Genomic DNA, 72,089 nt, shown 5'->3' on the forward strand with positions numbered 1-72,089 from the left:
GTGACAAATTTTTTATTCATACGACGCCTGAAGAAACGTCAAGGAGGTCACTGGTCATATTAGTATGGTTATACGACTCACAATAAGTAATAACCAACCTTTGTTCATGGAAATTCTTTCTTCTATAGTTTTATTTCAATTAATAAAACTACATATCTATATACTGGAAGGTAACCAGGATTTTCAAATAGTCTACGGTTTAGAGACACAGTCTACGGTTTTATTTTAACAAATAAAACTACTATACATACCGGTGGTAACCAGGATTTTCAAATAGAATATACTTTTCATATAGAAATCATCAAACATGTTACGAAATATAGGATTTTATTGGTAAACATACTTTCATATTCATAACTCGATAATAACGATTTTTCGATACAAACGACAATTTACTTATAATGAAAAGATATCATTTATACAAACTCAGTGACTAGTTTTCAATACAAAACCATGCTTATGTATTCACCAGCTTTAGATGGTCATTTCTTTTAAGGTTTGCCCTAAATTTATACTTAGGTTAGTAGCATGCCAAATAAGTACTTTTTTTTATAAAAATCATTTTCAAGGCGCTCCAACTTGATCTATCAACACCTTTCAGTCTTCTTTTTTTCGAATGTTGAATAATATAAATCAATGCTTCAAATAACCATCAAAATGGGTCCATAGCTCAGTGGTAGAGCATTTGACTGCAGATCAAGAGGTCACCGGTTCGAACCTGGTTGGGCCCTTTGTTTGAATATTTTTGTTGTTACAACCCGGAATTTATTTTGTTATTGTAACCCACTTCTGTTACTTTTTTATTAAATTTTCCGTCAAAATTCTTGGGTTAAGTAAATAAACTAGGGTTATTGTCATAATTACATACATGTCGGAAAACGAAAATGCGCGAAAAACTCTCGATTCCCTAGAAAAGCAAAGAGTTCACGGCGCAGGGCGAGTTTACGTCCGTAAACTCGTGTACGGCCGTAAATAATGTTTGCGGTCAGTGCCTGGTGGACCCCCACCCGTGGCTATAAACTCAGCCTATATAAGGGTTGAGTGGCCTTCATTTCACCCTTTTCACACTTTAAGAAGCTTTCTCTCTCTACTCTGTCTCTACAATTTCGAGTTTGATCAAGAAACCTCAAGAATGTAAGTAATTATTCACTTCTCTTGTGTTTTAATCCCTTTTCTAGTGTTGAGTCCATGTTTCATTCCATATAACTTCATCTTTGCTAGATACTCTCTCTCACCAAGAACACACACTAGTGTTTGGTGGCTAAAAACCACATTCCAAGCCACTTTTAGTGAGTAGGTACCCTCCATGCTCAATGTTTACTAGAAACCACTGATTTTTGACCAGGAATCGACCCAAATCATAAACTTGGAATGGGTTTGCGTGCGTAAACCCTTCAATGGCCGTAAACTCCATTTTATATCGAATATTGGCCTTTAAATCCTACTTTGAGCTTTGCACAAGGCTTAAAATAATTCCAAGAGGCTAGAAAGGACCCTTAAACACCGAAAATCGCACATCTCGTCCAGTGTTTACAGTCGTAAACCCATGGGCCGTAAACCCATGGACAGCAAACCCAGTTCACAGCCGTAAACTCCCTTTACGGCCGTAAACAGCTCATTCGTGGGAAAAAGTCTGTTTTCCTCGATCCAACCAATTCACGATGACATTCCTGAACCAAAACCAAGTGTTTATCTAACACTTATCTAACGAAATCGCTAATTTAAATACATATATGTATTCATTTAATATTAGGATTTCCGTTAAGTGCAACATAGAGCAACTCAAGAATCGTCCAGTTCAATCCTCTGCATCCAACCAGCAGTGAGTTCATACCCCTAAGCTTTTCTGAGTATTTCAGGTTTTTAGGGGGGGGGGGGGGAATAGAAGTCAAACCTAAAAGTTTTCATAACTTAAAAACTGATACAATTATAACAGTTTTCTATCAAACATTTAGACATATTTATCCCTTTTGTAATATGCGGAGCATAAGGGACGTTTTCTAAATTATAATTGCATAGTTTCCAAAACAATACATGAACGTAACTAAACATTCAAACTATAATAGTTATTGTTTGGGATTTCTTTACCGGTCTTACAGATTCAGACTTTATGCAAAGCCAAACATTTAAACTATGTCAGATTTAGTTTATCCATTTCTACGAATACAAACTTAGAGTATCTTGCTAAATAATTATTTATGTATAATTATTCGTACTCTACACCGTTACAAACGATTTCGAACTCGAGAACAACCGAAAAATACGTAAATTAATTATTACAAGATTGTGACACTGATCTTCATTATGCCCCTTAGGGTACCAATAAATCCTCACCGTTAGTATAACCAGATTCTCCTGGAGGGAGAGCGTGAAATTTGTGAATACAATTATATGGGACCGACAATCCCAACCTGAACTGTTAGCTACAGTTACACGGGCACGCCTGGGGTGACAAATTTTTTATTCATACGACGCCTGAAGAAACGTCAAGGAGGTCACTGGTCATCTTAGCATGGTTATACGACTCACAATAAGTAATAACCAACCTTTGTTCATGGAAATTCTTTCTTCTATAGTTTTATTTCAATTAATGAAACTACATATCTATTTATTGGAAGGTAACCAGGATTTTCAAACAGTCTACGGTTTAGGGACATAGTCTACGGTTTTACTTTTACAAATAAAACTACTATACATACCTGTGGTAACCAGGATTTTCAAACAAAATATACTTTTCATATAGAAATCATCAAACGTGTTACGAAATATGGGATTTTATTGGTAGACATACTTTCATATTCATAACTTGATAATAACGATTTTTCGATACAAACGACAATTTACTTATAATGAAAAGAAATCATATATACAAACTCAGTTACAAGTTTTCAATACAAAACCATGCTTATGAACTCACCAGCTTTAGATGGTCATTTCTTTTAAGGTTTATCCAAAATTTTTATTTAGGTTAATAGCATGCCAAATAAGTACTTTTTTTTTATATAAAAATCATTTTCAAGGCGCTCCAACTTGATCTATCAACACCTTTCAGTCTTTTTTTTTTCGAATGTTGAATAATATAAATCAATGCTTCAAATAACCATCAAAATGGGTCCATAGCTCAGTGGTAGAGCATTTGATTGCAGATCAAGAGGTCAGCAGTTCGAACTCGGTTGGGCCCTTCGTTTGAATTTTTTTTTTGTGACAACCCAAAATTTGTTTCGTTTGTTGTAACCCACTTCTGTTAATAAAATTTACTTTTTTATTAAATTTTCCTTCAAAATTCTTGGGTTAAGTAAATAAACTAGGGTTATTGTCATAATTACATACGTGTCGGAAAACGAAAATGCGCAAAAAACTCTTGATTCCCTAGAAAAGCAACGAGTTCACGGCCCAGGGCGAGTTTACGGCCGTAAACTCTGTTTGCGGTCAGTGCCTGGTGGACCCCCACCCGTGGCTATAAACTCAGCCTATATAAGGGTAGAGTGGCCTTCATTTCACCCTTTTCACACTTTAAGAAGCTTTATCTCTCTACTGTGTCTCTACAATTTCTAGTTTGATCAAGAAAACTCAAGAATGTAAGTAATTATTCACTTCTCTTGTGTTTTAATCCCTTTTCTAGTGTTGAGTCCATGTTTCATTCCATATAACTTCATATTTTCCAGATACTCTCTCTCTCACCAAGAACACACACTAGTGTTTGGTGGCTAAAAACCACATTCCAAGCCTCTTTCAGTGAGTAAGTACCCTCCATGCTCAATGTTTACTAGAAACCACTGATTTTTGACCTGGAATTGACCCAAATCATAAACTTGGAATGGGTTTACGGCCGTACACCCTTCAATGGTCGTAAACTCCATTTTAGGTCGAATATTGGCTGTTAAATCCTACTTTGAGCTTTGCACAAGGCTTAAAATAATTCGAAGATGCTAGAAAGGACCCGGAAACACCGAAAATCGCACATCTCGTCCGGTGTTTACAGTCGTAAACCCATGGGCCGTAAACCCATGGACCGCAAACCGAGTTCACAGCCGTAAACTCCCTTTACGGCCGTAAACAGCTTATTCGTGGGAAAAAAGTCTGTTTTCGTCGATCCAACCAATTCCCGATGACATTCCTTAACCAAAACCAAGTGTTTATCTAACACTTATCTAACGAAAGCGCTAATTTAAATACATATATGTATTCATTTGATATTAGGATTTCCGTTAAGTGCAACATAGAGCAACTCAAGAATCGTCCAGTTCAATGCTCTACATCCAACCAACAGTGAGTTCGTACCCCTACGCTTTTCTGAGTTTTTCAGGTTTTTAGGGGGGGGGGGAATAGAAGTCAAACCTAAAAGTTTTCATAACTTAAAAACTGATACAATTATAATGGTTTTCTATCAAACATTTAGACATATTTATCCCTTTTGTAATATGCGGAGCATAAGGGACGTTTTCTAAATTATAATTGCACAGTTTCCAAAACAATACATGAAGGTAACAAAACATTTAAACTGTAATAGGTATATTTTGGGATTTGATTAACAGTCTTACAGATTCAGACTTCACGCAAAGCCAAACATATAAACTATATCAGATTTAGTTTATCCATTTCTACGAATACAAACTTAGAGTATCTTGCTAAATAATTATTTATGTATAATTATTTGTACTCTACACCGTTAGAAACGATTTCGAACTCGAGAACAACCGAAAAATACGTAAACTAATTATTACAAGATTGTGAGACTGATCTTCATTTTGCCCCTCGGGGTACCAATAAATCCTCACTGTTAGTATAACTAGAGTCTCCTGGAGGGAGAGCGTGAAATTTGTGAATACATTTATTGGGGACCGACAATCCCAACCTGAACTGTTAGCTACAGTTAGGCGGGCACGCCTGGGGTGACAAATTTTTTATTCATACGACGCCTGAAGAAACATCAAGGAGGTCACTGGTCATATTAGTATGGTTATACGACTCACAGTAAGTAATAACCAACCTTTGTTCTTGGAAATTCTTTCTTCTATAGTTTTATTTCAATTAATAAAACTACATATCTATTTACTGGAAGGTAACCAGGATTTTCAAACAGTCAACGGTTTTATTTTAACAAATAAAACTACTATACATATTGGTGGTAACCAGGATTTTCAAACAGAATATACTTTTCATATAGAAATCATCAAACATGTTACGAAATATGGGATTTTATTGGTAAACATACTTTCATTATCATAACTCGATCATAACGATTTTTCGATACAAACGACAATTTACTTATAATGAAAAGATATCATTTATACAAACTCAGTGACTAGTTTTCAATACAAAACCATGCTTATGTATTCACCTGCTTTAGATGGTCATTTCTTTTAAGGTTTGCCCTAAATTTATACTTAGGTTAGTAGCATGCCAAATAAGTACTTTTTTTTTTTATAAAAATAATTTTCAAGGCGCTCCAACTTGATCTATCAACACCTTTCAGTCTTCTTTTTTCGAATGTGGAATAATATAAATCAATGCTTCAAATAACCATCAAAATGGGTCCATAGCTCAGTGGTAGAGCATTTGACTGCAGATCAAGAGGTCACCGGTTGGGCCCTTTGTTTGAATTTTTTTGTTGTGACAACCCGAAATTTATTTCGTTATTGTAACCCACTTCTGTTAATAAAATTTACTTTTTTATTAAATTTTCCGTCAAAATTTTTGGATTATGTAAATAAACTAGGGTTATTGTCATAATTACATACATGTCGGAAAACGAAAATGCGCGAAAAACTCTCGATTCCCTAGAAAAGCAAAGAGTTCACGGCCCAGGGCGAGTTTACGTCCGTAAACTCGTGTACGGCCGTAAACAATGTTTGTGGTCAGTGCCTGGTGGACCCCCACCCGTGGCTATAAACTCAGCCTATATAAGGGTTGAGTGGCCTTCATTTCACCCTTTTCACACTTTAAGAAGCTTTCTCTCTCTACTCTGTCTCTACAATTTCGAGTTTGATCAAGAAACCTCAAGAATGTAAGTAATTATTCACTTCTCTTGTGTTTTAATCCCTTTTCTAGTGTTGAGTCCATGTTTCATTCCATATAACTTCATCTTTGCTAGATACTCTCTCTCACCAAGAACACACACTAGTGTTTGGTGGCTAAAAACCACATTCCAAGCCTCTTTTATTGAGTAGGTACCCTCCATGCTCAATGTTTACTAGACACCACTGATTTTTGACCAGGAATCGACCCAAATCATAAACTTGGAATGGGTTTGCGTCCGTAAACCCTTCAATGGCCGTAAACTCCATTTTAGATCGAATATTGGCCTTTAAATCCTACTTTGAGCTTTGCATAAGGCTTAAAATAATTCCAAGAGGCTAGAAAGGACCCTTAAACACCGAAAATCGCACATCTCGTCCAGTGTTTACAGTCGTAAACCCATGGACCGCAAACCCAGTTCACAGCCGTAAACTCCCTTTACGGCCGTAAACAGCTCATTCGTGGGAAAAAGTCTCTTTTCCTCGATCCAACCAATTCCCGATGACATTCCTTAACCAAAACCAAGTGTGTATCTAACACTTATCTAACGAAATCGCTAATTTAAATACATATATATATTCATTTAATATTAGGATTTCCGTTAAGTGCAACATAGAGCAACTCAAGAATCGTCCAGTTCAATCCTCTGCATCCAACCAACAGTGAGTTCATACCCGTACGCTTTTCTGAGTTTTTCAGGTTTTTAGGGGGGGGGGGGAATAGAAGTCTAACCTAAAAGTTTTCATAACTTAAAAACTGATACTATTATAACGGTTTTCTATCAAACATTTAGACATATTAATCCCTTTTGTAATATGCGGAGCATAAGGGACGTTTTCTAAATTATAATTGCATAGTTTCCAAAACAATACATGAACGTAACTAAACATTCAAACTATAATAGTTATTGTTTGGGGTTTCTTTACCGGTCTTACAGATTCAGACTTTATGGAAAGCCAAACATATAAACTATGTCAGATTTAGTTTATCCATTTCTACGAATACAAACTTAGAGTATCTTGCTAAATAATTATTTATGTATAATTATTTGTACTCTACACCGTTACAAACGATTTCGAACTCGAGAACAACCGAAAAATACGTAAATTAATTATTACAAGATTGTGACACTGATCTTCATTATGCCCCTTAAGGTACCAATAAATCCTCACCGTTAGTATAACCAGATTCTCCTGGAGGGAGAGTGAAATTTGTGAATACATTTATTCGGGACCGACAATACCAACCTGAACTGTTAGCTACAGTTACGCGGGCACGCCTGGGGTGACAAATTTTTTATTCATACGACGCCTGAAGAAACGTCAAGGAGGTCACTGGTCATATTAGCATGGTTATACGACTCACAATAAGTAATAACCAACCTTTGTTCATGGAAATTCTTTCTTCTATAGTTTTATTTCAATTAATGAAACTACATATCTATTTATTGGAAGGTAACCAGGATTTTCAAACAGTCTACGGTTTAGGGACATAGTCTACGGTTTTATTTTAAAAGATAAAACTACTATACATACCGGTGGTAACCAGGATTTTCAAACAGAATATACTTTTCATATAGAAATCATCAAACGTGTTACGAAATATGGGATTTTATTGGTAAACATACTTTCATATTCATAACTCGGTAATAACGATTTTTCGATACAAACGACAATTTACTTATAATGAAAAGAAATCATATATACAAACTCAGTTACAAGTTTTCAATACAAAACCATGCTTATGAACTCACCAGCTTTAGATGGTCATTTCTTTTAAGGTTTATCCAAAATTTTTATTTAGGATAATAGCATGCCAAATAAGTACTTTTTTTTATATAAAAATCATTTTCAAGGCGCTCCAACTTGATCTATCAACACCTTTCAGTCTTTTTTTGTCGAATGTTGAATAATATAAATCAATGCTTCAAATAACCATCAAAATGGGTCCATAGCTCAGTGGTAGAGCATTTGACTGCAGATCAAGAGGTCAGCAGTTCGAACTCGGTTGGGCCCTTCGTTTGAATTTTTTTTTGTGACAACCCGAAATTTATTTCGTTATTGTAACCCACTTCTGTTAATAAAATTTACTTTTTTATTAAATTTTCCTTCAAAATTCTTGGGTTAAGTAAATAAACTAGGGTTATTGTCATAATTACATACGTGTCGGAAAACGAAAATGCGCAAAAAACTCTTGATTCCCTAGAAAAGCAACGAGTTCACGGCCCAGGGCGAGTTTACGGCCGTAAACTCTGTTTGCGGTCAGTGCCTGGTGGACCCCCACCCGTGGCTATAAACACACCCTATATAAGGGTTGAGTGGCCTTCATTTCACCCTTTTCACACTTTAAGAAGCTTTCTCTCTCTACTCTCTCTCTACAATTTGTAGTTTGATCAAGAAACCTCAAGAATGTAAGTAATTATTCACTTCTCTTGTGTTTTAATCCCTATTCTAGTGTTGAGTCCATGTTTCATTCCATATAACTTCATATTTTCTAGATACTCTCTGTCACCAAGAACACACACTAGTGTTTGGTGGCTAAAAACCACATTCCAAGCCTCTTTCAGTGAGTAAGTACCCTCCATGCTCAATGTTTACTAGAAACCACTGATTTTTGACCTGGAATTGACCCAAATCATAAACTTGGAATGGGTTTACGGCCGTACACCCTTCAATGGCCGTAAACTCCATTTTAGGTCGAATATTGGCCGTTAAATCCTACTTTGAGCTTTGCACAAGGCTTAAAATAATTCCAAGATGCTAGAAAGGACCCGGAAACACCGGAAATCACACATCTCGTCCGGTGTTTACAGTCGTATACCCATGGGCCATAAACCCATGGACCGCAAATCTAGTTCACAGCCGTAAACAGCTAATTCGTGGGAAAAAAGTCTGTTTTCCTCGATCCAACCAATTCCCGATGACATTCCTTAACCAAAACCAAGTGTTTATCTAACACTTATCTAACGAAATCGTTAATTTAAATACATATATGTATTCATTTGATATTAGGATTTCCGTTAAGTGCAACATAGAGCAACTCAAGAATCGTCCAGTTCAATCCTCTGCATCCAACCAGCAGTGAGCTCATACCCCTACGCTTTTCTGAGTTTTTCAGGTTTTTAGGGGGGGGGGGGATACAAGTCAAACCTAAAAGTTTTCATAACTTAAAAACTGATACAATTATAACGGTTTTCTATCAAACATTTAGACATATTTATCCCTTTTGTAATATGCGGAGCATAAAGGACGTTTTCTAAATTATAATTTCATAGTTTCCAAAACAATACATGAACGTAACTAAACATTCAAACTATAATAGGTATATTTTGGGATTTGATTACCAGTCTTATAGATTCAGACTTCATGCAAAGCCAAACATATAAACTATGTCAGATTTAGTTTATCCATTTCTACAAATACAAACTTAGAGTATCTTGCTAAATAATTATTTATGTATAATTATTCGTACTCTACACCGTTACAAACGATTTCGAACTCGAGAACAACCGAAAAATACGTAAACTAATTATTACAAGATTGTGAGACTGATCTTCATTATGCCCCTCGGGGTACCAATAAATCCTCACCGTTAGTATAACTAGAGTCTCCTGGAGGGAGAACGTCAAATTTGTGAATACATTTATTCAGGACCGACAATCTCAACCTGAACTGTTAGCTACAGTTAGGCGGGCACGCCTAGGGTGATAAATTTTTTATTCATACGACGCCTCAAGAAACGTCAAGGCGGGCACGCCTAGGGTGATAAATTTTTTATTCATACGACGCCTGAAGAAACGTCAAGGAGGTCACTGGTCATATTAGTATGGTTATACAACTCACAATAAGTAATAACCAACCTTTGTTCATGGAAATTCTTTCTTCTATAGTTTTATTTCAATTAATAAAACTACATATCCATTTACTAGAAGGTAACCAGGATTTCAAACAGTCTACGGTTTAGGGACACAGTCTACGGTTTTATTTTAACAAATAAAACTACTATACATACCGGTGGTAACCAGGATTTTCAAACAGAATATACCTTTCATATAGAAATCATCAAACATGTTACAAAATATGGGATTTTATTGGTAAACATACTTTCATATTCATAAATCGATAATAACGATTTTTCGATACAAACGATAATTTACTTATAATGAAAAGAAATCATTTATACAAACTCAGTAGTAACTAGTTTTCAATACAAAACCATGCTTATCAACTCACCAGCTTTAGATGGTCATTTCTTTTAAGGTTTGTCCTAAATTTTTATTTAGGTTAGTAGCATGCCAAATAAGTACTTTTTTTTATAAAAATCATTTTCAAGGCGCTCCAACTTGATCTATCAACACCTTTCAGTCTTCTTTTTTTCGAATGTTGAATAATATAAATCAATGCTTCAAATAACCATCAAAATGGGTCCATAGATCAGAGGTAGAGCATTTGACTGCAGATCAAGAGGTCACCGGTTCGAACCCGGTTGGGCCCTTTGTTTGAATTTTTTTTTTGTGACAACCTGAAATTTGTTTCAATATTGTAACCCACATCTGTTAATAAAATTTACTTTTTTTATTAATTTTGCCGTGAAAATTCTTGGGTTAAGTAATTAAACTAGGGTTATTGTCATAATTACATACGTGTTGGAAAACGAAAATGCGCGAAAAACTCTCGATTCCCTAGAAAAGCAAAGAGTTCACGGCCCAGGGCGAGTTTATGTCCGTAAACTCGTGTACGGCCGTAAACTCTGTTTGCGGTCAGTGCCTGGTTGACCCCCACCCGTGGCTATAAACTCAGCCTATATAAGGGTTGAGTGGCCTTCATTTCACCATTTTCACACTTTAAGAAGCTTTATCTCTCTACTCTGTCTCTACAATTTCGAGTTTGATCAAGAAACCTCAAGAATGTAAGTAATTATTCACTTCTCTTGTGTTTTAATCCCTTTTCTAGTGTTGAGTCCATGTTTCATTCCATATAACTTTATCTTTGCTAGATACTCTCTCTCTCACCAAGAACACACACTAGTGTTTGGTGGCTAAAAACCACATTCCAAGCCTCTTTCAGTGAGTAAGTACCCTCGATGCTCAATTTTTACTAGAAACCACTGATTTATGACCAGGAATCGACCCAAATCATAAACTTGGAATGGGTTTACGGCCGTACACCCTTCAATATCCGTAAACTCCATTTTAGATCGAATATTGGCCTTTAAATCCTACTTTGAGCTTTGCACAAGGCTTAAAATAATTCAAAGAGGCTAGAAAGGACCCTTAAACACCGAAGATCGCACATCTCGTCCAGTGTTTACATTCGTAAACCCATGGGCCGTAAACCCATGGACTGCAAACCCAGTTCACAGCCGTAAACTCCCTTTACGGCCGTAAACAGCTCATTCGTGGGAAAAAGTCTCTTTTCCTCGATCCAACCAATTCCCGATGACATTCCTTAACCAAAACCAAGTGTTTATCTAACACTTATCTAACGAAATCGCTAATTTAAATACATATATGTATTAATTTGATATTAGGATTTCCGTTAAGTGCAACATAGAGCAACCCAAGAATCGTCCAGTTCAATCCACTGCATCCAACCAGCAGTGAGCTCATTCCCCTACGCTTTTCTGAGTTTTTCAGGTTTTTAGGGGGGGGGGGGGGGATACAAGTCAAACCTAAAAGTTTTCATAACTTAAAAAGTGATAAAATTATAACGGTTTTCTATCAAACATTTAGACATATTTATCCTTTTTGTAATATGCGGAGCATAAAGGACGTTTTCTAAATTATAATTGCATAGTTTCCAAAACAATACATGAACATAACTAAACATTCAAACTATAATAGGTATATTTTGGAATTTGATTACCAGTCTTACAGATTCAGACTTCATGCAAAGCCAAACATATAAACTATGTCAGATTTAGTTTATCCATTTCTACGAATACAAACTTAGAGTATCTTGCTAAATAATTATTTATGTATAATTATTCGTACTCTACACCGTTACAAACGATTTCGAACTCGAGAACAACCGAAAAATACGTAAACTATTTATTACAAGATTGTGAGACTAATCTTCATTATGCCTCTCGGGGTACCAATAAATTCTCACCGTTAGTATAACTAGAGTCTCCTGGAGGGAGAGCGTGAAATTTGTGAATACATTTATTCGGGACCGACAATCCCAACTTGAACTGTTAGCTACAGTTAGGCGGGCACGCCTAGGGTGATAAATTTTTTATTCATACGACACCTAAAGAAACGTCAAGGAGGTCACTGGTCATATTAGTATGGTTATACGACTCACACTAAGTAATAACCAACCTTTGTTCATGGAAATTCTTTCTTCTATAGTTTTATTTCAATTAATAAAACTACATATCTATTTACTGGAAGGTAACCAGGATTTCAAACAGTCTACGGTTTAGAGACACAGTCTACGGTTTTATTTTAACAAATAAAACTACTATACATATTGGTGGTAACCAGGATTTTCAAACAAAATATACTTTTCATAGAGAAATCATCAAACATGTGACGAAATACGGGATTTTATTGGTAAACATACGTTCATATTCATAACTCGATAATAACGATTTTTCGATACAAACGACAATTTACTTATAAGGAAAAGAAATAATTTATACAAACTCAGTAACTAATTTTCAATACAAAACCCGTCTTTTGAACTCACCAGCTTTAGGTGGTCATTTCTTTTAAGGTTTGTCCTATATTTTTATTTAGGTTAGTAGCATGCCAAATAAGTACTTTTTTTTTTTATAAAAATCATTTTCAAGGCGCTTCAACTTGATCTATCAACACCTTTCAGTATTCTTTCTTTCGAATGTTGAATAATATAAATCAATGCTTCAAATAACCGTCAAAATGGGTCCATAGCTCAGTGGTAGAGCATTTGACTGCAGATCAAGAGGTCACCGGTTCGAACCCGGTTGGGCCCTTTGTTTGAATTTTTTTTTTGTGACAACCCGAAATTTATTTCGTTAACGTAACCCACTTCTGTTAATAAAATTTACTTTTTTTTATTAAATTTGCCGTCAAAATTCTTGTGTTAAGTAATTAAATTAGGGTTATTGTCATAATTACATACGTGTCGGAAAACGAAAATGCGCAAAAAACTCTCTATTCCCTAGAAAAGCAAAGAGTTCACGGCCCAGGGCGAGTTTACGTCCGTAAACTCGTGTACGGTTGTAAACAATGTTTGCGGTCAGTGCCTGGTGGACCCCCACCCGTGGCTATAAACTCAGCCTATATAAGGATTGAGTGGCCTTCATTTCACCCTTTTCACACTTTAAGAAGCTTTCTCTCTCTCTACTCTGTCTCTATAATTTCGAGTTTGATCAAGAAACCTCAAGAATGTAAGTAATTATTCGCTTCTCTTGTGTTTTAATCCCTTTTCTAGTGTTGAGTCCATGTTTCGTTCCATATAACTTCATCTTTGCTAGATACTCTCTCTCACCAAGAACACACACTAGTGTTTGGTGGCTAAAAACCACATTCTAAGCCTCTTTTAGTGAGTAGGTACCCTCCATGCTCAATGTTTACTAGAAACCACTGATTTTTGACCAGGAATCGACCCAAATCATAAACTTGGAATGGGTTTGCGTCCGTAAACCCTTCAATGGCCGTAAACTACATTTTAGATCGAATATTGGCCTTTAAATCCTACTTTGAGCTTTGCACAAGGCTTAAAATAATTCCAAGAGGCTAGAAAGGACCCTTAAACACCGAAAATCGCACATCTCGTCCAGTGTTTACAGTCGTAAACCCATGGGCCGTAAACCCATGGACCGCAAACCCAATTCACAGCCGTAAACTCCCTTTACGGCCATAAACAGCTCATTCGTAGGAAAAAGTCTGTTTTCCTCGATCCAACCAATTCCCGATGACATTCCTTAACCAAAACCAAATGTTTATCTAACACTTATCTAACGAAATCGCTAATTTAAATACATATATGTATTCATTTGATATTAGGATTTCCGTTAAGTGCAACATAGAGCAACTCAAGAATCGTCCAGTTCAATCCTCTGCATCCAACCAGCAATGAGTTCATACCCGTACGCTTTTCTGAGTTTTTCAGGTTTTTTTTTTATTTGGGGGGGGGGGGGGGGGAAATACAAGTGAAACCTAAAAGTTTTCATAACTTAAAAACTGATACAATTATAACGGTTTTCTATCCAACATTTAGACATATTTATCCCTTTTGTAATATGCGGAGCATAAGGGACGTTTTCTAAATTATAATTGCATAGTTTCCAAAACAATACATGAACGTAACTAAACATTCAAACTATAATAGTTATTGTTTGGGATTTCTTTACCGGTCTTACAGATTCAGACTTTATGCAAAGCCAAACATATAAACTATGTCAGATTTAGTTTATCCATTTCTACAAATACAAACTTAGAGTATCTTGCTAAATAATTATTTATGTATAATTATTCGTACTCTACACCGTTACAAACGATTTCGAACTCGAGAACAACCGAAAAATACGTAAATTAAATATTAGAAGATTGTGAGACTGATCTTCATTATGTCCCTCGGGGTACCAATAAATCCTCACCGTTAGTATAACCAGATTCTCCTGGAGGGAGAGCGTGAAATTTGTGAATACATTTATTCGGGACCGACAATCCCAACCTGAACTGTTAGCTACAGTTACGCGGGCACGCTTGGGGTGACAAATCTTTTATTCATACGACGCCTGAAGAAACGTTAAGGAGGTCACTGGTCATATTAGCATGGTTATACGACTCACAATAAATAATAACCAACCTTTGTTCATGGAAATTCTTTCTTCTATAGTTTTATTTCAATTAACGAAACTACATATCTATTTATTGGAAGGTAACCAGGATTTTCAAACAGTCTACGGTTTAGGGACATCGTCTACGGTTTTATTTTAACAAATAAAACTACTATACATACCGGTGGTAACCAGGATTTTCAAACAGAATATACTTTTCATATAGAAATCATAAAACGTTTTACGAAATATGGGATTTTAGTGGTAAACATACTTTCATATTCACAACTCGATAATAACGATTTTTCGATACAAACGACAATTTACTTAGAATGAAAAGAAATCATATATACAAACTCAGTTACAAGTTTTCAATACAAAACCATGCTTATGAACTCACCAGATTTAGATGGTCATTTCTTTTAAGGTTAGTCCAAAATTTTTATTTAGGTTAATAGCATGCCAAATAAGTACTTTTTTTTTTATAAAAATCATTTTCAAGGCGCTCCAAGTTGATCTATCAACACCTTTCAGTCTTTTTTTTTTCGAATGTTGAATAATATAAATCAATGCTTCAAATAACCATCAAAATGGGTCCATAGCTCAGTGGTAGAGCATTTGACAGCAGATCAAAAGGTCAGCAGTTCGAACCCGGTTGGGCCCTTCGTTTGAATTTTTTTTTTGTGACAACCCGTAATTTATTTCGTTATTGTAACCCACTTCTGTTAATAAAATTTACTTTTTTATTAAATTTTCCTTCAAAATTCTTGGGTTAAGTAAATAAACTAGGGTTATTGTCATAATTACATACGTGTCGGAAAACGAAAATGCGCAAAAAACTCTCGATTCCCTAGAAAAGCAACGAGTTCACGGCCCAGGGCGAGTTTACGGCGGTAAACTCGTGTACGGCCGTAAACTCTGTTTGCGGTCAGTGCCTGGTGGTCCCCCACCCGTGGCTATAAACTCAGCCTATATAAGGGTTGAGTAGCCTTCATTTCACCCTTTTCACACTTTAAGAAGCTTTCTCTCTCTCTACTCTGTCTCTACAATTTCTAGTTTGATCAAGAAACCTCAAGAATCTAAGTAATTATTCACTTCTCTTGTGTTTTAATCCCTTTTCTAGTGTTGAGTCCATGTTTCATTCCATATAACTTCATCTTTGCTAGATACTCTCTCTCACCAAGAACACACACTAGTGTTTGGTGGCTAAAAACCACATTCCAAGCCTCTTTTTTTGAGTAGGTACCCTCCATGCTCAATGTTTACTAGACACCACTGATTTTTGACCAGGAATCGACCCAAATCATAAACTTGGAATGGGTTTGCGTCCGTAAACCCTTCAATGGCCGTAAACTCCATTTTAGATCGAATATTGGCCTTTAAATCCTACTTTGAGCTTTGCATAAGGCTTAAAATAATTCCAAGAGGCTAGAAAGGACCCTTAAACACCGAAAATCGCACATCTCGTCCAGTGTTTACAGTCGTAAACCCATGGGCCGTAAACCCATGGACCGCAAACCCAGTTCACAGCCGTTAACTCCCTTTACGGCCGTAAACAGCTCATTCGTGGGAAAAAGTCTCTTTTCCTCGATCCAACCAATTCCCGATGACATTCCTTAACCAAAACCAAGTGTTTATCTAACACTTATCTAACGAAATCGTTAATTTAAATACATATATGTATTCATTTGATATTAGGATTTCCGTTAAGTGCAACATAGAGCAACTCAAGAATCGTCCAGTTCAATCCTCTGCATCCAACCAACAGTGAGCTCATTCCCCTACGCTTTTCTGAGTTTTTCAGGTTTTTAGGGGGGGGGGATACAAGTCAAACCTAAAAATTTTCATAACTTAAAAACTGATACAATTATAACGGTTTTCTATCAAACATTTAGACATATTTATCCCTTTTGTAATATGCGGAGCATAAAGGACGTTTTCTAAATTATAATTTCATAGTTTCCAAAACAATACATGAACGTAACTAAACATTCAAACTATAATAGGTATATTTTGGGATTTGATTACCAGTCTTATAGATTCAGACTTCATGCAAAGCCAAACATATAAACTATGTCAGATTTAGTTTATCCATTTCTACAAATACAAACTTAGAGTATCTTGCTAAATAATTATTTATGTATAATTATTCGTACTCTACACCGTTACAAACGATTTCGAACTCGAGAACAACCGAAAAATACGTAAACAAATTATTACAAGATTGTGAGACTGATCTTCATTATGCCCCTCTTCATTATGCCCCTCGGGGTACCAATAAATCCTCACCGTTAGTATAACTAGAGTCTCCTGGAGGGAGAACGTCAAATTTGTGAATACATTTATTCAGGACCGACAATCTCAACCTGAACTGTTAGCTACAGTTAGGCGGGCACGCCTAGGGTGATAAATTTTTTATTCATACGACGCCTCAAGAAACGTCAAGGCGGGCACGCCTAGGGTGATAAATTTTTTATTCATACGACGCCTTAAGAAACGTCAAGGAGGTCACTGCTCATATTAGTATGGTTATACAACTCACAATAAGTAATAACCAACCTTTGTTCATGGAAATTCTTTCTTCTATAGTTTTATTTCAATTAATAAAACTACATATCTATATACTGGAAGGTAACCAGGATTTTCAAACAGTCTACGGTTTAGGGACACAGTCTACGGTTTTATTTTAACAAATAAAACTACTATACATACCGGTGGTAACCAGGATTTTCAAACAGAATATACCTTTCATATAGAAATCATCAAACATGTTACGAAATTTTGGATTTTATTGGTAAACATACTTTCATATTCATAACTCGATAATAACGATTTTTCGATACAAACGACAATTTACTTATAATGAAAAGAAATCATTTATACAAACTCAGTAGTAACTAGTTTTCAATACAAAACCATGCTTATCAACTCACCAGCTTTAGATGGTCATTTCTTTTAAGGTTTGTCCTAAATTTTTATTTAGGTTAGTAGCATGCCAAATAAGTACTTTTTTTTTATAAATATCATTTTCAAGGCGCTCCAACTTGATCTATCAACACCTTTCGGTCTTCTTTTTTTTCGAATGTTGAATAATATAAATCAACGCTTCAAATAACCATCTAAATGGGTCCATAGCTCAGTGGTAGAGCATTTGACTGCAGATCAAGAGGTCACCGGTTCGAACCCGGTTGGGCCCTTTGTTTGAATTTTTTTTTGTGACAACCTGAAATTTATTTCGTTATTGTAACCCACATCTTTTAATAAAATTTACTTTTTTTTATTAATTTTGCCGTGAAAATTCTTGGGTTAAGTAATTAAACTAGGGTTATTGTCATAATTACATACGTGTCGGAAAACAAAAATGCGCGAAAAACTCTCGATTCCCTAGAAAAGCAAAGAGTTCACGGCCCAGGGCGAGTTTATGTCCGTAAACTCGTGTACGGCCGTAAACTCTGTTTGCGGTCAGTGCCTGGTGGACCCCCACCCGTGGCTATAAACTCAGCCTATATAAGGGTTGAGTGGCCTTCATTTCACAATTTTCACACTTTAAGAAGCTTTATCTCTCTACTCTGTCTCTACAATTTCGAGTTTGATCAAGAAACCTCAAGAATGTAAGTAATTATTCACTTCTCTTGTGTTTTAATTCCCTTTCTAGTGTTGAGTCCATGTTTCATTCCATATTACTTCATCTTTGCTAGATACTCTCTCTCTCTCTCTCACCAAGAACACACACTAGTGTTTGGTGGCTAAAAACCACATTCCAATCCTCTTTCAGTGAGTAAGTACCCTCGATGATCAATGTTTACCAGAAACCACTGATTTTTGACCAGGAATCGACCCAAATCATAAACTTGGAATGAGTTTACGGCCTTAGACCCTCAATGGCCATAAACTCCATTTTAGATCGAATATTGGCCTTTAAATCCTACTTTGAGCTTTGCACAAGGCTTTAAATAATTCAAAGAGGCTAGAAAGGACCCTTAAACACCGAAGACCGCACATCTCGTCCAGTGTTTACAGTCGTAAACCCATGGGCCGTAAACCCATGGACAACACAAACCCAGTTCACAGCCGTAAACACCCTTTACGGCCGTAAACAACTCAGTCGTGGGAAAAAGTCTGTTTTCCTCGATCCAACCAATTCCCGATGACATTCCTTAACCAAAACCAAGTGTTTATCTAACACTTATCTAACGAAATCGCTAATTTAAGTACATATATGTATTCATTTGATATTAGGATTTTCGTTAAGTGCAACATAGAGCAACCCGAGAATCGTCCAGTTCAATCCACTGCATCCAACCAGCGGTGAGTTCATACCCCTACGCTTTTATGAGTTTTTTAGGGGGAGGGGGATGCAAGTCAAACCTAAAAGTTTTCCTAACTTAAAAACTGATAGAATTATAACGGTTTTCTATCAAACATTTAGACATATTTATCCCTTTTGTAATATGCGGAGCATAAGATACGTTTTCTAAATTATAATTGCATACTTTCCAAAACAACACATGAACGTAACTAAACATTCAAACTATAATAGGTATATTTTGGGATTTGATTACCAGTCTTACAGATTCAGACTTCATGCAAAGCCAAACATATAAACTATGTCAGATTTAGTTTATCCATTTCTACGAATACAAACTTAGAGTATCTTGCTAAATAATTATTTATGTATAACTATTCGTACTCTACACCGTTACAAACGATTTCGAACTCGAGAACAACCGAAAAATACGTAAACTATTTATTACAAGATTGTTAGACAGATCTTCATTATGCCCCTCGGGGTACCAATAAATCCTCACCGTTAGTATAACTAGAGTCTCCTGGAGGGAGAGCGTGAAATTTGTGAATACATTTATTTGGGACCGACAATCCCAACCTGAACTGTTAGCTACAGTTAGGCGGCCACGCCTACGGTGATAAATTTTTTATTCATACGACGCCTCAAGAAACGTCAAGGAGGTCACTGGTCATATTAGTATGGTTATACGACTCACACTAAGTAATAACCAACCTTTGTTCATGGAAATTCTTTCTTCTATAGTTATATTTCAATTAATAAAACTACATATCTATTTACTGGAAGGTAACCAGGATTTTCAAACAGTCTACGGTTTAGGGACACAGTTTACGGTTTTATTTTAACAAATAAAACTACTATACATACTGGTGGTAACCAGGATTTTCAAACAGAATATACTTTTCATATAGAAATCATCAAACATGTTACAAAATATGGGATTTTATTGTTAAACATACTTTCATATTCATAACTCGATAATAACGATTTTTCGATACAAACAACAATTTACTTATAATGAAAAGAAATCATTTATACAAACTCAGTAACTAGTTTTCAATACAAAACCCGTCTTTTGAACTCACCAGCTTCAGGGTGTCATTTCTTTTAAGGTTTGTCCTAAATTTTTATTTAGGTTAGTAGCATGCCAAATAAGTACTTTTTTTTATAAAAATCATTTTCAAGGCGCTCCAACTTGATCTATCAACACCTTTCAGTCTTCTTTTTTTCAAATGTTGAATAATATAAATCAATGCTTCAAATAACCATCAAAATGGGTCCATGGCTCAGTGGAGAGCATTTGACTGCAGATCAAGAGGTCACCGGTTCGAACCCGGTCGGGCCCTTTGTTTGAATTTTTTTTTGTGACAACCCGAAATTTATTTCGTTAATGTAACCCACTTCTGTTAATAAAATTTATTTTTTATTAAATTTGCCGTCAAAATTCTTGGGTTAAGTAATTAAACTAGGGTTATTGTCATAATTACATACGTGTCGGAAAACGAAAATGCGCGAAAAACTCTCTATTCCCTTGAAAAGCAAAGAGTTCACGGCCCAGGGCGAGTTTATGTCCGTAAACTTGTGTATGGTCGTAAACTCTGTTTGCGGTCAGTGCCTCGTGGACACCCACCAGTGGCTATAAACTTAGCCTATATAAAGGTTGAGTGGCCTTCATTTCACCCTTTTCACACTTTAAGAAGCTTTATCTCTCTACTTTGTCTCTACAATTTCGAGTTTGATCAAGAAACCTCAAGAATGTAAGTAATTATTCACTTCTCTTGTGTTTTAATCCCTTTTCTAGTGTTGATTCCATGTTCCATTCCATGTAACTTCATCTTTGCTAGATACTCTCTCTCTCACCAAGAACACACACTAGTGTTTGGTGGCTAAAAACCACATTCCAAGCCTCTTTCAGTGAGTAAGTACCCTTGATGCTCAATGTTTACTAGAAACCACTGATTTTTGACCAGGAATCGACCCAAATCATAAACTTGGAATGGGTTTACGACCGTACACCCTTCAATGGCCGTAAACTCCATTTTAGATCGAATATTGGCCTTTAAATCCTACTTTGAGCTTTGCACAAGGCTTAAAATAATTCCAAGAGGCTAGAAAGGACCCTTAAACAACGAAAATCGCACATCTCGTCCAGTGTTTATAGTCGTAAACCCATGGGCCGTAAACCCATGGACCGCAAACCCAGTTCACAGCCATAAACTCCCTTTACGGCCGTAAACAGCTCATTCGTGGGAAAAAGTCCGTTTTCCTCGATCCAACCAATTCCCGATGACATTCCTTAACCAAAACCAAGTGTTTATCTAGCACTTATCTAACGAAATCACTAATTTAAATACATATATGTATTAATTTGATATTAGGATTTCCGTTAAGTGCAACATAGAGCAACTCAAGAATCGTCCAGTTCAATCCTCTGCATCCAACCAGCAATGAGTTCATACCCGTACGCTTTTCTGAGTTTTTCAGGTTTTTTTTTTTTTTTTTTTTTTGGGGGGGGGGGGGGGGGGGAAATACAAGTGAAACCTAAAAGTTTTCATAACTTACAAACTGATACAATTATAACGGTTTTCTATCCAACATTTAGACATATTTATCCCTTTTGTAATATGCGGAGCATAAGGGACGTTTTCTAAATTATAATTGCATAGTTTCCAAAACAATACATGAACGTAACTAAACATTCAAACTATAATAGTTATTGTTTGGGATTTCTTTACCGGTCTTACAGATTCAGACTTTATGCAAAGCCAAACATATAAACTATGTCAGATTTAGTTTATCTATTTCTACGAATACAAACTTAGAGTATCTTGCTAAATAATTATTTATATATAATTATTCGTACTCTACACCGTTACAAACGATTTCGAACTCGAGAACAACCGAAAAATACGTAAACTAATTATTAGAAGATTGTGAGACTGATCTTCATTATGCCCCTCGGGGTGCCAATAAATCCTCACCGTTAGTATAACTAGAGTCTCTTGGAGGGAGAGCGTGAAATTTGCGAATACATTTATTCGAGACCAACAATCCCAACCTGAACTGTTAGCTACAGTTAGGCGGGCACGTCTGGGGTGATAAATTTTTTAATTCATACGACGCCTGAAGAAATGTCAAGGAGGTCACTGGTCATATTATTATGGTTATACAACTCACAATAAGTAATAACCAACCTTTGTTCAAGGAAATTCTGTCTTCTATAGTTTTATTTCAATTAATAAAACTACATATCTATTTACTGGAAGGTAACCAGGATTTTCAAACAGTCTACGGTTTAGGGACACAGTCTACGGTTTTATTTTAACAAATAAAACTACTATACATACCGGTGGTAACCAGGATTTTCAAACAGAATATACTTTTCATATAGAAATCAACAAACAAGTTACGAAATATGGGATTTTATTGGTAAACATACTTTCATATTCATAACTCGATAATAACGATTTTTCGATACAAACGACAATTTACATATAATGAAAAGAAATCATTTATACAAACTCAGTGACTAGTTTTCAATACAAACCATGCTAATGAACTCACCAGCTTTAGATGGTCATTTCTTTTAAGGTTTGTCTTAAATTTTTATTTAGGTTAGTAGCATGCCAAATAAGTATTTTTTTTTTATAAAAATCATTTTCAAGGCGCTCCAACTTGATCTATCAACACCTTTCAGTCTTCTTTTTTTCGAATATTGAATAATATAAATCAATGCTTCAAATAACCATCAAAATGGGTCCATAACTCAGTGGCAGAGCATTTGACTGCAGATCAAGAGGTCACCGGTTCGAACCCGGTTGGGCCCTTTGTTTGAATTTTTTTTTGTGACAACCTGAAATTTATTTCGTTATTGTAACCCACTTCCGTTAATAAAATTTACTTTTTTATTAAATTTTCCGACAAAATTCTTGGGTTAAGTAAATAAACTAGGGTTATTGTCATAATTACATACGTGTCGGAAAACAAAAATGCGCGAAAAACTCTCGATTCCCTCGAAAAGCAAAGAGTTCACGGCCCAGGGCGAGTTGACGTCTGTAAACTCGTGTACGACCGTAAAATCTCTTTGCGGTCAGTGCCTAGTGGACCCCCACCCGTGGCTATAAACTCTACCTATATAAAGGTTGAGTGGCCTTCGTTTCACCCTTTAAGAAGCTTTATCTCTCTAGTATATCTCTACAATTTCGAGTTTAATCAAGAAACCTCAAGATTGTAAGTAATTATTCACTTTTCATGTGTTTTAATCCCTTTTCTAGTGTTGAGTCCATGTTTCATTCCATATAACTTCATCTTTGCTAGATACTCTCTCTCTCACCAAGAACACACACTAGTGTTTGGTGGCTAAAAACAACATTCCAAGCCTCTTTCAGTGAGTAAGTACCCTCCATGCTGAATGTTTACTAGAAACCACTGATTTTTGACCAGGAATCGACCCAAATCAAAAACTTTGAATGGGTTTACAGCCGTACACCCTTCAATGGCCGTAAACTCCATTTTAGATCGAATATTGGCCTTTAAATCATACTTTGAGCTTTGCACAAGGCTTAAAATAATTCCAAAAGGCTAGAAAGGACCCTTAAACACCAAAAATCGCACATCTCGTCCAGTGTTTACAATCGTAAACCCATGGACCGCAAACCCAGTTCATAGCCGTAAACTCCCTTTACGGCCGTAAACAGCTCATTCGTGGGAAAAAGTCTATTTTCCTCGATCCAACCAATTCCCGATGACATTCCTTAACCATAGCCAAGTGTTTATCTAACACTTATCTAACGAAATCGCTAATTTAAATACATATATGTATTCATTTGATATTAGGATTTCCGTTAAGTGCAACATAGAGCAACTCAAGAATCGTCCAGTTCAATCCTCTGCATTCAACCAACAGTGAGTTCATACCTCTACGCTTTTCTGAGTTTTTCAGGTTTTTAGGGGGGGAATACAAGTCAAACCTAAAAGTTTTCATAACTTAAAAACTGATACAATTATAACGGTTTTCTATCAAACATTTAGACATATTTATCCCTTATGTAATATGCGGAGCATAAGGTACGTTTTCTATATTATAATTGCATAGTTTCCAAAACAATACATGAACGTAACTAAACATTCAAACTAAAATAGGTATATTTGGGATTTGATTACCAGTCTTACAGATTCAGACTTCATGCAAAGCCAAACATATAAACTATGTCAGATTTAGTTTATCCATTTCTACGAATACAAACTTAGAGTATCTAGCTAAATAATTATTTATGTATAAATATTCGTACTCTACACCATTACAAACGATTTCGAACTCGAGAACAACCGAAAAATACGTAAACTAATTATTACAAGATTGTGAGAGTGATCTTCATTAACAAATAAAACTACTATACATACTGGTGGTAACCAGGATTTTCAAACAGAATATACTTTTCATATAGAAATCATCAAACATGTTACAAAATATGGGATTTTATTGGTAAACATACTTTCATATCCATAACTCGATAATAACGATTTTTCGATACAAACGACAATTTACTTATAACGAAAAGTTTTCAATACAAAACCATGCTTATGAACTCACCAGATTTAGATGGTCATTTCTTATATGGTTTGTCCTAAATTTTTATTTAGGTTAATAGCATGCCACATAAGTACTTTCTTTTTATAAAAATCATTTTCAAGGCGCTCCAACTTGATGTATCAACACCTTTCAGTCTTCTTTTTTTCGAATGTTGAATAATATAAATCAATGCTTCAAATAACCATCAAAAATGGGTCCATAGCTCAGTGGTAGAGCATTTGACTGTAGATCAAGAGGTCACCGGTTCGAACCCAATTGGGCCTTTTGTTTGAATTTTTTTTTGTGACAACCCGGAATTTATTTTGTTATTGTAACCCACTTCTGTTAATAAAATTTACTTTTTTATTAATTTTTCCGTCAAAATTCTTGGGTTAAGTAAATAAACTAGGGTTACTGTCATAATTACATGTGTGTCGGAAAACGAAAAAGCGCGAAAAACTCTCGATTCCCTAGAAAAGCAACGAGTTCACGGCCCAGGGCGAGTTTTCGGCTGTAAACTCTGTTTGCGGTCAGTGCCTGGTGGACCCCCACCCGTGGCTATAAACTCACCCTATATAAGGGTTGAGTGGCCTTCATTTGACCCTTTTCACACTTTAAGAAGCTTTCTCTCTCTACTCTCTCTCTACAATTTCGAGTTTGATCAAGAAACCTCAAGAATGTAAGTAATTATTCACTTCTCTTGTGTTTTAATCCCTTTTCTAGTGTTGAGTCCATGTTTCATTCCATATAACTTTACCTTTGCTAGATACTCTCTCTCTCACCAAGAACACACACTAGTGTTTGGTGGCTAAAAACCACATTCCAAGCCTCTTTCAGTGAGTAAGTACCCTCCATGCTCAATGTTTACTAGAAACCACTGATTTTTAACCTGGAAACACACTAGTGTTTGGTGGCTAAAAAAGTAAATTTTAATAACAGAAGTGGGTCACAAAAAAAATTCAAACAAAGGGCCCAACCGGGTTCAAACCGGTGACCTCTTGATCTGCAATCAAATGCTCTACCACTGAGCTATGGACCCATTTTGATGGTTATTTGAAGCAATCGAAAAAAAGAAGACTGAAAGGTGTTGATAGATCAAGTTGGCGCGCCTTGAAAATGATTTTTATATAAAAAGTACTTATTTGGCATGCTATTAACCTACATAAAAACTTAGGACAAACCTTAAAAGAAATGACCATCTAAATACCATTTAATTCAAACTCGTTATGTTAATTATTTCCCATTATGATGGTGTTTCAACAGTTATTTAGTTTTTCGAAAATATCTTGTGATTGATGGATGATAACTAACAGGTTCAGAAATATCACATATTACATGTAGAATTATGTTTGTTTTACAGAAATGACATAACTAAATGGATAATACATATAAATCGTCTCAAAATATCGTGAAAATGAGTTGATGTAACAAGTCTTGGGAAATAATGTGATATGTACTATTGTAACAAACTAACCATATTTAACTTGAAATTATGTCCCTACATTGTTTGATGTGTCAGATAAGTTTGTGGTGTCCTATAGTAGTGCTTCGTATGGATTGTCATATGTTCGGGTTAAGGGTGGAGAATAGGCGAGTTAATTGGGTTCCTATCAAGTTGAAAATTCTCTGATGGTGTATCAAACTTGGGAGCATTCTGATAGAGGAAAGATTGTCGACTAATGAATAGGTCGTATTTCAGTATATATTTTAGGTCATTATCTTAATATATTTAAATAAAAATGTTATATTTTAAGATATATGATACTTAATATGCTTTGAAATGTTAAACGATAGTTAAAATCGGAACTGGGATGCAAAATAAGGAGAATTGAGCTGAAAGGGAAGAAAAGTTGGCAAAACCGGACAGCCAATGCTTGCTAAATTATTATTGGGCTGATAGACCTCTCTTCATTGTTTTGGCTATATTTAATGACTCGTAACTCCTATTAAGGAATTTCAATATGCTTTGAAAACAAGACAAAATTTCAATTGATTTTCATATTCATGCCAAAATACAAATTCGAATTCCCTCGTCATGGCTAAGGCATTACCATGACGTGGTGGATCAAAAAATTGAAAAAAAGCCCGTTTAGGTCTATGTTGTCATGTACATTAAGGATTCCAGTTCCCATGATGTAACAATACTTTTACCACGTTGTGGCGATGCTAAAACCTATTAACTAAGCCAAAAATTAACCCTAATGATATGTCTTCAACCTAGTTCGGTTTCTGTGAATATAAATCTCAAAAATGCTATTTTGAGAGTCTAAAAGGCAACCACAGGGCCATTAAGCTGAAATGGAATGAAAATTTGAAGAATTCTAGAGCAAATTCATGTTGGGAGTCATTCAGTTTGCTTTTATGATCTAAAGAAAGAATGATCAAGTTAGCATCTTTTAGCACCAACAGAAGCTAACCACTAGAGAATCATTGGATCCAAACATCCCTCCCTAGACCAAGCCAAGATGCTCTCCAAATCTTCTTCCAAAGTTGCACAAGAGCACCTAAAATAGTCTCTTTCTCTCTCTCTGTCTCCCTCTCTCTCTCTCACGATGGATGGAACCGATTTAGGGTTTCTCACAGGGTTTTTCCAAATAGCTCCAACTCGCCGAGTTGGTCACTAAACCCACGCGACCAAAACGACTCCGCTCACCGAGTTGGGCATCTAACTCGTCGAATTGATCAGCTAAGGAACATGAAATTGTCAAATATGATACCTGGAAATTTCAGGATGTTACCGCAAGGGAAGTGTTCAAGGAGTGTTCCTTTATATTTAATCTTCATTATCATGGTATTGTTTCTAGTAACAAAGTTCTAATGGGACATTCTATAATATAGTTGGCTCGGTCTTTAGGACTTCGAACCCTCCGTATCGGATAATAAAGTAGTGAATGAAGACTCTCAAGAATTAAATTGAAGATAATCTAAGGGAATTAGACATAGCAATAGAATTGTTGCAATATTCATGAGTGGTAAGAAATGAAGATTTAAGTATCGGATAAACCTACGCTCAGAGATTTACTTCATAGATTTTTTCACGGGTAATTATGAGATAATAATATATCATGATCCTGAAACGAAGATATATGAGTTGTATATCATAAGTCAGTTGTACATTGGTAATGTGTAAACGCATCAGTAACTTGTTGTTATAAAACGTATTTTCACGCATGATTTGATGAGTAAAAAATGCGAGCATATGAGTCAAAGTTTGTTCGTTCCTTTTACGCTAATGGGAAAAGCGATATATTTGGGCCCTTCAGTGATTTGGTGTTGACTTATAGTGTTGGGCCCAGCCAGGACTAAATTGATGTGTTCTATTAGAAATCCTATATCATCACAAATCAGAAATCAGGAGACAATGTAATGGAAAATGATATTCATTCTATTTCATGTCTCATGTTCCTATTACATCTTGCAGAACAAAGGATTTTATGATCACTTATCTTAGGACACGTAACTGACCAGGTCAGAGTTCGACAAATGGATTTTGGACGCTACAATTTGCTAATCGATTCAAAAGTTATATTGCTAATTATAGTTATAGACTTATCCAAGTGGGAGACTGTTGGATTAGGTGTCTAAGTCCACAACTCAAACTGATATATACTTGAAATGATAATGGCACAGTCGTTTCGGATTGTCCTCAAACCTAGCAATTGGACATGATTATTTTAGAGAGTGATTAATTGATTATGTGAATAATAAATTAAGTAAATGGTTTATTAATGTGTTATGAAAATAATATATTAATTAGAAATCATATTATTTAATTAATATTTAATCAGAAATTTATTGGAATTAATTTTAGCATTAATTGGATTAATTAAAGTATACGGTCTGTTTTGATATTTAAGGAAGGCTCTAGAACCTCATGGAATGAGGTGGACAAAGATCTACTGGGAAACCCTAAGAGATTTCGTCTAAGGCCCCTTGGACAAGGGGTTGGGTACTTGGTCACCAAGAAAGGAAATCTAAGGCTTATCCCTTGAACTCTAGCTTTGGCACCATGTTTTCTCAACTATATAAGGAGTCCTCTAGCACTTGATTTCATCCATTCCTTCCCTCCATAAGCCATGGACGACAATCCATCTCCTCTCTCCTAATTCATTCTCTTGCTAGCATGGGTGTGATTCTATTAGAGGCATAAAACTTGTGGTGCTTGCTTCCAAAAGATCAACAAAGAAGAATTCTAGTTTTTTGGTATAACTACTAATGGGTATGTAATTCTAATACCTCTAACGTTAATTTCGAAAATACCCTAGTGTTTCCAGGTTTCTTTTCGATGTTCTTAGTTATACGTTCAATAGAGAAAAAGTAGATTGTAATTAGGTTGCATGCAAACTTTAAGGTTTTAATTTTGTTTGCTTACCTAAATCCGTCACCCTTAATGTATTTTAAGTTATTTTAAGATAATATAACTTAATGAAAAGTGATTGTTATGAACACTTAGATAAAGGACCTTAAAGTTCTGACTTGCATTAAATATTGCATCTGATTTTATAGGATTTATTATGAAAATTTCAATATTTTTTTATAAAAAATTATTCCTATATTTGTTGATGTCCTAATAATTAATGTGCATTTTTATTGTAATTTTGGAGACTTTGAACATACTGGAATGATTCAGATGTAAACAAAATATGAGAGGAAATAGACTGACTGACCAAGAAATATGGGAGGTCCTCTTGATGTAGTTTGGTCATGGTTGCACATTTTAGACCCTAATAAAGAAAAAGATGGTTTTAAAGCAGGGTTGCAAGTGCTAGGAGAGATGGAAATGAAGCACCCTTGTGCTCTTGGATAGTGCTTTTGTTAGCTGCGGTTTCCACATTTTTAAACCTAGTGAAAGTATATTGCTATTTTATTTGTATCCCACTTTTTTTTGTTTGGTTAGAAGAGTATTTTAAAATTTTCCTAACAAGTATTAATATTTATGTTAGTTATTTTATATATTTTATTAATGAGATTAGAATAGAATATGATTGGTAAAAAATAAATCACTTTTTCTCTTTACAACACCTCATTTGTCTGTTGGCCAATGGTTATTTGTTATTTAATACAAGCTTGAGAAATCAAATAATAAACGACTCAAAATCTCCCTTTCTCTGCTTTTTTTTTTTCATTCGTTAAAAGTCTTTCAAGTCACACAAAGAATACCAAACATGAATCAAGAAACAATGCCCTCGAGTCCCTAGAATCTATTATTTAATGCATTCTCACAAAGAATGCTGAAATTTTTGCAACTCTAATTACTCGGATTTCAAGTATATCTTTGTATGCTTCTATGTTCTTACTTTTCAAATACATTAAGACTTCAAGTGCATTAATGACTTCAAACAACAATTATTGGATTATGGATATTGTGATTAGTGGTTTGAAAGTTTGATTGAAATTGTGAATATTTTTTGTGGGTTAATGACTATCAAACATCAAATAATCAATTGGACAAAATGTTTTAAAGTTTGGCTGAAATTATGAATTTATTTGGCGGGTTAATGACTATCAAACATTTTTTCAACTCAAATGTTGTAATAGGACGTTCCATAAACATTAAACAATTTACTGTTCAAAGAGGAAATCCCAATTGAATATCATTATTCATTAATAGTAAAATAGAAATATCATTCAAAAAACTAAATTATATTAGAATGTTCTGAAGATGTTCGTTTAAATTGTTCTGGTAGTCAAATTAGCCAAACTTTAACCTCATGTTGATGCTATAAAATAAAATATAGTATGTCATTTGTTTTTTCATCAATCAACCGGGCTAATTTATAGTCTACAAAAAAAATTAAAATCTGGAATAACAACATTGTACTTGAAAGTAAGATGTTATAATAAATACCTCGACGAATGTACATTGTTCCAAATACATTGTGTACAAAACATAAATAACTTCGTAAACAAACGTACAGATCATGGGGGTTGGTTATTGGTAATGATCTGTCTGTTATGAGTTTTATTTCTTACTTCAACCATGCACAAGGAAGAACACATTTGATGATCCTTATGACAATGTATGCTCTGTTGAATAAGAAAGACATTTTGTTACTTATGTAGATAATTTTAATTATTACATTAGAAACTACGTTCATTTATGTAACGTTTTTAGTTACCATCAATAGCAAATGACAGTTGATTTGAGGTATGAGAGGAGTATAAAAAAATTCAAACAAAGGGCCCAATCGGGTTCGAACCGGTGACCTCTTGATCTGCAGTCAAATGCTCTACCACTGAGCTATGGGCCATTTTGATGGTTATTTGAAGCATTGATTTATATTATTCGACATTCGAAAAAAAAGAAGACTGAAAGGTGTTGATAGATCAAGTTGGAGCGCCTTGAAAATGATTTTTATAAAAAAAAAAGTACTTATTTGGCATGCTATTAACCTACATAAAAATTGAGGACAAACCTTAAGAGAAATGACCATCTAAATATCATTTAATACAAACTCGTTATGATAATTTTTTCCCATTATGATAGAGTTCCAACAATTATTTAGTTTTTTGAACATATCTTGTGATTTATGGTTGATAACTAACAGGTTTAGAAATGTCACATATTACATGTAGAATTATGTTTGTTTGACAGAAATGACATAATTAAATGGATAATATATATAAATCGTCTCAAAATATCGTGAAAACGAGTTGATGTAACAAGTATTGGGAAATATTGTGATATGTACTATTGTAACAAACTAACAATATTTTACTTGAAATTATGTCCCTACATTGCTTGATGTGTCAGATAAGTTTTTGGTGTCCTATAGTAGTGCTTCATATGGATTGTCATATGTTAGGGTTAAGGGTGGAGAATAGGCGGGTTAAATGGGTTCCTATCAAGTTGAACATTCTCTTATGGTGTATCAAACTTGGGAGCATTCTGATAGAGGAAAGATTGTCAACTAATGAATATGTCGTATTTCAGTATATATTTTAGGTCATTATCTCAATATATTTGAATAAAAATGTTATATTTTAAGATATATGATAATTAATATGCTTTGAAATGTTAAACGATAGTTAAAATCGGACATGGGATTCAAAATAAGGAGAATGGAGCTGAAAGGGAAGAAAAGTTGGCAAAACTGGACAACCAATACTTGCTAAATTATTATTGGGCTGATAGACCTCTCTTCAGTGTTTTGGCTATATTTAATGACTCGTAACTCCTATTAAGGAATTTTAAGATGTTTTGAAAACAAGACAAATTTTCAATTAATTTTCATGTTCATGTCAAAATACAAATTCTAATTCCCACGTCGTGGCTAAGGCATTACCATGACGTGGTGGATCAAAAGATTGAAAAAAAAGCCCGTTTAGGTCTACGTTGTCATGTACATTAAGGATTCCAGTTCCCATGATGTAACAATACTTTTACCATGTTGTGGCGATGCTAAAACCTATTAACTAAGCCAAAAATTAACCCTAATGATATGTCTTAAACCTAGTTCGGTTTCTGTGAATATAAACCTCAGAGATGCTATTTTGAGAGTCTAAAAGGAAACCACAGGGCCATTAAGATGAAATGGAATGAAAATTTGAAGAATTCTAGAGCAAATTCATGTTGGGAGTCATTCGGTTTGCTTTTATGATCTACACAAAGAATGATCAAGTTAGCATCTTTTACCATCAACAGAAGCTAACCACTGGAGAATCTTTGGATCCAAACATCCCTACCTGGACCAAGCCAAGATGCTCTCCAAATCTTCTTCCAAAGTTGCACAAGAACACCCAAAATAGTCTCTTTCTCTCTCTCTCTCTCTCTCACACAATGGATGGAACCGGTTTCTCACAGGGAGCTCTGGAGATAAGAGATGCATAAATGAGGGATTAAGGCCCTTTAAATAGTTCTCAAACCAAGAAAATTAGGGTTTCTCCAAATAGATCCAACTCTCCAAGTTGTTCACTAAACCCACGCGACCAAAACGACTCCACTCGCCGAGTTAGGCATCGAACTCGTCGAGTTGATCAGATAAGGAACTTGAAATTGTCAAATATGATACCTGGAAATTTCAGGATGTTACCGCAATGGAAGTGTTCAAGGAGTGTTCCTTAAAATTTAATCTTCATTATCATGGTATTGTTTCTAGTAAAAAAGTTCTAATGGGACATTCTATAATATAGTTGGCTCGGTCTTTAGGACTTCGAACCCTCGGTATGTAAGGTTGGAATTCCAATACATTTTTTAAACAGTGACAAGAATTTAGAATTGTGAAATCAGCATCTTTGGAATAGTGTCCAGTTTATCTGTTCATAAAGGATGAACAAGAAATAGACCATATTCAATTAGTTTATTATTGTGTTTCACTTTGCACGTTTTACTTCCTGAATAATTCGATTATTTAGAGCTCCATAGTCGCTCATACTTTAGGTAGTAAGAAGTTAATGAATATTCTCAAGAATTAAATTGTAAATTGTGTAAGGGAATTAGACATAAAGATAGAATTGTTGCAATATTCATGAGTGCTAAGAAATGAAGATTTAAGTATCGGATCAACCTACGCTCAGAGAGTTACTTCATGCATTTTATCACGGGTAATTCTAAGATAATAATATATGATGATCTAGAAACAAAGGTATATCAGTTGTATATTTCAAGTCGGTTGTACATTGGTAATGTGTAAACGCATCAGTAACTTGATGTTATAAAACGTATTGTCACGCATGATTTGATGAGTAAAAAATGCAAGCATATGAGTCCAAGTTTATTCGTTCCTTTTACGCTAATGGGAGAAGTGATATATTTGGGCCCTTCAGTGATTTGGTGTTGACTTATAGTGTTGGGCCCAGCCAGGACTAAATTGATGTGTTCTATTAGAAGTCCTATATCATCACAAATCAGAAATCAGCAGACAATGTAATGGAAAATGATATTCATTCAATTGCATGTCTCATGTTCCTATGATATCTTGCAGAACAAAGGATTATATGATCACTTATCTTAGGATACGTAACATACCAGGTCAGAGTTTGACAAACGGCTTTTGGACGCTACAATTTGCTAATTGATTCAGAAGTTATACTGCTAATTATAGTTATACACTTATCAAAGTGGGAGACTGTTGGATTAGGTATCTAAGTCCACAACTAAAATTGATATATACTTGAAATGATAATGGCACAGTCGTTTTCGATTGTCCTCAAACCTAACAATTGGACATGATTATTTTAGAGAGTGATTAATTTATTATGTGAATAACAAATTAAATAAATGGTTTATTAATGTGTTATGAAAATAATATATAAATTAGAAATCATATTATTTAAATTATAATTAATCAGAAATTTATTGCAATTAATTTTAGCATTAATTGGATTAATTAAAGTATACGGACAGTTTTGATATTTAAGGAAGGCTCTAGAACCTCATGGAATGAGGTGGACAAAGATCTACAGGGAAACCCTAAGAGATTTCGCCCAAGGCCCCTTGGATGAGGGGTTGGGCTGCTTGGTCACCAAGAAAGGAAATCTAAGGATTATCCCTTGAACTCTAGCTTTGGCACCAAGTTTTCTCAACTATATAAGGAGTCCTCTAGCACTTGATTTGATCCATTCCTTCCCTCCACAAGCCATGGACGACAATCCATCTCCTCTCTCCTCATTCGTTCTCTTGCTAGCATGGATGTGATTCTATTAGAGGCATGAAACTTGTGGTGCTTGCTTCCAAAAGATCAACAAAGAAGAATTCTAGTTTTTTGGTATAACTAGTAAGAGGTATGTAATTCTAATACCTCTAACGTTCATTTCGAAAATACCCTAGGGTTTCCACGTTTCTTTTCGATGTTCTTAGTTATACGTTCAACAGAGAAAAAGTAGATTGTAATTAGGTTGCATGCAAACTTTAAGGTTTTAATTTTGTTTGCTTACCTAAATCCATCACCCTTAATGTATTTTAAGTTATTTTAAGATAATATAACTTAATGAAAAGTGATTGTTATGAACATTTAGATAAAAGACCTTAAAGTTCTGACTAGCATTAAATATTGCATCTGATTTTATAGCATTTATGTAACATTTTTAGTTTCCGTAAGTAGGAAATGACGGTTGATTTGAGATATGAGAGGAGTATAAAAAAAATTCAAAAAAAGGGCCCAACCGGGTTCGAACCAGTGACCTCTTGATCTGCAGTCAAATGCTCTACCACTAAGCTATGGATCCATTTTGATGTTTATATGAAGCATTGATTTATATTATTCAACATTCGAAAAAAAATAAGACTGAAAGGTGCTGATAGATCAAGTTGCAGCGCCTTGAAAATGATTTTTATAAAAAGAAAAAAGTACTTATTTGGCATGCTATTAACCTACATAAAAATTTAGGACAAACCTTAAAAGAAATGACCATCTAAATACCATTTAATACAAACTCGTTATGATAATTTTTTCCCATTATGATAGTGTTTCAACAATTATTTAGTTTTTTTGAACATATCTTGTGATTTATGGTTGATAACTAACAAGTTGAGAAATATCACATATTACATGTAGAATTATGTTTGTTTGACATAAATCACATAACTAAATGCATAATACATATAAATCGTATCAAAATATCGTGAAAACGAGTTGATGTAACAAGTCTTGGGAAATATTGTGATATGTACTATTGTAACAAACTAACAATATTTAACTTGAAATTATGTCGCTACATTGCTTGATGTGTCAGATAAGTTTTTGGTGTCCTATAGTAGTGCCTCATATGGATTGTCATATGTTGGGGTTAAGGGTGGAGAATAGGCGGGTTAAGTGGGTTCCTATCAAATTGAACATTCTCTTATGGTGTATCAAACTTGGAAGCATTCTGATAGAGGAAAGATTGTCGACTAATGAATAGGTTGTGTTTTAGTATATATTTTAGGTCATTATCTTAATATATTTGAATAAAAATGTTATATTTTAAGATATATGATACTTAATATGCTTTGAAATGTTAAACGATAGTTAAAATCGGAACTGGGATGCAAAATAAGGAGAATTGAGCTGAAAGGGAAGAAAAGTTGGCAAAACCGGACAGCCAATGCTTGCTAAATTATTATTGGGCTGATAGACCTCTCTTCATTGTTTTGGCTATATTTAATGAATCGTAACTCCTATTAAGGAATTTCAATATGCTTTGAAAACAAGACAAAATTTCAATTGATTTTCATATTCATGCCAAAATACAAATTCGAATTCCCTCGTCATGGCTAAGGCATTACCATGACGTGGTGGATCAAAAAATTGAAAAAAAAAGCCCGTTTAGGTCTATGTTGTCATGTACATTAAGGATTCCAGTTCCCATGATGTAACAATACTTTTACCACGTTGTGGCGATGCTAAAACCTATTAACTAAGCCAAAAATTAACCCTAATGATATGTCTTAAACCTAGTTCGGTTTCTGTGAATATAAATCTCAAAGATGCTATTTTGAGAGTCTAAAAGGCAACCACAGGGCCATTAAGCTGAAATGGAATGAAAATTTGAAGAATTCTAGAGCAAATTCATGTTAGGAGTCATTCAGTTTGCTTTTATGATCTACACAAAGAATGATCAAGTTAGCATCTTTTACCACCAACAGAAGGTAACCATCGGAGAATCTTTGGATCCAAACATCCCTCCCTGGACCAAGCCAAGATGCACTCCAAATCTTCTTCCAAAGTTTCACAAGAACACCCAAAATAGTCTTTCTCTCTCTCTCTCTCTCTCTCTCTCTCTCTCTCACAATGGATGGAACCGATCTAGGGTTTCTCACAGGGAGCTCTGGAGATAAGGGATGCGGAAATGAGGGCTTAAGGCCCTTTAAATAGGTCTCAAACCCAGAAAATTAGGGTTTCTCCAAATAGATCCAACTCGCCGAGTTGGTTACTAAACCCACGCGACCAAAACGACTCCACTCGCCGAGTTAGGCATCGAACTCGTCGAGTTGATCAGATAAGGAACTTGAAATTGTCAAATATGATACCTGGAAATTTCAGGATGTTACCGCAATGGAAGTGTTCAAGGAGTGTTCCTTAAAATTTAATCTTCATTATCATGGTATTGTTTCTAGTAAAAAAGTTCTAATGGGACATTCTATAATATAGTTGGCTCGGTCTTTAGGACTTCGAACCCTCGGTATGTAAGGTTGGAATTCCAATACATTTTTTAAACAGTGACAAGAATTTAGAATTGTGAAATCAGCATCTTTGGAATAGTGTCCAGTTTATCTGTTCATAAAGGATGAACAAGAAATAGACCATATTCAATTAGTTTATTATTGTGTTTCACTTTGCACGTTTTACTTCCTGAATAATTCGATTATTTAGAGCTCCATAGTCGCTCATACTTTAGGTAGTAAGAAGTTAATGAATATTCTCAAGAATTAAATTGTAGATTGTGTAAGGGAATTAGACATAAAGATAGAATTGTTGCAATATTCATGAGTGCTAAGAAATGAAGATTTAAGTATCGGATCAACCTACGCTCAGAGAGTTACTTCATGCATTTTATCACGGGTAATTCTAAGATAATAATATATGATGATCTAGAAACAAAGGTATATCAGTTGTATATTTCAAGTCGGTTGTACATTGGTAATGTGTAAACGCATCAGTAACTTGATGTTATAAAACGTATTGTCACGCATGATTTGATGAGTAAAAAATGCAAGCATATGAGTCCAAGTTTATTCGTTCCTTTTACGCTAATGGGAGAAGTGATATATTTGGGCCCTTCAGTGATTTGGTGTTGACTTATAGTGTTGGGCCCAGCCAGGACTAAATTGATGTGTTCTATTAGAAGTCCTATATCATCACAAATCAGAAATCAGCAGACAATGTAATGGAAAATGATATTCATTCAATTGCATGTCTCATGTTCCTATGATATCTTGCAGAACAAAGGATTATATGATCACTTATCTTAGGATACGTAACATACCAGGTCAGAGTTTGACAAACGGCTTTTGGACGCTACAATTTGCTAATTGATTCAGAAGTTATACTGCTAATTATAGTTATACACTTATCAAAGTGGGAGACTGTTGGATTAGGTATCTAAGTCCACAACTAAAATTGATATATACTTGAAATGATAATGGCACAGTCGTTTTCGATTGTCCTCAAACCTAACAATTGGACATGATTATTTTAGAGAGTGATTAATTTATTATGTGAATAACAAATTAAATAAATGGTTTATTAATGTGTTATGAAAATAATATATAAATTAGAAATCATATTATTTAAATTATAATTAATCAGAAATTTATTGCAATTAATTTTAGCATTAATTGGATTAATTAAAGTATACGGACAGTTTTGATATTTAAGGAAGGCTCTAGAACCTCATGGAATGAGGTGGACAAAGATCTACAGGGAAACCCTAAGAGATTTCGCCCAAGGCCCCTTGGATGAGGGGTTGGGCTGCTTGGTCACCAAGAAAGGAAATCTAAGGATTATCCCTTGAACTCTAGCTTTGACACCAAGTTTTCTCAACTATATAAGGAGTCCTCTAGCACTTGATTTGATCCATTCCTTCCCTCCACAAGCCATGGACGACAATCCATCTCCTCTCTCCTCATTCGTTCTCTTGCTAGCATGGATGTGATTCTATTAGAGGCATGAAACTTGTGGTGCTTGCTTCCAAAAGATCAACAAAGAAGAATTCTAGTTTTTTGGTATAACTAGTAAGAGGTATGTAATTCTAATACCTCTAACGTTCATTTCGAAAATACCCTAGGGTTTCCACGTTTCTTTTCGATGTTCTTAGTTATACGTTCAACAGAGAAAAAGTAGATTGTAATTAGGTTGCATGCAAACTTTAAGGTTTTAATTTTGTTTGCTTACCTAAATCCATCACCCTTAATGTATTTTAAGTTATTTTAAGATAATATAACTTAATGAAAAGTGATTGTTATGAACATTTAGATAAAAGACCTTAAAGTTCTGACTAGCTTTAAATATTGCATCTGATTTTATAGCATTTATGTAACATTTTTAGTTTCCGTAAGTAGGAAATGACGGTTGATTTGAGATATGAGAGGAGTATAAAAAAAATTCAAAAAAAGGGCCCAACCGGGTTCGAACCAGTGACCTCTTGATCTGCAGTCAAATGCTCTACCACTAAGCTATGGATCCATTTTGATGTTTATATGAAGCATTGATTTATATTATTCAACATTCGAAAAAAAATAAGACTGAAAGGTGCTGATAGATCAAGTTGCAGCGCCTTGAAAATGATTTTTATAAAAAGAAAAAAGTACTTATTTGGCATGCTATTAACCTACATAAAAATTTAGGACAAACCTTAAAAGAAATGACAAATCTAAATACCATTTAATACAAACTCGTTATGATAATTTTTTCCCATTATGATAGTGTTTCAACAATTATTTAGTTTATGGTTGATAACTAACAAGTTGAGAAATATCACATATTACATGTAGAATTATGTTTGTTTGACATAAATCACATAACTAAATGCATAATACATATAAATCGTCTCAAAATATCGTGAAAACGAGTTGATGTAACAAGTCTTGGGAAATATTGTGATATGTACTATTGTAACAAACTAACAATATTTAACTTGAAATTATGTCGCTACATTGCTTGATGTGTCAGATAAGTTTTTGGTGTCCTATAGTAGTGCCTCATATGGATTGTCATATGTTGGGGTTAAGGGTGGAGAATAGGCGGGTTAAGTGGGTTCCTATCAAATTGAACATTCTCTTATGGTGTATCAAACTTGGAAGCATTCTGATAGAGGAAAGATTGTCGACTAATGAATAGGTTGTGTTTTAGTATATATTTTAGGTCATTATCTTAATATATTTGAATAAAAATGTTATATTTTAAGATATATGATACTTAATATGCTTTGAAATGTTAAACGATAGTTAAAATCGGAACTGGGATGCAAAATAAGGAGAATTGAGCTGAAAGGGAAGAAAAGTTGGCAAAACCGGACAGCCAATGCTTGCTAAATTATTATTGGGCTGATAGACCTCTCTTCATTGTTTTGGCTATATTTAATGAATCGTAACTCCTATTAAGGAATTTCAATATGCTTTGAAAACAAGACAAAATTTCAATTGATTTTCATATTCATGCCAAAATACAAATTCGAATTCCCTCGTCATGGCTAAGGCATTACCATGACGTGGTGGATCAAAAAATTGAAAAAAAAGCCCGTTTAGGTCTATGTTGTCATGTACATTAAGGATTCCAGTTCCCATGATGTAACAATACTTTTACCACGTTGTGGCGATGCTAAAACCTATTAACTAAGCCAAAAATTAACCCTAATGATATGTCTTAAACCTAGTTCGGTTTCTGTGAATATAAATCTCAAAGATGCTATTTTGAGAGTCTAAAAGGCAACCACAGGGCCATTAAGCTGAAATGGAATGAAAATTTGAAGAATTCTAGAGCAAATTCATGTTAGGAGTCATTCAGTTTGCTTTTATGATCTACACAAAGAATGATCAAGTTAGCATCTTTTACCACCAACAGAAGGTAACCATCGGAGAATCTTTGGATCCAAACATCCCTCCATGGACCAAGCCAAGATGCACTCCAAATCTTCTTCCAAAGTTTCACAAGAACACCCAAAATAGTCTTTCTCTCTCTCTCTCTCTCTCTCTCTCACACACAATGGATGGAACCGATCTAGGGTTTCTCACAGGGAGCTCTGGAGATAAGGGATGCGGAAATGAGGGCTTAAGGCCCTTTAAATAGGTCTCAAACCCAGAAAATTAGGGTTTCTCCAAATAGATCCAACTCGCCGAGTTGGTTACTAAACCCACGCGACCAAAACGACTCCACTCGCCGAGTTAGGCATCGAACTCGTCGAGTTGATCAGATAAGGAACTTGAAATTGTCAAATATGATACCTGGAAATTTCAGGATGTTACCGCAATGGAAGTGTTCAAGGAGTGTTCCTTAAAATTTAATCTTCATTATCATGGTATTGTTTCTAGTAAAAAAGTTCTAATGGGACATTCTATAATATAGTTGGCTCGGTCTTTAGGACTTCGAACCCTCGGTATGTAAGGTTGGAATTCCAATACATTTTTTAAACAGTGACAAGAATTTAGAATTGTGAAATCAGCATCTTTGGAATAGTGTCCAGTTTATCTGTTCATAAAGGATGAACAAGAAATAGACCATATTCAATTAGTTTATTATTGTGTTTCACTTTGCACGTTTTACTTCCTGAATAATTCGATTATTTAGAGCTCCATAGTCGCTCATACTTTAGGAAGTAAGTAGTGAATGAACACTCTCAAGAATTAAATTGTAGATTGTCTAAGGGAATTAGACATAGCAATAGAATGGTTGCAATATTCATGAGTGCTAAGAAATAAAGATTTAAGTATCGGATAAAACTACGCTCAGAGAATTACTTCATAGATTTTATCACGGGTAATTATGAGATAATAATATATTTTGATCTAGAAACAAAGATATATCAGTTGTATATTACAAGTCGGTTGTACATTGGTAATGTGTAAACACATCAGTAACTTGATGTTATAAAACGTATTGTCACGCATGATTTGATCAGTAAAAAATGCAAGCATATGAGTCCAAGTTTATTCGTTCCTTTTATGCTAATGGGAGAAGTGATATATTTGGGCCCTTCAGTGATCTGGTGTTGACTTATAGTGTTGGGCCCAGCCAGGACTAAATTGATGTGTTCGATTAGAAGTCCTATATCATCCCAAATCAGAAATCAGAGACAATGTAATGGAAAATGATATTCATTCAATTGCATGTCTCATGTTCCTATGATATCTTGCAGAACAAAAGATTATATGATCACTTATCTTAGGACACGTAACTGACCAGGTCAGAGTTCGACAAATGGCTTTTGGACGCTACAATTTGCTAATCGATTCAGAAGTTATACTGCTAATTATAGTTATAGACTTATCAAAGTGGGAGACTGTTGGATTAGGTGTCTAAGTCCACAACTAAAATTGATATATACTTGAAATGATAATGGCACAGTCGTTTTGGATTGTCCTCAAACATAGTAATTGGACATGATTATTTTAGAGAGTGATTTATTTATTATGTGAATAACAAGTTAAATAAATGGTTTATTAATGTGTTATGAAAATAATATATTAATTATAAATCATATTATTTAATTAATAATTAATCAGAAATTTATTGGAATTAATTTTAGCATTAATTGGATTAATTAAAGTATACGGTCTGTATTGATATTTAACGAAGGCTCTAGAACCTCATGGAATTAGGTGGACACATATCTATAGGGAAACCCTAAGAGATTTCGTCCAAGGCCCCTTGGACAAGGGGTTGGGCTGCTTGGTCACCAAGAAAGGAAATCTAAGGCTTATCCCTTGAACTCTAGCTTTGGCACCAAGTTTTCTCAACTATATAAGGAGTCCTCTAGCACTTGATTTCATCCATTCCTTCCCTCCACAAGCCATGGACGACAATCTATCTCCTCTCTCCTAATTCGTTCTCTTGCTAGCATTGGTGTGATTCTATTAGAGGTATAAAACTTGTGGTTCTTGTTTCCAGAAGATCAACAAAGAAGAATTTTAGTTTTTTGGTATAACTGCTAATGGGTATGTAATTCTAATACCTCTAACGTTAATTTCGAAAATACCCTGGGGTTTCCAGGTTTCTTTTCGATGTTCTTAGGTATACGTTCAATAGAGAAAAAGTAGATTGTAATTAGGTTGCATGAAAACTTTAAGGTTTTAATTTTGTTTGCTTACCTAAATCCATCACCCTTAATGTATTTTAAGTTATTTTAAGATAATATAACTTAATGAAAAGTGATTGTTATGAACACTTAGATAAAGGACCTTAAAGTTCTGACTAGCATTAAATATTGCATCTGATTTTATAGCATTTATGTAACGTTTTTAGTTTCCGTAAGTAGCAAATGACGGTTGATTTGAGATATGAAAGGAGTATAAAAAAAATCAAACAAAGGGCCCAACCGGGTTCGAACCGGTGACCTCTTGATCTGCAGTCAAATGCTCTAAAACTGAGCTATGGACCCATTTTGATGGTTATTTGAAACATTCATTTATATTATTCAACATTCGAAAAAATAAAAGAAGACTGAAAGGTGTTGATAGATCAAGTTGCAGCGCCTTGAAAATGATTTTTATAAAAAAAAGTACTTATTTGGCATGCTATTAACCTACATAAAAATTTAGGACAAACCTTAAAAGAAATGACTATCTAAATACCATTTAACACAAACTCGTTATGATAATTTTTTCCCATTATGATAGTGTTTCAACAATTATTTAGTTTTTTGAACATATCTTGTGATTTATGGTTGATAACTAACAAGTTGAGAAATATCACATATTACATGTAGAATTATCTTTGTTTGACAGAAATGACATAACTAAATGCATAATACATATAAATCGTCTCAAAATATTGTGAAAACGAGTTGATGTAACAAATCTTGGGAAATATTGTGATATGTACTATTGTAACAAACTAACAATATTTAATGTGAAATTATGTCGCTACATTGCTTGATGTGTCAGATAAGTTTTTGGTGTCCTATAGTAGTGCCTCATATGGATTGTCATATGTTGGGGTTAAGGGTGGAGAATAGGCGGGTTAAGTGGGTTCCTATCAAGTTGAACATTCTCGTATGGTGTATCAAGCTTGGGAGCATTCTGATAGAGGAAAGATTGTCGACTAATGAATAGGTCGTATTTCAGTATATATTTTAGGTCATTATCTTGATATATTTGAATAAAAATGTTATATTTTAAGATATATGATACTTAGTATGCTTTGAAATGTTAAACGATAGTTAAAATCGGAACTGGGATGCAAAATAAGGAGAATGGAGCTGCAAGGGAAGAAATGTTGGCAAAACCGGACAACCAATACTTGCTAAATTATTATTGGGCTGATAGACCTCTCTTCAGTGTTTTGGCTATATTTAATTATTTGTAACTCCTATTAAGGAATTTCAAGATGCTTTGAAAACAAGACAAAATTTCAATTGATTTTCATGTTCATGCCAAAACACAAATTCTAATTCCCACGTCGTGGCTAAGGCATTACCATGACGTGGTGGATCAAAAAATTGATAAAAAAAGCTCGTTTAGGTCTACGTTGTCATGTACATTAAGGATTCCAGTTCCCATGATGTAACAATACTTTTACCACGTTGTAGCGATGCTAAAACCTATTAACTAAGCCAAAAATTAACCCTAATGATATGTCTTAAACCTAGTTCGGTTTCTGTGAATATAAATCTCAGAGATGCTATTTTGAGAGCCTAAAAGGAAACCAGAGGGCCATTAAGCTGAAATGGAATGAAAATTTGAACAATTCTAGAGCAAATTCATGTTGGGAATCATTCAGGTTGCTTATTTGATCACAATTAGCATTCCAATTGTGTTCCTACTGCTCTACTTTATGAATTAAGGTGTTAAAACCTTTTGCTTTGTGTTTTAAATAGATTACTCATGAGATTATGGTTCAAAGTTTAATTTGGATTGTTTATTCTTATTTAATTTATCTTGTCAAGTTTGATTTAAGATCAAGCTAATTATGTTTTCTTAAATCATTGTTGTTTTATTATTCTAAAATAATTATGAGTAATGTTGGATCAAAACCTAGGGTTAAGTTAATAAAGTTAAGAACTTTAATATGTACATGTTTTTGATTACCAATCTTAGCATGATTTAATTTTATTTACCTTTAGGATTAGTAAAAATCTAAGGTTGCATGATACGAACTTAACAATAAATTTAAGAATAATAAATGGTATGTTGACGAAATTAAAAGTCCTTAGAGTCATTAGTATTCGTGAATGGACCAAGTATACGAATCAATTTAGGAATCGGTGAATAGTGAATAAATATCTTTTATACTTAGTAGTTAACCAATATTTTTAGATGAAATACAATTTAAACCAGAGTACTTGAGTGATTTGTTTCCAGTTAGTTTATCTAGTTAGTTTAGTTATAGATTTGTTTGAGATCTAATAATCAAAACCCCCTTTTACTGCTTTCTTTTATTTAGTATAACCTATGATCAATAATTATAATATTAATTCACTATCATTCCCCTTGAGTTTGACACCCTCGTTCATCAAAATTATATTATACTCGATCAAGTTCACTACATGTAAGGTATTGATTTAGATGCAATACACTAGGAATTATAAATGGAAATCTATTGTGTTAAAAGTACACATCAAGTTCTTGGTAGTATGCAGACTGTATATGGAAAAAATTGTATGCATTGATATATTGAATTATAAATGTAAAACTAGTGCATTAAATATATGTTTATGAGGATTGTGAGTATTTAAGATATAAGAAGTATATAGAAACTTTTAGACATAAATATATGCAATGATGTAAGACATAATTGGTGAGTTTAATTCAGATTGTTTTGTGTGATGTTGGTAAGCGGTCTACAGTCTCTGACTGATCTGCTGAATCAACTCTGTGGTCTACAAGACCAGTTTGGAACACTTTCGTCTGTGCCAACACACCGGGGTACGACATGTTTGCCCATACAATAGCTCGAAAGGTGGAGCACAAATGCTGGAGTGATAACTGTTTTGTAGGAGAACTCACCAAGAGGCAGGTAGGAGTCTCAGCTCCCATAAAAATCGATAACACAGGCCCGCAACATATCCTCAGAGGTTTGTAACGTCCGCTAACTCTGTCCATTAGTCTACAGGTAATAAGCAATGCTGAAGTGCATCCTTGTGCCCTATTCCTCATGGAACTTCTGCCAAAAGCGGGAGGTGAAACGAACATCACGGTCTGAAACAATGGAGACCTGCGAGCAACGATCTTGCGAACATACACATCTGCCAACTTCTTGGCCGAAGAAATCTCCCGAATTGCCAGAATGTGGGCACTCTTGGTCAAGCGATCCACGCTGACCCAAATAGCATCAAAACTCTTTGTCATCTTCGGTAACTTGGTGATGAAGTCCATCATAATCTGCTCCCATTTCTACATGGGAACCTCTAGAGGCTACAGCTTGCCATGTGATCTCTGATGCTCATCCTTGACCATCTTGCAGATCATGCATCTCTCCACATACCCGACTATATCTCTCTTCATACACGACCACCAATAGCTCAATCTCAAATCCTGGTACATCTTGGTGGCTCCTTGATGAATTGAAAAACGAGACTTAAGATCCTCCTCCAACACAAACTGTCTGACCCCACCAGACAATGGAACCCAGATCGGACCACATCAGATGAACAATCCACAACTATCCAAGAAGAATATGAAAATCTCACCGCTGATCCTCTCTGCCTTCTAATTTCCTCCCGAACACCCTCGGCCTGAGCCTTCCTGATCAATACCAAAAGTGAGGAATTCACTGATATCCTCATACATGACACTCCAAATAAAGACCCAACCGACTTGCAGCTCAAAGCATCTGCCACTACATTCACTTTAAGGGGATGGTAAAGGATCTCGCATTCATAATCCTTAACTATGTCTAGCCACCAGTGCTACCTCATGTTTAGTTTTGGTTGATCCATAATATGCCTCAGACTCTTGTGATCTGCGTAAATAGTACAATGAACCCCATCAAGATAGTGCCTCTGGATCTTAAGGGCAAAAAAACCACAGCCGCTAACTCTAGATCATGTGTGGGATTTCGTGTCTCATGCAGCTTTAACTGCTGCAAACCATAAGCTATCATCCGTCCTCGCTGCATGAGAACCACCCCCAAACTAGTGATGGATGCATCACAAACTAAACCTTTAATCACTTAGCCAACATTGTCATCATCCAATAAGTTCTAAACCCCATTCCATTAAAGCCCAAGACCTTTACTTAATCCATTCATTGTCCATGATCCCGAAAATGAGAAACTTCTCGAAACAGGATGTTACAACTCTCCCCCATATAAACTGGATTTCATCATCGAAGTCTGTCTTGGTTAGAATCTCTGAAGTTAATGTCAACATATTACACAAGTTCTCTCTAACCCCTTTTAAATCAAGGAACCTATAAATATAAGTTGATAAATCACTCCGAAACCTACAACTGCCAACAAGCAACTGAATAACTTGAAATACTCAGCTGCAATTAGAACTATAAGACCTAACTTCTAGAGAGAACCACTAAACTTGGGAACTCTCAAAACTACAAAAAGAAATCAACTCCATCAACATACTTCCAAGAACTAGGAAACCATCGGTCTAAACTTTAGAAACCATACCCTAAGAGTGATGATCGTCTATATGTCGTACCTACCCTTAGCCCCTGACTACGAACACCACGAAATCATGAAGACATAATACTCAAAAGACAACGCTCCTGAAATTCCATAATCCTAAATCTGAAAATTGTACCCAAAGACCTTAAATACAAACTTGACTTCTTGAAAAGTAATCTTCAACCCACTGCTCCCATGAGCATAATGATGGTCCATCCAATAATTTTACATTGCATCCAAATCCCTTATCAGCTCAGATGCACATCCACCTGAGAGATCACTCTAGAAATTTACAACGAACTTCATGACTCAAGATATCATAATCGATACCTAACGCTGGTAACCAAATCCTAATAGAAAGTCTACAAGAAACGAGGTTCATTATTCAAAAATTCAACATGAGCCTTTTGATGCACAGTTAATACTCCTAACCAAGTTTTACTATCTACATGATCCAAGCCAACTGGCCACTGAGTCTCCTGATTCCCAACACTGCACCAAGACCCAAACATGCCAATAAGACTAACGATCTAAGACCTAAGAGTCTCAACAAAATAACTACCGGCTCCCACCTATATGAATCATACAACCACTGGTTCACGATACATTATGACATCTTCTAAACACTAAAATGATAAGCTCATGGTACACACCAATCTAGCCGACATTTAATCACTGGCTCGAGGACTCACGACCAACACCACAAGGGTCTAAAGGTACATCAACCATCAATCCATCAACCTGTAGGGACCCAATCAACACCCTTCTCAATGCTAACCAAACACAACATGGGGCATATCCTTCTATCATGCACAATTCCTTTCACAGTACAGGCTGTTACCAATGCAAAATCAGACGATAACATGGTCATACACTACAAGAGGATTAGATGGGCAGCCATAGTCTTTTTCCAATTAAGAAGATATGAACTACAATAGAACCATACCAATAAATCCGAGCCAAGTTTTTGTTGGATTAATGTCTAAGTCCATAACTATAATTGGTAAGACTTGACCCGACCCGGCATGGTCCATTTGGGTTGCATACCATCATGCACTTGGATAGACTATAATGAGAGAAATAAGACACTTATGGTTATTAATATATTATAAGTTCTAGTATATTAATAATAAGAATAATAAGATTATTTAATTAGTATTGATCAAGAATTAATCTAGGATTAATTAAGTGATCAAAAGAAGACTAATTAAATATATGGGTTGATTGTGTAAATCATCCATACTTGTATAGTGGGCTAATGCTCCATGGATAATCAAGTTGGGCTAAAACCCATAGGATGGTCCATGGATGCTCCATGGTGTATTTGTACCCATGGATCATGGAAATGAAAGGCCATGTCAATTAGGGTTTACATGGTGTAACCCTAACTATATAAGCATCTTATTCTTGACCAAAATCGGCCACTAGTGTGTGAAGTAAAAGGGCTAGCCGATTTCATGAGCTGTAGAATTCTCTTAAGTTATTCTAAGTGTTTTGGTGATTGTGATTCCATTTGAGGCTTCCACACTATTGGGGCTAGGCACTCAAGCTTCATGAAGACTTTCTACATCAAAGAGGTATGTATTCTATCTTGTTACACTCATTGTTTTGTATGCTAGATTAGGATTATACCTTGGATGTTCTTATTTGTATGTATAATAGAGAAAACATAGATCCAAGGTATTTAGGGTTGCATGTACACTTAGGAGTGTTAGAATGCTCAAAACCCAACAGTGGTATCAGAGCCTAGGCTTGTTTTCTTGTTATACCTGCAATAGAAGCTGAAAAAAACGAATTTGTTGCTGTCTGATCAAGAGACTCGGCGAGTCCATCAGAGGACTCAGCGAGTCCATGCCTAAAATGTGATCAATTCGATCCAACTTGCCGAGTTGGTTCATGCACTCGACGAGTTGGACCCCCAGACAGCATATTTTCGAGTTTTTTTGGCTAGAAATGGACTAGGAACATTACCCTAAGTTGTTTTTGAACTTATAAACTTGTTTTTGATGTGGTAATGTTCATGCTAATCCATTTTCAAAGATAATTGTCAATAGATTCATGTTTTGTATTAGTTTAAGGTTTAGACTAATTACATGAAAAAGTTTGATTTGAATTATCTTGTTGTTATGAGTTGCTTAGATTAATAGAAAAGTTAAGTGAAATTATTGTTTTCAATCCAAATTAATCTAAGAGTTGATTCTAAAATGTGTTTGTGTAACTTGTCCTCAAGTTATATGAAAAGTCACATTTAAGTTTCATAAAACTCATAAAAGTTGGCAATGGTTACAAAATGAAGAGTCTTGTGTCATTGAATAATTTTTTATGACTCCATAACTTGTCCTCAAGTTATGGAAGTTCAAGAGTCACTTCATTAAAGAAAAATATGTAACCATAATTAAATCCATAAGTTATAAAATAAAGAAAAAGTTAGTTCTTTTATTAGTTTAAAGTCTTCCATAACTTGTCCTCAAGTTATGGAACTTGAAGAGTTTTTGGATTAAAACTACTTTAAACACATAAGTTATGGAATTAATTAGTTTTGAATAGTTTCAAAACTTGCCCTCAAGTTTTGGAATTTGAAAAGTTTTCCTTATGAATACTTTAATTCCAAGTTAGCCCTTAGAATTTTAAAAGTTAAAATTCAACCCTTATACTTTATAATATTTAAAGTTAATAATATATATATGTATAAGAGTAAAGTCAGTCTTACCGCTAGTACGCCTCATTCACGAAGCTGGTCTATAAGGTGGGTATAAGGTTGTTGCCTATAAAATGGCAACTTAATGGGTGTCCACTCTCACCCACCGCTTGCTTGACTGGTGGAGGGTCGTTAGCCGAACGGGTAAGACAAGGACTTATAAATTCTCCCTTCATTAAAAGTATTAATGATAAATACTAAGTAACTAAACTCTTAATAATACCCAATCTTAGTTACTTAGGAAAAATGTGAATAAGGTGCTAACCCATGAAATTACACTTTACACTTTGTCTAAGTCGTTAGTGGAGCGTGTGTGGTTAACCGGCACACTAACTTGGACTTAACAAGGTAGGTAAAGGGTGACTTAATATTTATCATAATATCGATGGAGCGTGTGTGGTTAACCGGCACATCGATTGAGGGGTAATTTATTAAGGGTACCAAGTGATTTGCATGGTTACTTCACACCTTGTTTTGTGATCCTCGGCATCCCAGTCACAAAACCTGAAGGGCACACTCGAGATTGAAACATGCCTTTGAAAAGTTCAATGAATCTCAAAGATCTAGGAGTTTCAAAACCAATTAAAACCTAATAATACATTTCGTTTATCTTGGTGGAAATTGGTGAATCGTCATTCACCTACCTTCAAATATTTTATAGCTTGGATTACGGCATACCTCTTCTAAGTTATAAAATAGTTTGTTGGGTCCTAGCCTTAATATTTCATATTGGGTGTCATATTAAGGACTTTAAATCAACTATCTTGAATATCTCCCAAAACATGTCTGGTTTAGACATTTATGATCTTCCCAAATCTCTTGAAACAAGATTTCCTAAATGAAGAAGATGTCCCTTGGAAATCATACTTCTTTCACCTCCTCCAATTATTCTCCCTAACCCACAAGTTCAAGGTCACTCAAGCCCTATTGGCAAGGCAAGGTCTAGGTGTGATCACATCTTGGAGATGTAGTCACATATTGACAAGCCGGGAGAGTTGGGTGTCAAAGTCTTGAGAAAGTTGGTAGTTCAACTACTTTCTAAGTCACATAGTGAGTTCTTTTGGAACACCTATGAAACAGACTATGACAAGACCCTTAATGATCTTATCTATTTTAAGATCAACTTCCTTAAAACTTGATGGACATTGACAATAGTGACACAGGAAATCCAGAAAAGCATTCTCTTCCCAATGGAAAGGGATCGGCCATAGTCAACTCGGTTGACCAAATGGTAAAGAGAAAAGCTAAGTCTGTGATAGTCTCGTGTACCATTATCAAAGGGTCCATATGTTTATGTTGCCAAAGGAAGGGGCATTGGTTGCGAAGCTGCCAAATTTACCTAAGGATGTTAAAGTCAATAAGTTTGACTCTACTTCAGGTAAAGTCCACTATCTAACTCTGTTAAGTTTCTATTCTAAGATTCTTGATACATGATGTGACTGGGTCACATGGTGATGTTTTAAGAATCAAAGAAAAGTGAAGAAACTTAAAGAAAGAATATGCTGAATCTGATGGCGTAGATGGATTTCTATCGCATAGTTTGAAGATCGGATTCTTGAGCTACTTCTTAGGAGTTATGAGATATTGCTTAGGAATAGGTAACAACAAGTTTTCATATGGATTGTAAGGATAAGTTTTTCGCAAAGTTTAAAATAAAAGAAAATTTTTTATTTTATTTATTTTAAAATATCCTTACAATGGCATTTGAGGAAAAATTGTTGCTTATGTGATTCCATTAAGAGCAAGAGTGGAAATATGAAGTTGATTCTTTCATTTGTGGTAATGTCTATATTTACCAAATAAGGAAAGATTCTCATCACCCAAGTTTCATTTGGACCGGAACTTGGAATCATGCAAGTTGTATAGCATGATGAATGAGAACTTTCAAGTATTGGAAAATTAAGACTAATTACTTGTTCACATGGATGTGTGAGTCAAGTAAAGGACTAAGGGATCGAGTACACATTCTTGTGCACTGATTAAGTCCACCACAAAAGATTGATAAAACTATTCGTCATAGTTTACTAAAGTTCAGTAAATATGATTATACTTACATGCTTAAGTGTAATTCTGAGACATTGGAAAAAGGTTCCAATGTATGGCAGAGCGAATAAGAAGAATCAACTTAGGCAAAAGGATAAAAGTTTCTCAAATCTGAAAAGATGGGAGAGTACTTTAGTATCAGTTTTGTGATCATCTTAATGATTAAGAAACCATAGAACAATTAGTTCTCTAAGGAAGTCTTAGTGCATTCTTATGACTAAGAAGAGGGATCTTGAATTGTTGAAATGGTTAAATCAAGAAGATGAGTCATACTTCGTTCCAATACAAGTCTTAGAGTCAGACTCCAAGATTGTCATTTGAGTGACATGTCTTAAAGAAGGTTTAAAACACTTGTCAAATGTAAGAGTAAAAGTTTTCTACTCTTGTACATTTGAAATTGGTAAGTTGTGATGTTTTGGATAAAACAAAGACCAATTAAGGCCAATTGTGTGAAGTGTTTGTCTTGATTAGATTCCACACTATTTCTTGGATGTTTGACAAGGGAGTCTTATAGGTCAAGAGGACAGTTGGAGTCTTAAAGGTCTTGAAAGTCTCAAGAACTAATCAAGAATAAAACCTGAAGTTCTTCACTAGCACACGACTTGAGGTTTATAACCTATCGTGCTGACATATTCTGTGCCCATTCCAGTTAAAGTTGGCTTTGCATATGAGTTCTTAGAGTTCTCAATGTGTTGCACAACAACTTGGAAGCAATGGCAGGCCCTTGAGGTGCCAGGTGGCAAGAAATTAAGATTGAGTTCAATACCATATGAGTTTGGATTTGTCATTATCCTTGTCTTGTGACTATGGTTTTGACAATTTACATGGGTAAGAACAAATACACCATTAAATCTAAGTGTCATAGGGTTTCTCTCCGATTCATGAAAATGATGGTGAGGAAACACTTTCACTAAGTAGATTTTAGCTAGATAGCAATTGTGATATTTGCATTCTCAAAGTCGTTAGTGGAGCGTGTGTGGTTTACCGGCACACTAACCTGGACTTGTGAGAAATGGAAAAAAGGTCTAACCATTATGATTACAGCATACCTCTTCATAATTGTTTAGACCCACAAGTGTGCTATCTAAGGGAAGGTGTATGATTTTGATAAAGTTTTATCAAAACAATCTAGTATCAGAAATCTGAACTTTGGTAAGAAAGTCAGCTGATTTCTGAGTACATGTCAAAGCTAGTGGGAGCATACGTGTTATGCTAATAATCATCATGTTAGTGGGAGCATGATAATTATGATAAGTATTGCAAGTTAGCAATGTTAATTATAGAAAACAAAAAGTTTCAATTGGGAAAAAGTTGTTTTGCTATAATTAAGGGAGAGGAAATTATACTTCATCTCAAATCTATAAGCTTAGATCGTGAGGTTTTAATCATTTAGTCAAGGATATATATGAATTTCGTGTTGGAATGGCTCAACATAAGGAAATTCTGTATATGGGTCCATTATTTGCGTTCTAAAATTCGATTATGATTACGGCATCCCTTTTCATAATCAGAATTATGAGAACTTGGCAAATAGAAATGGAAATGTTATAGCAAAAGACTGGTTTAGTCTTTATGTGAGACATCATGAATCGTGTCCCATAAGCTTCGGATATAGGATCGATTACATGAGCTATATTCATCCTTTCTAAAATTTTCCAAATGCCTGGGGCATTAAGAAGGGAAAAGGTTTAGAACTGGATATGACTAAAAGGATTAAACAATTGTCGAGGACAATCTAAGGTTTACCAAAGACTGGTTACTCAAGGACAATTGGAAGTATAGTGATAATTCTGGAAGGACCATATTGACATAATCTGTAAGGAGGCAACTCTTGTTCAGAAGTGATAGTCAAAATGGAATCTGGAAATGTTTCAAAGTTAGAATTTTCAATCTGTGTAAGATTAAGGAAACTTAATGCAAGAAGGATATTTCCAAGGAGTTGATCTCCTCTGTAATGATTGTTGCCAAGTCTTTGTGAGTTTGTGCATAATCGTTACAAGAGGATCAATGCATATAAGTTTAGAATCTAACAGATTTCAGTAAATGGCATGAATTTGGAATTCTTGCATTTGCAGTAAGGATTTGGGAGTGTGAAAAGAGAATCATTGAAGTTATGTTTAATTGATCTAGTTCACAAAGTAAAGATCATAGACAAACATAGTATGCATACTTGGTGTATGGCATGACTAGTGTTTAGAAAACATAGTGTACATGCTTGGAGCATGGGACAACTATTGTTTTAAATTCAAGACTAAAGTTGATAGCTGAAACAGTATACAATGAATAATGTGTAATCATATGGTGATAAATAAAAGGTGTTTTATTTATGTTCAAAGAGTTGATACCATATTGGATTCAATTATTATTGTGTTTCACTTTGCATGTTTTGACTTCCCGAATAAACTAGGTTATTCTTCCGGAATGACTAAGTTATTCAAACCATCCACAGTCGGTCATATGTTGGAAGTAGATATGAATTAAGACTGTCATGGGTTGGCTTGTAGAGGTCTAAGGTGTTGGACAAAGGGCTACAACACTCATGAGTGCTCATAAGTTCTGAGTATTGGATTCAACCCGCGCTCATTGGAATCACTTCATGGATTTTATCACGAGTGATCATGAGACGATAATATCTTATATTCTTCAAACCTAGAGATATGAGTTGTTACTATGAGTTGGTTGTACATTGATTGCACGAAAACGCATACGGTAACTCGGTGTTATAAAACGTGCCTTTGTGTATGATTCAACAAGTAGTAGAACAAGCTATATGAGTCGAAGTTTATCCATTCCTTTTACCTTCGGGATAAAAGCGATATCTGTGGGCCCCTCGATGATTTGATGATGACAAATGGAAGTGCTCGGCCGGGCCAGGACTGGTTTGATTTGTTCAATTAGTCAGTCGTCATAAATCGCAAATCGAGAAACAACAAATGGACAGAGAGAATGATTATAATCTGTGTCTCAGTCCATATGATATCTAGAATGGAGGAATATATGATCCCTTATCTAATGGACAAGTCATTGACAAAGGTCAGAGTTCATCTACAAGGTCAGAGTTCGACAGAAGCTTTTGAGAGCTACGATTGCCAGTTGGTTCCTGAAGTCATACGCAATAATAGTTTTAGACTTATCCAAGTGGGAGACTGTTGGATTAATGTCTAAGTCCATAACTATAATTGGTAAGACTTGACCCGACCCGGCATGGTCCATTTGGGTTGCATACCATCATGCACTTGGATAGACTATAATGAGAGAAATAAGACACTTATGGTTATTAATATATTATAAGTTCTAGTATATTAATAATAAGAATAATAAGATTATTTAATTAGTATTGATCAAGAATTAATCTAGGATTAATTAAGTGATCAAAAGAAGACTAATTAAATATATGGGTTGATTGTGTAAATCATCCATACTTGTATAGTGGGCTAATGCTCCATGGATAATCAAGTTGGGCTAAAACCCATAGGATGGTCCATGGATGCTCCATGGTGTATTTGTACCCATGGATCATGGAAATGAAAGGCCATGTCAATTAGGGTTTACATGGTGTAACCCTAACTATATAAGCATCTTATTCTTGACCAAAATCGGCCACTAGTGTGTGAAATAAAAGGGCTAGCCGATTTCATGAGTTGTAGAATTCTCTCAAGTTATTCTAAGTGTTTTGGTGATTGTGATTCCATTTGAGGCTTCCACACTATTGGGGCTAGGCACTCAAGCTTCATGAAGACTTTCTACATCAAAGAGGTATGTATTCTATCTTGTTACACTCATTGTTTTGTATGTTAGATTAGGATTATACCTTGGATGTTCTTATTTGTATGTATAATAGAGAAAACATAGATCCAAGGTATTTAGGGTTGCATGTACACTTAGGAGTGTTAGAATGCTCAAAACCCAACAGTTTTCTCATGTTATCTTACTTTGTCCACCTATACTGTTCAAGACTATATTTGAGGGACTACCATAATATACACCCCTAAGGTGATACATATAACCAACTCTAGATCTACTTCATTCCTTTAACCTCACACCATTACCCAAATGGTGAAGTACCAGTAGATCTAACAAAATCTTGGGGTGTAGACAAATTCCCACTACTGCCAACCATCTCTGTTTGTATTGGTTTTGTGGCTTTTGTTGTCTTTGCCTTCAACTCTTAATTTTATCTCTGGTTATCTTCTTCTTGCTTCCACATCTTTTTGATTATCTATTATTACTACTTAAATTTTATGATAGAAGGTGTAAAAGCTGATTGAAGTCATTAACACTTCTGTTAGAGGTAATGATGTTTTCCTTTTAGCAAAATGATATTAATTAGTTTTCCTTTTCCTTTGAGCATTATGGTATTGTTTTTGTGGCTTTTTTGCAGATTGAGAATAAATGCGATTCAATAGGGAAGGGACTTCGAAGCGTTGAATATAATTACATGAATTGGGCTGCAAGTCTGGTCGTTGGATTAGTAAAAAGTGTCTCATGGGTCATATGCAAGCAAGACGATGTCGTGATCAAATTGTATGCACTATTATGACCTGACTCAAATTCGTTTAGTAGAATCTCACTCATCCTTTCTTGGGTTAAATGCAAGAAAAATCAACTTGCTTTTGATGATTTGTTTTATTATACCATCACACTTTCATTTCTTTCTATTTATTTAAAAAATCTACCAAATTATATCAATATCATCTAAATACCAACTTTTTGTTGTAATTACATCAAATAGTTTCTTTTTTTTGTTACTGTTCGAATTTTTAACAATTTTCTTCCCATTTATTTGTTTAAAATAAAACCAAATTTCATAATTGTTATCGTTTATTTTGTTGTTGTGCTATTTTTTAAAATAAAATTCATTGAGAGGGACCATATGGTCTTTTAAAATGAATTTTTTAGTTGACTGATATCATTCCAACAGATTTTTTTAATTCCACGGACCTGATTTTTTATTCATGTTTCTCTAATTGCATACAAATACGATTTTACTTTGTTATTGTTCCATTCCTCTGGATTTTTTTCAAGTCTAGGACTTGTTTTAATTTTTTTAATCTACAAGGATCATTCCTGTTATTGTAATTGCATAAAATAGCATTTTACTTTGCTACCGTTCCATTCTTCGTGCATCCTTTATTTAAATTACAGTTATATCCTCATATTTTATTATCTGTATATTTCCGAACGCATTTTAAGGGACTAGTCGCGAAAAAATTTGTTATCAATGAAATTTTTATTAATTATTTCTCTGAAAGGGACCCTTCCTATAATTTATTTCATGATATGATCATTTGTTATACATTAAATGATACCATTGCGAAAGTCGACCCTTCAAATTCGGAGCTAGACGGTGGCCGCAATTTCGACTGACTCTAAAGGAAAAAGAACACATCAGAGTTGTTGGTAATTGGTGTGACTGGGTACGAATATCAGGATCCGATTGTAATTGGTTGCGACTGGTTTCGAAGGATCAGAACGAATCACAGTCTTTTGTTATCGGCACAATGGGGTCTTTAAGATTAGTTGCGATTCTTGAAATGTGATTGCATGCGAGTATCAGAGTGTTATCAGATATGATTGAGATTCTCGGAGTATGACAAGTTGAGATTCTTGGAGTATGATCCGGTCTGGACATTAGATTATTATCAGATGCAAACTTCAGAGTGTTATGATTGTGAACAACCTCGGAACCAATCAGACTCTCATACACTTTGTTCCGATACATGCATGGAGATTGGTTCTGATGGGCTACTTAGTTCCGAAGGGCTACTTGGTACTAACTGTTGGACGGGAAGGCTACTTGGAATCGATAAAAGATGCATTTGCATGGTTACCACCGTAAATTAGCTGGAAGGTTTTCTTTTATTTTTGGAAATGTTTTTAATCTTTTATTTATTTCTTTATTTAGTTTTCTGTAAGCCTTTAGAAGGTAGTTTCCTTTTTGAAGTTAGTTTCATTTTTATAATCGTTTGTAAGGCTATAAATAGCCCTTTTGTCAATAATTGTAAGACATTATGAATGAATTTTGAAATAAAGAAATTTTGTGTTGTATTGAGTTTCTTACTCCCCCGTTTGTAAATTCTAGGATGCGTTTTTAGGTTGATTCGAATTCAAACCAACAGGTCTTATTTTTTCTGCACCAATATTCACTCTATAAGTTTAGTTTGTCTATCAAATCTATCATTTTTCTTATTTTATTCTTGTTCTTGTTTCCACTGCAATCATAAAAAACAAATAACAAATCCCCCCACCCCCCTCACATATTTGTATCATAAGTGGTATCAGAGATGTCATTTGCTATCTTGATTTGTTATTCTAATTCAGCAAATTTTCTATCAGAGCTCAGATTTTGATTTTTTCCTTCCAAGTTGTTCGATTTTATTCGATTTACAAATTTTGCTATTGGTTTTGTTGAAGTCGCATCATGAGCCATGAACGTTGATGATCCAAACTATGTTAATGCCTTGCCTGAAGCATTGCGTGGTTTGCAAGATGGAGAAAGGCGACAGTTTGGGCATGGATAGTTTAAGAGTAATGAGAATTGCAAGGTCAACGAATTACCTTAATTCGTTGGTGGGGCTGATCCAGAAGTACATTTGTATTGGGAGAGAAAAATCAATAGAAACTTTGAGTTTAAGGAGTTGGATGATAATAAGTATTGTATGTTTGCAGTCTTGAAGTTGAGCGGAGGAGCTTTAATATGGTATGAAGGTTTGAAGACCAGGAGACGTCGTGCGGGAAAAGAAAAGATTACTTCTTGGGAATCCTTGAAATGGAAACTTCGGATGAGATATGTGTCAGTTCATCATAGGCTAGGCAGTTATAGCGGTCCAAAATCAAATATCGGTCAAGGGCCGATATTTGGGATATAGGTTATCGCGGTGGGATATCGGTATTTTTATATCATGCATAATTAATATATATAAACATAAAACATACATAAAATTAATATAAAAAGTCAAATTTCAAAACTGTCAATGTTTGAAACATAATCTTACGTAAGCCATATAATCTTCCTCCAAGTCCACATTAACCAAGGCTTCCAATAATTTTATATAGATCATCCATATCTCTAATATCATCATCATGATTTAACAATTATGTACTTAACACATCAACATGATCAAACCTATAGAAACTACTAAATTAACACTAAAGTATGTAAAAATTAACATAACAATAAGATCGGTTAATACTTAAAACATGAGTCTATGACCTAAAACTAATAATTAAGTACTTAACATAATAGCAAGTTCAGTTAAGTTAAGTCCATAAGACTTAAGGCCATGACTTAACACTAATAAAAGCAAGTAAAATTACTTAGCCGATATCCCACCTGGAAATCGCCTGGAAATATCGGTAAATATCACCAATTTTTGCGATCCGATATTTTGGACCGATTTTTGGCACTGCTATTTTGAAAAGTACCGATAACCAATATCCCACCTGGAAATCACTTAGAAATCACCGATATTAACTGCTTAGATCATAGGACAACCACCTATAGGAGGATGGTGCATTTGAAGCAAGGGAAGATGAGTGCGGAATAATACATTAATAAGTTTGAGATGTTATCATTTTTAGAGATGTTGAGGAGGATGATGAACAAAAGATGGCACGTTTTATATGTGGTTTGAATTACAACATCTCTGGTATGGTGGAACTTTATCCATGTTTTGATTTTGATGTGCTTTGTAGTCTTAGTTTGAAGGTAAAAGCTCAAAAGAAGGCCATGTATCTAGAAAGTTCTTGGGGGGAAACAGTTAGACCCAAACCTTGGGTTGAGTCTGAAACTAGCATGAATGCAACTGCAACAACTGTTCCTACTGTTGCGAGTAATTCCACAACAGTCCCGAAGTTGAGTAGTGCGAACAAGGAGACTAACATGTATAAAGCATGATGTTTTAAATGTCAAGGGTTTGGGCATCACCAAAATGTTTGTCCAAACAGGAGGATAGTGACATTGAGGGAGATTGTTGAGGTTAGTAATGAGTTGCTTGAGGAAGAAGAAAGATTGGATGGTACTTTCATGATTTAAGAAACTTGTGAAACCGAAAAGGAAGAAGAAAAGTACGAGGCGCCGACATGTGATACGATTTTGGTTCATAGAACTTTGCAAACCCAGGTTGTGCATGTTAATTCCGATCAAAGAAACCAGTTGTTTTATACAAAGCCTCAGGTGGAGGATAAGTTGTGTAGTTTGATCATTGATGGTGGAATTTGCACCAATGTTGCCTCTAGCGGGATGGTTACGAAGTTGGGCTTAGTCATAACAGCCCATCCTAAGCCATATGCACTTCACTGTTTGGAAGATGGGAACGAAGTGAAGGTGACGAAGCAGGTTAGAGTTGGTTTAGCAATGGGATCATATGGAGATGAAGTTTTGTGTGATGCTATTCCCATGGATGCTTGTCATATTATGTTAGGACGTCCATGGCAATTTGAAAAATTTGTCATGGATGTGATATATAGTAGAAGAAGCAATGGATAGATGAGGCACAATCGTAAGAAAATTGTGTTATGTCCCATGTCATCAACGACAGTAAAGTCGTCGATGGTAAATAATTAGGGCAAGAGGCAAAATATTACAATTTTGACTAGTGAAGGGGAAGTGATTAAGGATCATTTGTGCAATGCTCCAGTTTATGCCTTATCAATGTTTTCTCAACCTTTTGAGGTTGAATGTGAGGTAAGTGGTGTGGAACGTGTCAACAATAATGATTACTTGGAGTACTTTGGGAAAATGAATGCGTGGTTCACAAAGCAATGAAGTCACACCGAAATGAACAAGACCTCTGTGTTCCGATGGAAGCTAATATCATCTGTGAAGATGATGTGACAAAGGAGGAAATGTAGAAGGAAATAGAGTCTGTGAGTTTATGGGAATCAGATGCTAGCTTTTCAAAGGATGATTCTCAACCATTTCTTAATATGAATGCTCAATCTGACATTGGTTCGATGCCTAAGGATGTTGAAGACTTTTTTAGTACAAAGACGGTTTTGAAAAATGTTCCTAGTCAGATTAAGTAAGTTCAAACTATTACTACTGTTGGTGATATTGGATCTGATGTTACGAAAGATAGGAAGAACGATAAATCTAATATGACAAATAAAGGTGATATTGATATGGATCAAGAAGAATTAGCCTATGGGATTGGTTTGAAACTTTTAAGTGATTTGAATAAGGACAGGGGAGGAGCAGTTAAGGACATGAATCAGATTGGAATAAAATGGGTTTGGTGAATGAGTTAGCTGATTTATCTAGAAGTGAGTATTGGAATGATAATGATCATCTAGAAATGAGGACAATTCCTTTTAAAGGGGGAGGATATGATAGGATTGCCAAAGGTGAGCTTTCAAATTCTGATTTGGATGTTGGTTACGATTGTGACTGAATCCGAAGGATCAAAACTCATTGGACTTGTTGGTAATTGGTATGACTAGGTGTGAACATCGAGATCCATTTCCAATTGGATGCAATTGGTTCCTAAGGATTGGAATGAATCGTAGTCTTTTGTTTCGGTACGACGGGATCACTTAAGATCAGTTGTATTTCTCAGAATATTATACGTCGCAAGTCCCAGAGTGTTATCGGATGCGATTATGATTCTCGGAGTATGACAAGATGCGATTCTTGGGGTATAATCTGATGTGAACCTCTGATTATTATCAGATACAAACTTCGGAGTGTTGCGATTGTGAACAACCGGGGAACCAGTCGGATTCTTATACACTTGGTTCTGATACATGAATGGATATTGGTTCTGATAGGCTACTTGGTTTAGAAAGGGCTACTTGGTACTCATTTTTGGATGCGAAGTCTACTTGGAATCGATACAAGACAAATTTTCATGGTTACCACCGTAAATTAGCTGGAAGATTTTTATTTTATTTTATGAAAATATTAATCTTTTATTTATTTCCTTATTTAGTTTTCAATAAGCCATTAAAAGCTAGTTTCCTTTTTTGAAGTTAGTATACTTTTTATAATCGTTTATAAGGCTATAAATACCCCTTTTGTTGACCATTGTAAGACATTATGAATTAATTTTGAATTAAAGAACTTTTATGTTCTATTGAGTTGCTAATTCGCCACTTTGTCAATTCTAGGACGCGCTTTCTAGGTTGATTGAAATTCAAACTAATAGGTTTTGGTTTATCTTCACCGATATTTAGTCTATAGGTCTAGATTGTCTATCAAATCTATCATCTAATTCCATAAATAAAATTGGTATATTTTGAATTGATAGTGGCACAGTCTTTTTGAGTTGTCCTTATACCTTGGATTTGAACAGGATGAATTTAAAGAGAGAGAGAGGTTAATTTATTATGTGAATAATAAATTAAATAAATGGTTTATTAATGTGTTATGAAAATAATATATTAATTAGAAATCATATTATTTAATTAATAATTAATCAAAAATTAATTATAATTAATTTTAGGATTAATTGGACTAATTAAAAGTATAGGGTCTGTTTTGTTATTTAAGAAAGGTTCTAGAACCTTGTGGAATGAGGTCAACGAAAATCTCTAGGGAAACCCTAAGAGACTTCGCCCAAGGCCCCTAGACAAGGGGATTGGGCTGCTTGGTCACCAAGTAAGAGAATCTAAGGCTTATCACTTGAACCGTAGCTTTGGAACCAAGTTTCCTCAACTATGTAAGGAGTCCCATATCCCTTGATTTTGTCCATGCCTTCCCTCCACAAGCCTTGGATCAAAATCCCTCTCCTCTTTCCTAATTAATTCTGTTGCTAGCTTGGGTATGATTCCATTAGAGGCACGACACTTGTGGTGCATGCTTCCAAAAGATCAACACAGAGGAATTCTAGTTGTTTGCTATAACAACTAAAAGGTATATAATTCTATAACCCTCTAATGTTAATTTCAACAATACCCTATGGTTTCCAAGCTTCGTTTTGATGTTCTTAGTTAGAGGCTCAATAGAGAAAACTTAGATCCATTTAGGTTGCATGCAAACTTAAAGGTTTTAATTTTGTTCGTTTATGAAAATATCATCAGTGGTATCAAAGTGTTAGAAACCCTGGCCTCCACCCCTTTGGATTTTGAAATTAAGGGCTGGGATTTTGAAACCCTAGCCTTCCTCCCCAAGTTGTCGAAAATGGTTAGGATATTAGGGTTTCCAAATTTTGGTAATTGTTATTTTACTTGCCTAAAAGAAATAATTAAAATTGGAATAAATCCTATACCCTAATTTTTTAAAATTAAAGGGTAAGGATTATGATTAAATTATTTGCTTAATGGAATTAGTTAATCCTTATTTGATTTATTATAATTAGTTTATTTTAAATTAATGGATAAGTATTAAATCATTTGGTTTATTTTAAATTTAAATTAATTGTTTATTAATGTTCAAATTTTAAATTATAAACCAGGTATTTTGAAAATTTTTAAAATACACCTTATACTATATGTAAAATTACAAGTTTAATTATTACCATATGTAGAAGACTAAGTCAGTCAAATCGCTAGTACGCCTCATTAACGAAGCCATACTATAAGGAGAGTTTAAGGAAGCATCGTATAGAATGACCGGCATTAGGTATCCATTCTTACTCACCGCTCTCTTGTATGGTGGAGGGTCTTTAGCCGAACGAATTTGATAGGACAATAATTCACATTAGAAGTATAATGCTATTAAAAGTACTAGAGCCTTTTAAATCCCAAATCTAGTTACTTTAGGAAAATATGAAAAGCATGTTAATCCTTGAAAACATACATCATGCTTTATATGTCGTTAGCGAAGTGTGTGTATTTAACTAGCACACTAATAGGGACTAGAAAGAGATATGATGGGCATCTCGAGAATTATCGTTGTTGATGGAGTATGTGTGGTTAACTGGTACATCAATGTGAGATGATAAATTACATTGAGCTTGCCTAGTGGGTTTGCATGGTTATTCACATCTCATTCAGAATTGGTAATAGCCTTACCTACTTAAAATAGATTTGAATTTGATTACGACATCCTTATTCAAAGTTCAAATCGATAATACGTATGCTAGCCTTAATTTAAATTTACGGGCTAATAATTAAGGATTAAAATCAACTAACTTGAATTCTCTTTTTCTCTTATTTTTGGAATATATTGCAAAGATAGAAATGTCTTCCTCATTCTTAAGGAAATATTTTTCCTCAATCTTCTAGAAATGGTCTTCCTATTTCAAGTCAAGGTGAAATTCTTTTTACTTTCCATACGAAATGATGGAACTAGACAAGATCTTTCTTGCACCTCCTCCTCCTGTGACTCTCCAACGTCACATTTTCGATGATCTGACTCCATTGTTTGATAGGTTCCTATTCGTAGACTCTTAATGCATGACGTGATGATCACATTTTGATAGTATTAAAGGAGCTAAGAGAAAGAAGGAAGTTTGAACAATGTGAGATAAATCTGATCATGAGAAATAGACTTTGGTAACATGGTTCAAAGATCAGGATTTGGAGCTACTACTAAGGAGTTAGGATAATTTAATAGATTTTTATTACTCTTAGGAGATAACTACAAACATAGTTTTTCATTATATGTGTTTTAAGTACAAGTTCCAATTTTTCGTTTATTTTCAATAAAGTGAAATTTTGGTTTATCTATTACATTTCTAATATTAGCATTATTAATTGTGGATTTGATTCATATGATATCGCTAGTGGTATTGTCATAATCGACCAAGTGAAAAGAAATATCATGACCAACTGGACAAATACCTAGTCTATACAAGTCGCATTGTATATGAGAATCTTTTTCATTGGAAAATCATGACGAATTCATTGATTACATGTTTATGTGAGTCAAGTTAAAGACTAATGGATCTCGTAAATGTTAATATGGAGTATTTTATATCCACCATAAAGGATGATAATTCTATTCATCATGATTTACTGATGTTTCAGTAAATATGGTTGTGTTTATAAGATTAAGCATAATTCTAATAATGTGAAAAGATTCAAAGAGTAGCAGAACGAATAACAAGAATCTATTAGGCAGAATGATAAAAGATTCTCTAATCTGAGAAGAAAGGAGAATGCTTTAGTATCACGTTTTATGATCATCTTAGTGATTGTGGTTTTATATTGCAATTGATCCTAGAAGATCATTTTAGTAGAATTGTATGACTAAGAAGATGAATCAAACATTGTTTGAAATCAGTCGATCATAGATGAATCATACTTTGTACCAATCAAGTTTTGGATTCATACTCTAGCAACTAAAAATCGTATCTTGAAACTCTTTCCAAGCTAAGAAGGTTGAAAACACCTCGAAATATGTGGAGTTAAAATGCTTCATACTCTAGAACATATAGTATTGGAGTTGTGATGTTTTTGTTAATCGAGAAACAAAGGATAAACCGAGTCCTATTCTATGAAATTTTTTCTTGTTGGGAATCCACACGAACTTTTGAATATTTGTTTTATCTCGTCAAGGAATCTTCCTTGAAAGAAAACTCATATGTCAAGAAGTCAGTGGGAGTGATGTTGATCTTGAGAGTTTCAAGAGTTAATCGACAATAACCCTTTTAGATATCACTAGCACACAACCTGAGGTTGATGACCAGACGTGTTTTATTGAGACATTCTTATTTCTGTGCACCTTCTAGTTGAGTTGGCAATGCTTATGAGTTTTAAGTTTTCATTTAACTGCAAAAGCAAAAAGCACATTGATCAGTGAAAGTACATTGATCAATATGGGTAAGTTGCCAACAACACGGAAACACTGGTAGGTCCTTCTGCTACCCGAGGGAAATAAATTTAAATCAAGAAAAGTTTAGTCCATGAAAGGAAAGATAAATTTGAATTTGGTTTGGTCCTAAACCTTGTCTTATGATTGTAGGTTGGAAATGATATATCCACATGTATGGGAATGTATGCACTTATGCTAGTAGATTTTAAAGGATCTGATAGAGATCAATATGGATATAGCTTGTGTTAATTGCATTGTCAAATTCACAATATGATTACGACCTACCTCTTCATATTTTGAATTGTGAGGAATGGCAACGAATTTTTGGAACTTTGAAGACTTATAGTTATGAGTTATGAAAGTGTTTGAACTTAGACATATTCTATACAATAAAGGTTTATAAGCTTAAGAAGTATAGTTGGAGATTTATCGTAGCATTGCATAACAAAAATGTGTACTTCAGTAAGAAATTCAAGGGTATTGATTTCTAGAAGTCCAGTTGATTTCTAAGTATATGTAAGAGCTAATGGGAGCATAACTGTTATGCTAGTATTGCATGTTGAAAATACTATTCGTAGGGAACAAAGTTCTCAATTTAAAAACCTCAAAGTTTGGGATTTTATTATGATAGACTTAAGGAAGAGGGCACTCATACTTTGTTTCCAATCTAAAGGATTATATCAAATAGTTTAATATAACTGAGACATAGACATATGTGAATATCTTGTTGAACTGGTTTAGCATAGAAAATTCCATATATGAAACTGTCATAGCAAGAGATTGAACTAATATTGGATATAATGAATTGAGTCCCATATGTTTCGGATATAGGATCGATTACATTTGCTATAATATTCATGTATTCTGATTTTACCAAATGTCGTGAGCATGGAAAGGAATATGATTAGGATTTTGTATGACTAGAGTTGTTAAACAAGAGTCAAGAACGTTCTGCAGTTTCATGAAGATTGGTTGCTTATGGACATTTGGAAGTATGGTTAATTTGGATGGACCATAGTGACATCATTCTAGATTTGGATGATTCTTGATTAGATTAGACGGTCGTATGGGAATATGGAAATGTTTCCATGATGGGGGTTGATTATTAAATCTATATGGGAGTTGGAAACCTTAATGCAAGGGAAGTGTTCAAGGAGTGTACCTTGAACTTCAACCTCCAATAGTAACAAAGTTCTAATTGGACATTCTATAATATCGTTGGATTGATATTTGTGCATTTGAAGCCTCGATATCATAGAAGGTCAATGCATGTAAGGTTGGAATTCCAAAAAAAATTTAGACAGTGATAAGATTTCGGAATTATGAAATGAGCATCTTTGGAATAGTGTCCAGTTGATCTGTTCACAAAGGAAGGAATATAGAGGGACATAGTAAGCATGTTTATAACATGGCATGACAAATGTTATTTAATTCAAGTGGTTAGTTGATTACTCGAAACATGATACAAAGGTTAAAGTTGTTATTATTATGGTGATTAATTAATTTTTTACATATGTTTTTTTCGAAATTTTGTTTCAAATATTTTTTTTTCAGAATTTTGTTTCGAATATGATTTTTTGTCACACCCAGCTAAAGTGGAAATACGAGGCATGGTAATACAAAGGGTCTCATAGAAAAAGTTAAAAGACAACACCAACCATAATATTAAAAAGCATTACAATTTACAATGAGTTTGAACAACTTTTTAAAATCAATTACAATGTATTTGAAAGTCAATAAATGCAAAGGCTCCTACAAGTTTTGTGTCTCTACGTGCCTCTTACTAGATGATTCATGAAAAAAGCATGTAAAACGAGCGTTAATTGTAAAAATAGTTGGTGAGTACTCATAGGTTTATAACATAATATAGTTTGAAATCATGAAAATCAGAATATTCATAACTGTTTTCATAAACAAATGTTCATTGCTAAAATAAGTAAATAAGTTTTCATGAATAAAAGTTTTTTGCTAAAACGAGTAATAAAGTTTCCATAAATAGATGTTTGTTGCTAATACGCAAAACAAAGTTCGTTGCTCAAATGAGTAAATAGGTTCACTGCTACAAAGAGCAAACAAGTTTATTGCTAAGACAATTAAGTAAGTTTCCAGTAGTAAAACTTTGTTTCTATAATGATAAACAAAGTTTGTATGTGCGTAGTGATCAAATCATGAGTTCACAACCCAAGCTTAAGACTGAATACTCTCTTGAATGCTATGTCTATCGCTAACATAGGGAGAAATAATGGTAAAATGCACTCAAGCAAATTGTGTGAGCGAGGAGTTGTCTACCTCCTAAAAGTGTTATCCATAATAACCATGGGCTCAAATGAGTTAATGAGTTGTGTGAACTGATTCCAGGGACTTAGACACGATAAGGCCTCATGAATTAACAATAGCATATAGATACATAGCAAAATATAGTAACAAAGTTTGATACAATTCAAATTAAATAAAACAAACAATAAACTGTTTTTGGACATGCTTTTCCACCCCAAAACATTGAAAACCGAAAATAGGGGGTGTCATGACTGATCACAATAATGCATGAAAGTATTTGTGATGCATTGAGCTAAGTTCCCTCACGTCCTACTAACAATTCTCTACGATAAGGTTACACACAAGTAAGTCTCTAGTTGAAAATCTAACACTAGTATACTTAATTTCTACAATAGAATATTATGCCAAAATTAGGTTTTGTATGAGTTGTAAATACTTTTCTAAAAATTCATATTTCTATATACAAATTGACTTATTAACATTTGCAAGTGACAAATCCCATTTTGTTTTATTGTTTGAAATGCATTTTAGCACTTTTGGAAGGGCTTTACAAACTAAAACTCCAAAATTAAATCAAATCAGTTCTAAAAATTTGCAAACATTAAATTTCAGTTCCAAAATTAAATCAAATCAGTTTAGCCATTTTTCCACCATTTAATTCCTTGAAAATATCATAAATCGTGAAAATAATAAATCGTTAATAAAATTCTCAATCTTTTATAAAACTATTATACAATGTATATAAACTGGGAAAAATACTCAAATTGATTTTCAAACATTGTAACCCGATTTTATGATTTTTGTATATTTATTAGAGAAAAAATCAAAATAAATAGGAATCAATTTATAAAATTCTCCAAAAAAAATTTGCCACTGTTATTTAACATATATAGGCTGGGAAAGATATAAAATTTTGTTTTCAAATAGCTTAACTATTTTTCTTTGTTTTATTCATTTAAATAAGCATTAATTCGTGAAAATTTATTAAACAGTAGGTAAAATTTAGGAAACTTTTGATTTATAATTTATATGTAATATAAGATATTCTGATGAAGGTTAAAATTTTTTTGATAAGTGTAGTTATTTTTCATCAATTTAATCCCTTAAACACTCAATAAATCGAAAAAAATAAGAAATTATCTTGGAAAAATCCAGAAAAGTTTTCATCTAGTCTTTATGGTGACTAGAAGATGCTAAAGTTATGAAATATGGCTTTTGACATAAATACCTATAAATTTCTATTTATTTCTCTTAAAATAAATATAAATCAGAAATCAATACAAACCAATCTTAGAAATGCATACAACTTCATGAAAAATGTTTACACAGTGAATAGTTTGATATCCATAATTTACCAAAATTTATTAACCATAAAAGTATTTTATATGAATTGTTACTCTATTTTTCTTGCAAAAATTACAATAAATCGAGAAAAATGATTTATATTTTGAATTTTTCCCAATCATCTTATTTTGTTGTTTGGATTATGGGAAAAATCAGATTTGAGCAGAAAAAAAGTTTGAGATATTTATTTATGAATAAATCAATTATGAGCATTCTTAACAATGTACTTTGATCATCAAGCCTTTAAGCTTGATGTTCATCACATGCATTATGATTTGAAGACCATGAATGAACTTATTTTTGTTTTAAAATGATGTTTCTAAATGAAAAACTTGAATGCATGTGGTTTTGAATCTTTAAAACATATAAAACTCAAGTTGATGGATTTGATTTAGGTTTTGATCATTGGATTTCACCATCTAACAACATGCATGTTGTTTTTGGGTGAAATCCTACCACCTTCACCATCAAATTTGACATGCATGAACATGCATGTGAATAATCTCAATGAAAGTGTAGAGGGGGGGGGGGGGGAATGCAAGAAAACATGAAAATTTTGAAAAAAAAAGTAAAGAAAATATAAAGAAATTAATTTTACTTTGAATATCAACTTAAAATGATGAAGTCTTTTGAGTAAAATGAGGGATATTTTCTGGAAATTTTGTGGGTTTTGGAGCTAATTCAAAGAGGTAAAGAGTGGCGGTTTTAGAGAGAATAAAAGAGAGAAAAGAGAGATTCTATCTCTCTGGATAAATCATCTCTCTCGTCATCTCTTTGGGGTTATACTCCACCAAAATACAGAGATGCTTATGAACTCATGAAAATTTGAATGTAAAAATCCCTACTAGTGATATCGCTTCTGGGTGCGTTATTTGTAGAGAAAATGAAAAGGGGAGTTTTTAGAGAGAGAAAGAGAAAGGTGGAGTGAATGGGTGATCAAATGATTAGTATTGGGAAGGGGAGGGTATGGCTGAAAATTTGAACTTGATGAATGAAGTATACTAGTCCTACTTTACAAGTTTATAGTAGGTTATAACTTAGCTTCTAGTTACCAAGTCTAGTATGTGTCGTGCTTATACGTGCCACTAAGCTAATTCAAATCTAGAATTGTCTCAAATTTTGAAAATTGTCACATTTTTTGATGTATAAAACATATTTTCACATAAAAACCTTATTTTATTCTATATAACATTTTTCTAAAACATTTTTCTATGTAAAATACCTATATAAAAACTTTTTTTAAAATTATTTTTATATGCAAAATTCATATTTATAAAAAAATATATATTTTAAATACCTATTTATAAAAACTTAGTTATGTGAAATAAGTTTTTGTATATATATTTTTTTTATAAAAACTTGTTTATATTCATTTTTGTAAAATACATGTTGTTATACATTGTTTTTAATAAAAACGTGTGTTGCATTCAAATGTATTTGGTACAAAATAGGTGTTTGTATACTTTTTTTTTTTTAAATAAAAACGTGTTTGTTGACAAAAATGCAAAAATGGTCCCTATGGTATGCATTTTTTTGGGGTTTTACTCCAAACCTCGACTTTTTTAGCTTCGTGGTCCTTTTGACCATGTTTGCTTGTAATTTTGGTCCCTCGAAAAACTGAAAAGACTAAAATGCCCTTTCTGATATACTTTTTAAGTTTTTCCATTTTAATTTAAAGGAAAAAGAAAATAATTGATTAATTTGGGCCCACTTCTTTCTCTCTCTCGCTCTCTCTCATATAATTTGGGCCCATACCCTTTTTACTTGATCGTCTTCTTCATCAAAACATACACACTAAGATTAAAAGACACACACTGGTAGCGACCGAAGATTCCTCAAACTCCGGTGAATCCTTCTTCTCCGGCGACAGTGAGGCCACAAACTCCTCTGGTGCGAGTCGAAGAGGTAGGAGGGTAGTGTTCTGTGGTGGTTCAATGATGATGATGCTGCTCACAGAGGTTTCATAAGATCCCGCTATCCCAACACAAACATCGACCCTCTTCAGCCTCCTCTACCGTTTCCATCTCCAATGTGGTTGTTTCTCAAGTTCCCGATTTGCCATCCAATCTGCCATTGTTTGTGGTTACCAATCTAGTGTCTCCTTCATTTTGGTGCCCCCAACTCCAGATGAAAACTCCGATCTAGTTATGATATGTCACACCCCAAAACCAAGAACGGTGGAAACGTTCTGGGGTGGAGGACGTCATGTACAGTATCACAAATAATGTAAAGTAGTAAACAAGCAACAACATCATCCATTGCATTAAAAGTAAAGTTTTAATATATGTGTGTTCTTTCAATGTAATAAGACACCAAAAATACAATCAAAATAAAATACGAGTCTTGTCTATGCTCCGTCTTCTCAAAACCTGGCCATCGTACCTGTCTACTGGTGACCTGAGAATACAAGTTATTTTGAAAGCGAGTATCAGCTTAAAGCTGGTGAATTCATAAGTAATTAAGTGTCATTGTCTTGTTTTGGGAAAACTGTTATGAATGCCCAGTAAATCTTTAAATGAAACAGTTGATGTAAGAAATGAAAACCCCTAGAAAATCCCTTATTTCCTACTAGTATGAAATGTAGTCTTCTTCCAAGACCCGAATGTTTTGTAAGTAAAATGATAGTTTTTCCTTGCTAATGACTAATACTTAAAGTACTTAGTCTAACTCCTCGTTTATGTGAATGTATCACCAAATAAAGTAATAGGAAACATGTACTAATGTAATTGTTATCCTTTTTGTACGAGGATTAACACGACATCGCGATTAGCGAAATGTATAACCTTTGAACATCCGTAGATTGTTCAATTGTCGTCTGTAGCAGCAGCAGGGCAGAGGAAGGGTTAGTACCGTAAAGGTACTCCTAATATAAGTATTAACCGTAGGCATTCATAGATGTTCATCAACCTCTGTAGCGAACAGTAGGCCCGAGGAATGGTTAGTCCCGTAGAGGTACTCCTAGTATAAGTAATAACCGTAGGCATCCGTAGATGTTGATCAACCACTGGTGCTAACAGCTGGGATTCGGAATGGTTAGTCCCATCTAGATATCCCGTTGAACTGGGATAGGCAGGACAATTTACACAGAAGGTACTAATAAATCATCCTAATGAATCGAGGTACAAGTATCCATGTAAATGTATACAGGAAAATGTATCTACGTAAAGGTA

At 34.4% G+C, this 72,089-nt stretch overlaps 12 non-coding genes across 12 annotated transcripts; 7 read left to right on the top strand and 5 right to left on the bottom strand.

Moving 5' to 3' along the window:
* Positions 1-659: 659 nt before the first annotated feature.
* TRNAC-GCA (transfer RNA cysteine (anticodon GCA)) lies at positions 660-731 on the top strand. Its single transcript has one exon. It is a non-coding gene; the product is annotated as a tRNA-Cys (tRNA).
* A 9,709-nt stretch (positions 732-10,440) lies between these two features.
* TRNAC-GCA (transfer RNA cysteine (anticodon GCA)) lies at positions 10,441-10,512 on the top strand. The gene has a single exon. It is a non-coding gene; the product is annotated as a tRNA-Cys (tRNA).
* Positions 10,513-12,903: 2,391 nt separating this feature from the next.
* Positions 12,904-12,975, top strand: TRNAC-GCA (transfer RNA cysteine (anticodon GCA)). Its single transcript has one exon. It is a non-coding gene; the product is annotated as a tRNA-Cys (tRNA).
* Positions 12,976-17,912: 4,937 nt separating this feature from the next.
* On the top strand, positions 17,913-17,984 carry TRNAC-GCA (transfer RNA cysteine (anticodon GCA)). The gene has a single exon. It is a non-coding gene; the product is annotated as a tRNA-Cys (tRNA).
* Positions 17,985-20,368: 2,384 nt separating this feature from the next.
* On the top strand, positions 20,369-20,439 carry TRNAC-GCA (transfer RNA cysteine (anticodon GCA)). The gene has a single exon. It is a non-coding gene; the product is annotated as a tRNA-Cys (tRNA).
* A 2,409-nt stretch (positions 20,440-22,848) lies between these two features.
* TRNAC-GCA (transfer RNA cysteine (anticodon GCA)) lies at positions 22,849-22,920 on the top strand. Its single transcript has one exon. It is a non-coding gene; the product is annotated as a tRNA-Cys (tRNA).
* A 1,958-nt stretch (positions 22,921-24,878) lies between these two features.
* Positions 24,879-24,950, top strand: TRNAY-GUA (transfer RNA tyrosine (anticodon GUA)). Its single transcript has one exon. It is a non-coding gene; the product is annotated as a tRNA-Tyr (tRNA).
* Positions 24,951-25,632: 682 nt separating this feature from the next.
* On the bottom strand, positions 25,633-25,704 carry TRNAC-GCA (transfer RNA cysteine (anticodon GCA)). The gene has a single exon. It is a non-coding gene; the product is annotated as a tRNA-Cys (tRNA).
* A 5,140-nt stretch (positions 25,705-30,844) lies between these two features.
* Positions 30,845-30,916, bottom strand: TRNAC-GCA (transfer RNA cysteine (anticodon GCA)). The gene has a single exon. It is a non-coding gene; the product is annotated as a tRNA-Cys (tRNA).
* A 3,844-nt stretch (positions 30,917-34,760) lies between these two features.
* On the bottom strand, positions 34,761-34,832 carry TRNAC-GCA (transfer RNA cysteine (anticodon GCA)). Its single transcript has one exon. It is a non-coding gene; the product is annotated as a tRNA-Cys (tRNA).
* Positions 34,833-38,698: 3,866 nt separating this feature from the next.
* On the bottom strand, positions 38,699-38,770 carry TRNAC-GCA (transfer RNA cysteine (anticodon GCA)). Its single transcript has one exon. It is a non-coding gene; the product is annotated as a tRNA-Cys (tRNA).
* Positions 38,771-42,608: 3,838 nt separating this feature from the next.
* Positions 42,609-42,680, bottom strand: TRNAC-GCA (transfer RNA cysteine (anticodon GCA)). The gene has a single exon. It is a non-coding gene; the product is annotated as a tRNA-Cys (tRNA).
* Positions 42,681-72,089: the final 29,409 nt, after the last annotated feature.

Source organism: Lactuca serriola, chromosome 7, assembly GCF_051521515.1.
Source record: "Lactuca serriola cultivar US96UC23 chromosome 7, Lser_US96UC23_V15, whole genome shotgun sequence".
In the NCBI taxonomy this organism is placed as follows: domain Eukaryota; kingdom Viridiplantae; phylum Streptophyta; class Magnoliopsida; order Asterales; family Asteraceae; genus Lactuca; species Lactuca serriola.